This window comes from Rosa chinensis, chromosome 6 (assembly GCF_002994745.2).
Source record: "Rosa chinensis cultivar Old Blush chromosome 6, RchiOBHm-V2, whole genome shotgun sequence".
Taxonomy (NCBI): Eukaryota; Viridiplantae; Streptophyta; class Magnoliopsida; order Rosales; family Rosaceae; genus Rosa; species Rosa chinensis.
In genome coordinates, this window is record NC_037093.1 from 23393347 (window position 1) to 23464684 (window position 71338).

A 71338-nucleotide genomic window follows, 5' to 3' on the forward strand; every position below is an offset into this window, starting at 1 on the left:
GTTAGCTTAATTTTCTGTATGTAATTATCTATAGTTTGCTGAATGTTGAGTGCTGTCAGGGAAAATAAATGAACCTACAAGATGCATGAAGGAAGAGTGTCAAGCCAAGAATTCTATGACACTTGTTCACAACCGTTGCAGGTAATTCATGGCATTATGTTCGAGTTTTTGTCTTGAGGTCATGCCGTTAATATACAAGTGCGCTTGTTATGCTGTTTTAATTGTTAGATTATCACTCTATGGCCAGAAATGGTACATTTTCCTTTCTTATGAACTTGCTCTATATTTGTTTCTTACTGACATCTTGAACTTGTAGTGGGTATTCTTCGTAAATATCTTTTGAGTTCTCTGTATGATTGTTGTTTGCTAGAAGCTGTCGGCACATAAGAGAAATTAATTAATTTTTTGTTCTTATCTTTCTTAAAGTTATATTACATTGGTTTGTCGTCTGTAACCTTTTTTTATTTCTGGGGGCATTCTGAAACATATGCGGTTTTTAGTTTTAGTGGATCACAAGTCCTGTATAAATCTAAACGTTTAAATACTATGAAAGATGGGTACCAAATTTAATAAGATTGCAAGTGGCAGTAATTGCTTTTCTTTGCTAAAGTTTAAAACCATTTTCTTACTTGGAATTGTGACTAAAATGGGGGCAATGTTAATCTACTGCCTTTGTTCTAAACTGGTTTGGATGAAGTATGTTCAGGAAAACACCTAAAAGGAGAGAGATCAAAGAGCAAAACTTTTATCAGATGAAGTTATTTGGCTAATAATTGATTTCAAAATGAGACTTTTGTAGTTTTGAGAACTGAGTTTTGTAATGAGACTATTTAATGGGTCTTACTTTGTGAATCAGGTTTACTGATAAACAGATTGTGAGGCTCCAGGAGACGCCTGATGAGATCCCTGAAGGAGGGACACCGCATACTGTGAGTTTGTTGATGCATGACAAACTGGTTGATGCGGGAAAACCAGGTGACAGAGTTGAGGTAAGGCCATATGCCATATGGAGAAGTGTTGTCGGTCCTAAGAAAGATAAAGATATATTTTGTTTATCTGATCAATTTGTTTGTTTCCAATAGGTTACTGGGATATATCGGGCTATGAGCGTAAGAGTTGGACCTACACAGAGAACTGTAAAATCATTATTCAAGGCATGCTTCTATCTTTTCCTCCATTGAAGGTCAAGCTTTTTGTCATTGAGGTGGCTGCCTATAATGCATACAGTGATCTTTCTCTTTTGATTGCAGACTTATATTGATTGTCTGCATATAAAAAAGTCTGACAAGTCAAGAATGCTGGCGGAGGAGCAGACGGAAGTTGAGAATTCCTTGGGTGGAAATTCAGATGAGATTCTTTTTGATGAAAAGAAGGTAGATCAATATACTGTCTTGTCACTTGTACTTGCATCAGGCATTGTTTGTATTGTCTCCACTTATCATATCCCATTGTTTCAATTGCAGGTGGAACAATTGAAAGAGCTGGCAAAACAGCCTGATATATATGATCGCCTAACCAGATCTTTGGCACCAAACATCTGGGAGTTAGATGATGTCAAGAAAGGCCTTCTTTGCCAGGTACATTATATGTTCCTCATACTGATTCCTTCAGTACTTTGTTTGAATAAGCACAGGAATTAGTTTGTTTTCATTAATTTCTGAATCGATGCTTATTGTTCTTTGTCTTAAATGCAGCTTTTTGGTGGGAATGCTTTGAAGTTGCCATCTGGTGCAAGGTTCCGTGGGGATATCAATATTCTTCTTGTTGGTGATCCTGGAACCAGCAAGTCCCAGTTGCTCCAGTACATACACAAGCTTGCTCCCCGTGGCATATACACTAGTGGAAGAGGGAGTTCTGCTGTTGGTTTGACTGCTTATGTTGCAAAAGATCCTGAAACAGGGGAAACTGTATGATTCTTCTTTTTTCTTTTTAAATGATTTATTCTTACACATTTCATAGAAACATATGAAGTTGAGCGGAAACAATATACGACTTCTCAGGTTTTAGAGAGTGGAGCCTTAGTTTTGAGTGATCGAGGCATTTGTTGCATTGATGAATTTGACAAAATGTCTGACAGTGCAAGGAGCATGTTACACGAGGTTGGTTATTTTGTTATTTATTATAAATATGTGGCAGACATGTGCATTTCTTTTACATGCTATAACATTTTATCTTTTTATAATTGCTTAACTTTGTCTTCTACCTTTTGTTCATGATATATGAAGACCGAAATTCTGTATTCTACAGTTTAATGGCATAATTGCTTTTCTTTAACGATTAATATGTCAGGCATATAATACGCTCCACTAGATACTATGCTAAGTTGTATTATCTATAAACCAAGACGTTTGAGAAACTGCATTCTAGTATTCCCTGGCTTGCAATTGATGGCTCTGTTTCTAATTATGTTTATATTTACAGGTGATGGAGCAGCAAACTGTGTCAATAGCAAAGGCGGGAATCATTGCTTCCCTTAATGCTAGGACATCAGTCCTGGCTTGTGCAAATCCAAGTGGATCTCGCTATAATCCTCGCTTGTCCGTAATTGACAACATACACCTTCCTCCTACCTTATTATCCAGGTAAGAAATACTTGACCCATCCCAAAGAAGAATGATTTGTTTGAGCCAGTAGTGACATTAAAAGGGCACTGTTCATCCAATTTAATGAATTAGTGTAATAATGTTGTATTTCTCTTGAATATGTTCTGATTGTTCTCTCTCTCTCTCTCTCTCTGTGTTATGAAGCCATTGACAACATACTCGAGTTTATTACTGACTTGAGCTGCTCTCTGGTGATTTTCTCAGGTTTGATCTGATCTACTTAATCCTTGACAAGGCTGATGAGCAGACAGACAGGCGCCTTGCAAAGCATATTGTTGCCTTGCACTTTGAGAATCCTGAGGTCTGGTGAATATGGGATTTCTGTTCAAGAAAATGGAATAATTTTAGCAAATCCTTTGTTTTACTTAACACACCTTGTCTCCCCTTGCAGACTGTACAGCAGGATGTTTTAGACCTTGCCACGTTGACTGCTTATGTGGGATTTGCCCGAAAGCATATTCACCCACAGTTATCTGATGAAGCTGCAGAGGAGTTGACTCGTGGCTATGTAGAGTTGAGGAGGAGAGGAAATTTTCCGGGCAGCAGCAAAAAGGTAGAATGTTGCATGCATCTCTACATATTCTCTTCATGTAACACTTGTTTTGCATAATTATAAACTTAATGTCACTGCCTTCTACTTTAGTCACAAATACCAGTTTTTGAGAGTTGTACTAGATTATTATTTAATGATAACAAATGGCAGTTATTAGATACAATTGAATTGTTCCCTCCCCATCAAAAATATCCTCTCTTGCATCAAGTGCTTATCTTTTTGCACTTGCATTTGCAATTTCTTTTCATAAGAAGAACATTAATGTGGCCATTATTATGTGCTTTTGACCAGAAAGATTTCTTAATGCTTTTGGCCATTATTATGCTGTTTTTTTGTCTTTTAAATACCTATTTGAGATGCCTATATATCATGATCATTTGTGTGATAATTTTAACAGGTGATAACAGCAACTCCTAGGCAAATCGAGAGTTTGATACGTCTTAGTGAAGCTCTAGCTCGGATTCGTTTTTCAGAATCGGTTAGCAAAGATTGCATTCTACCTTGACAATTTTCAATAACTACATCACGAGTATGAGTAAAATAAACTTAACTATGCCCTAATATGCAGGTTGAAAAGCATGATGTAATGGAGGCATTTCGGCTTCTTGAAGTTGCAATGCAACAATCAGCAACAGATCACTCCACGGGTATAAATTTACTCCAGTTGTGCATACTTTTTCTAATTCTATTTCCCATGAAGACAAAACATTTTAATGTCATGATTTTTTACTCAAGGAACGATCGACATGGATCTTATTAATACTGGAATTTCGGCAAGTGAAAGAATGAGACGGGAGAATCTAGTGTCATCAGCTCGCAACTTAATTATGGAGAAGATGCAACTTGGGGGACCCTCAATGCGTTTGTTAGAGGTATGCTTTATTACAAGATGTATATACAATCAAAATCCAAATGTCTAGAAAAGCTAGAACTAACATCTCTATGTGCTTAATTAATGTCCTGTAGCTGCTGGAGGAGCTGAAGAAGCAGAGTTCTGGCAGTGAAATTCACGTCAACGATGTTAGTACATCTCTCTCTCTCTCTCTCTCTCTCTCTCTCTCTTTCTCTCTCTCTCACACACACACACACACGCACACAGTCATACTGATGTTCTTTTATTGGTATTTCAGCTTAGGAATGCAATTGCTACGCTTGCCAGTGAGGGATTTGTCGCTGTTCATGGAGACGGTGTCAAAAGAGTATGATAGGAGGAACAAGAAGAAATGTATTGGTTGACATTTGACATTGCTTTTTAAATTGTAACAAGAGGCTACTCAAGATTAATATAGGTTTTTCAGAGCGTGTTGTTGCTGGAATTATGTAAATTATTTTCATGTAGTTGTCACCGGCATCAAGTAGCAAGTAGTTGAACAAACTCAGTTCTTCAGTCGTGAAAGATTAAAACAGAAAGTACTCTAGAGTAAAAATTTTAGAATTTGCAGAGGTGATATCCGTGTTTTGGTCACTGAGGAAATCACACGAAAATGAGGACTATTTCGAACCACCACACAATGATGTCTATGTTGATTATTTTGTAAATTCCGTATTAAAGATCATGATTAGAAACAAGTCGAGCAGGCGTGAAGCCATCATTTACCTCCATGTGACAAACAGTTTTATTTATTCTATGACTACTGGCTTCCTGCCACGGACATCACTCACACGTCATAATGGGATGCGTATATTTCCCTTTAGGATTTGACCCAAATTGGTGTCATGTTTCCTAATGGGCAGTACGGTGTCTTGGTACGAAGGTAGTCAAGAGGAGAAGGGGCATCTTCTTGTATTATCGAAAATGGTAAATTCCTCTTATGGTATCTGAGGTATTGCTACTTGGACAGTTTGATACCCGATGTATTAAAGGGGACAGTTTGGTACCTGAAGTTAGACTTTGTTTTGACACTTTGATACTTCTGTTAATTTTTCTGTTAAATGTAAGAATAAAATTGACATTTAGAATATATGTATAAAAACATAATAAAAAAAACATGAGTTTGTGGGTTGATTGCCGTTCTTCATAATTTTATAGGTATGAATTAATGCTTATGAGTTATGTTGAAGGTGAAATGTTTGAATTTTATGTTTAAGAAATATAATAATCAGATTTTTTTTTTTGTACTATTCTCTATGAATCCACTGATTTTTCCTCCAAAATTTGGATTTTTCCTCCTCTTCATAAACACAATGCGATGATATTATTTGGTATTATTTTAGGTCTTCATCATTTTTTGGGTCATTTAGGAGAAAATAAAAATGAATTAATGCTTTTGGGTTATGTTAAAGTTGACGTAATTGAATTTTTTGTTTAAAAAAAATTAGTTGTACGAGACTAGTTTCAATGGAGTAGTCTCATGGGTGTTCACTATATGATTACTATATTTCTTGAACATAAAATTCGAATATTTCACCTTCAACATAACCCATAAGCATTAATTCATATCTATAAAATTATGAAGAAAATCAACCCATTATGTTTTTATACATATATTCTAAATGTCAATTTTATTCTTACATTTAACAGAAAAATTAACAGAAGTACCAAAGTGTCAAACGGAGTCTAACTTCAAGTACCAAACTGTCCCCTTTAATACATCAGGTATAATTGTCCAAGTAACAATACCTCAGGTACCATAGGAGGAATTTACCCTAACGAAAATATGTGCTTGACTTAATGATAGACACTAGTACGTTGAATTGCAAACCCATCGACTGCCAGAACCATCTACCAGCAAAATACTCTTATCAAGTACTAATTAATCGGGCTAGATACTAAAGGTCGGTAAGATGAGGGATTATTTTTTATTTTATTATTATTTTTATCTCTCTCACACTAGATCAGGTGTTGCATATATTATTAGTTTGGTTAGCTAACTCATGTACAATCCAAGTGAAGATCATATGGATGTAGTAGTCTGAATCCTAGGGTATTTGGAATTTGCACAAGGAAAATGACTCATGTTCGTGAAATAACATAATCATCTAGAGGTTAGTGGATGCACATTTGTAGATTGGGCTGATTGCATCACTAATTGAAAGTCTACTTCTGGCTACTTCACCTTTGTTGAAGGAAATATGGTTACTTAGAGGAGCAAGAAACATGAGGTAGTTGATAAATTTAGTGCATAGACTATATAGAGGCCATATATGGTTCATCGTGTGCGTGAATTATTATGGCTAAGAAATTTGTTTTTTGACTTTGGGTTTTAAATTTTAGCACCCCTTAAAGTTCTACTATGATATTGAGGCTGTTATTGACATATCTCAGACAGTACAACAACATGAACACAGTATACAAGTGGAAGTTGATCAATACTTTATTAAAAATAAATAAATAAATAAACTTGATTTAAGGTAGAAAAAAAAAGAATTATTGTTTTAGGGAAACGATATTTGAGAGAGAATTGCTATGTGTTCTCATTGATAATAGTGTCTCTTTATATAGAGGATTACAATGCATAGAATCTGAATTCTACAAGAAAATATAATCATACAATGAATGGATATCTCTAAGATATTCTCCGAGATTCTCTCTAATTAAAACTCTATTATCACTAGGTCAAGTAATCTAGAGTTTGGGGCAGACACACAATTAGGGATTTATTTGAACAATTCATGACTCATGGTGTGCGTGAACTATTATGGCTCTCATAATTTATCTTCTTCTTCTTTTTTATTTTATTTTAATATCAGTCTATTCTCATAAGCTAAAAGTTGTTTATTTCTTGAATTTAGTTTTGCCAAACTGAGCCTTCGACAAAGACCAACAATAAAAGACTTGATTTCAGGTCCAAAAACCATCTGCCACAGGTCCCTTTGAGCTATGTCTACCATCTTGCTACACAACTAGCTAGCTCTGGCCGTCCTTAATCAGGTATACTTATGCTTTCTATTAGGCGGCCAATCCGTCACTACAGTTTTTCCGGTGAAATATTATAAGGATCTCATCTCATTAGATGAAGGACGGGCTAAAATCGGGTCAATGCCAAAAGGGTTGAGGAGTCCTCTCAATTATTTGAATCTTAGTCGATCAATCGTGATTGTTTTGCTGGTGTTAACTAGGAGATTTGGCATCACATCCGAATGCTGTAGAAAGAGGCATCTTAAGCATAAGGCTAGGTGGCTTTATCAATAACTTCTTTCATCAGCTTGGAGCATATAATATCGATTCGCTTGACTAGGACTTGTAAATAAGGCTACAATGACCTAATTAACTGTATGAACAGGCGCCTCATTCTGAAAGCCTAGACATGATAATATAACTTGAGGTTAAGCCGGAACTAGGGCTAGAGAAGTGACTGGGTTAAAATTAACATAGTACATATTTAAACCCGTCAGATCAAACTTGAAGGTATAAAGGCCAATTTATGCTCCCGAACCGTGATAAGGCTTCACAATCCCCAAACTAGGAGACCGTACCCATGAAGTGTTTGCTGGGAACTCAAAATGCAGACCCAGTGCAAAATGGTACGTAGTTGACCTCTAAAGTGGCAATGACGGTAAAACCTGTTGTAAAAATTTGTGTTTTTCCTTTGTAAAATTGATTAAAGTAGAAAATGAATTTGGTAAAATAAAAGAACGAAAAGTTAAGATAAAAATAGATAGGCCAATAGATAATATATATATATATATATATATATATATAGTGGTTCCAAAGAGGACGTCTGCACTGTTGCTAAAGTGCGGACGTCGACGCAGCAACCTCTATCAAGCTTCGACGGCGCGGCGCCGCTTGTCGGACAGAGGCTAGGAGTGGGACGGACCGGTCTGCAGTCGGATGGAGTCGCCAGCGACGAGGTTGCAGCTCTGCCTAGAAAGTTGCAGTTGCAGGTCAAGTCGTTGCCCAGAACCTGCAACCTCGACCTTGATTGCTGCCCAGAACCGTCTGGGATGCCTCCGGCCTCAGTCCGCCAAGCCTCGAGCAGCCGTCGCAGCCTGGAACGCCGCTGCTGCGTCGCCGTCCGCACTTTAGCGAAGTGCGGACGTCCGCTTCAGAACCAACCTCATATATATATATATATATATATATATATATATATATATAGACACACACACACACACACACACACACACACATACACAGAGCGGAGCTCCGCTTTGAAATTAAAGTGTGAAGTTCGAGTTTTGGGTCACTTTTCGGTCGCATAATTACATCTCGACCGTTCAATTTTTAGGTACTGGTATAGATCATCTCTGCAAATTTTTAGCCAAATTGATGATCGTTATGGCATTGATAACTGCTTTAAAGCTAGTATGGTTCAGGTTGACAGATTCAGTCAGTCCATTGGTTTAAGCGAGTTAGATACCTTAACGATCATCAATTTGGCTGAAAATTTGCAGAGATGATCTATACAGTAGTACCTAAAAACTGAACAGTCAAGATGTGGATATGCGACTGAAAATTCGAACTTCACACGTTAATTTCAAAGCAGAGCTTCGCTCTGGATAAAATATATATATATATATATATATATATATATATATATATATAGTAAAACCAAAGTGAGAAAACAAGCCTGGTATGGTGAAGCACGTCAAAAGACGCTGTCCTAAAGCCTTTGTAGCCTCCCTACGTGCAGGTGCTGAAGGTCTACAAGACTCCAAGATAAGACCCCAATACAAGCAACCAAAAGTCTGCTATGAGCACGTTCACAGTTGGATAGAATCTCCAAGTCACAGAACCGCTGCGCAAAATAATAGTAAAATATGGAAGGTAGTAACCAAAGTGATAGTATGTAAATGAGCAGTAGAGATAATCGTTTTGTTGTTGACAACTTGGGAAACATTGTTGCCTTTTATAGGCTCCAATTATGTCATATAACCTCCATCATAAAACACACCATAAAATCAGAAAATTAAATCCAAATTGAAACTCCTATAAACCCCAAATAATTATAGGATTAAAAGTATAAGTTACAAATTGAAAATTGAAAATTGAAAATTGAAAATTGAAAATTGAAAATTGAAAATTGAAAATTGAAAATTGAAAATTGAAAATCAAATTAAATTAAATTAAAAAATTTAAAATCTTTTAAAATACCAACAATCCCGCACAAAAGGTTTTAAAATCTTTAAAAGCAAAGAAAATAATATATATACATAAGGGCAATATAATACTATGCAATAGGTGTAGGTGCCTTCCGGGCTTGAACCTACACTTAGTGATAATAGTTTCCATTTGAGGAACCTGAGTGACACAGTCTTGAACTCAGTCCCTTTGATCAAACGTCAACATATTACACACATAGTATTGATTAAGACTTGGATGCGGGGTAGCGCTATTTATGGCCATGCGCTCAATCTTGATTCTCATGAGAGTTTTTAGAGAACAACCCAATTCTCACGGTCGCGTCCTCACGACGATTCTCGCTAGGTGAGTTCTCCAAGGGAACATGTGACTTGCACCCCGCGGGAAATTGCCCGCCTTGAAACTCATTCAGGGATACTTTAAGTCCCTTCCTGACGTCACATTATATAGCACTCATATCATAGGGATGAGCGAAGAATATCTCAATATCTCATTTAGGATATCTCCATCATATAAAATAGTGCTTAATGAGTCACGCAGTATGGGTTGTTTCTACCCATTGAACTTCCTTCATGGGATCTCCAATCACAAAAGTTGGGTTACCTCCCTAGGTGACTCCTTGGTGGGCTTAAGCCCATCCCCCTCGACAATTCTAGGACTCTGCTCCTAGAAAGACCCTTAGTAAAATGGTCTGCAATATTATTCTCTAACTTTACAAAGTCTAAAGTGACAATGCTCTTTCTAATTAGTCCCTTCACAGATTTATATCTCACATGTATATGTCTATTCATCTTCTGGTTTGTGTGAGATTGCTTTAGCAAGTCTATCACTGCATTACAATCACAATGTACAGGTATAACAGATAAGGGTTTTTCTACTAAAGGTATTTCCGTCAACAAACTCTTAATCCACTCAGCCTCAGTACAAGTGACATCTAGAGCTACCTTCTAGTGATTATGGTTTGCTTATTTGATCCCCAAGAAATTGCTCATTCCCCTAATAAGAATATGTAACCACTAGTAGACTTCACATTCTCATTATCTGTTATCCAATTTGCATCAGTATAACCCTCTACCACACTAAGGAATCCCTTATAGCACAATGAGTAATTAAGTGTACCTCTAAGGTATTTAAAGACTCTCTCCAAAGCATTCCATTGCTCCTTACTAGGGTTATGTGTATATCTACTTAGTCTCCCAACTGCATAAGCAATATTTGGCCTAGTCTTATTGGCAATGTAAAGTAAAGAACCTATCATTTGAGAATACTTCAATTGTGAAAAAGGTTCTCCTTGATTTTTCTTCAAGTGGACGTTTGAGTCGTAAGGTGTCGACACGGGTTTGACCTCAAAATAACTGAACTTCTTCAACATCTTTTCAATGTTGCTAGAATGACTCAAAAATATACCTTCAGAGGTTCTCTCAATTTTCATTCCTAAAATCACATGGGCTTCTCCCATGTCTTTCATATCAAAGTTCCTGGATAGATATGATTTTACATTATTAACAATCTCCAAATTTGTCCGAAAGATCAATATATCATCAACATATAAACATAAAATCATGTGTTCCCCATTTTATACTTTGGAGTGTAAACATTTGTCATGACTATTGTTCTTAAAATCATAATCTAGGATCACTTTGTCAAACTTTTCATGCCATTGTTTAGGAGCTTGCTTTAAGCTATATAAAGACTTAACTAACCTACAGACCTTATGCTATTGACCTTTAACTATAAATCCCTTAGGTTGCTCCATGTAAATCTCTTCATCTAAATCTCCATTCAAAAATGCGGTCTTCATGTCCATTTGGTGAATGACTAGATTATGTACCGATGCTAAGGCTATTAAAGTCCTAATGGTGGTAATCCTAGTGACAGGTGAATAAGTGTCAAAGTAATCTAAGTCCTTCTTTTGTGTAAACCCCTTAGCTACTAGCCTAGCCTTGTATTTGTCTATACTTCCATCAGGTTTCAATTTCTTTCTAAACACCCATTTGCAACCTATTGTTAACACCCAAGTGTTGTTTTGGATAATAGATTGAAACTCATCACTTATTGCCTCTTTCCAAAAAGGCGCATCTATAGATGAAGTGGCTTCCTGATAAGTTGTGGGTTTTCCTTCTATTAAAAAAGGTGTAGAAATCATCTCCAAATTTGTTTTCTACTCTAGCCCTTTTACTCCTTCTAGTATCTAAAGGTTCTGCATTTTCAATTGTAATTGAGCTAGAAGGTTTGTCTCTAATTTGTATTTCCTTTGGAATTCGGGTTTTGAAAGGAAAGATATCTTCAAAGAAAGTAGCGTCTCTAGATTCTATGATAGTGTTGTTTGCAACTTCCTTAACATCAGAGTTGAATACTAAGAACCTATTGGCGTTGCTATTTTTGGCATAACCTAGAAAGATGGTGTCTACGGTCTTGGGACCTATTTTCTTTCTCTTAGGATCTGGTATAAGTACTTTTGCTAAACACTCCCACACTCTAAGGATTTTGAGATTAGGTGACCTTCCTTTCCACAACTCGTAAGGAGTTTTGTCATTTTGTCTCACAGTTATCCTATTAAGTATGAAACAAGCTGTCAGCATTGCTTCCCCCCACAAATTCTCAGGTACTCCACTACTAAAGATCATGGAGTTGACCATGTCTAACAAAGTCCTATTTTTCCTCTCCGCTACACCATTGGATAGAGGTGAGTAAGGTGGAGTGACTTCGTGAATAATTCCATGTTCTTCACAAAAGGTATTAAGCTCATTGGAGGTATACTCTCCACCTCTATCAGACCCAAGTCTTTTGATCTTTTTCTCTAATTGGTTTTCAACTTCACTCTTATATATCTTGAACTTATCAAACACCTCATCTTTTGTTTTGATAAGAAAGATATAACAATACTTGGAGTAGTCATCAATAAATGTCACAAAGTATTTGTTTCCACCTCTAGTAGGCGTTCTATTTGAGTCACATACATCACTGTGTATGAGTTCTAAAATTTGTGTGTCTCTTTCTACAATCTTATTATAGGATAACTTGGGTCATTTGGCTTGAACACACACTTCACATTTTTGCTTAAAATCTACACTAGACTTTGATATTAACTCTAAGTCCATCAATCTTTTCACTTTGTTCAAACTCACATGTCCTAACCTTCCATGCCACACATCACAAGATTCAACACTAATAGTTTGAGGGGAAATTTTGTTCATTTCATGTGCTACATTCAAATTAATTAAACCTTCACAAACGTACCCTTTTCCAATAAAAAACATTATTCTTTCTAATAACAATCCTGTCGGACTCCATTACAATTTTGAAACCTTGTTTCATTAAACATGATGCACGAATAAGATTATTCATGTGCTACATTCAAATTAATTAAACCTTCACTAACAATAAAAACATTATTCTTTGTAGTAACAATCCTGTCGGACTTCCATTACAATTTTGAAACATTGTTTCATTAAAAATGATGCACTAATAAGATTTCTCCTCACTTCTAGAACATGTCGCACCCCTTTGAGAACTAAGGTCTTCCTAGACGTCATTTTCAACTCTATGTCTCCTACTCCATGTACTGGTGCGACAGTGTCATTTCCTAGGGTTACACTTCCTCCACTTGAGTCCTGATAATTTTTAAAAAACCTTTTGTCAAAACACACATGTACATTTGCTCCAGAATCTACCCATCAATCACTATTAGAGTGTAAAATTAATTAAGGGCTTAGAACTATACCTCAAAATATGATCATTTTGATCATCTTCATCTACAAGCATATTTATTTGAGCTTTTGGACCCTTTTGCCCTTTGTTCCATTTACGTTTAGGCTTGTAGGCTTCTGTCTTCTTAAAATGGCAGTCCCTTGCTAAGTGATTGGTCCTCCCACAGACAAAGCATGCTTGCTCTCTCTTGTCATTGGAATTGTTATGGGACCTATTTGGGTGGGAATGAAACCTATGGTTGAAGTCTCGATGAAAGGAATTTTGGTTTTGGTGGAAGGAATTGTTTCTATTGATTCTCTTGAAGGAATTCTTTCTACGTTGGAACCTATTCCTATTGTTTGAATTCTCCACTAGATTCACCTTAGATTTTTCTTCTTCAATCTGCTCCTCTAACCTATGCTTCTCATCTACCCTAAGGTTGTTAAACACTTTGGTTAAGGTCAACTTTCCTTGTTTGTGCCTAAGACTCTTGGCAAAGTTTGACCAACTAGGGCGTAGTTTATCTATGAGGCAAGACACTTTGAATCCTTCGGTAAACTTGGTTCCCTTTGACTCTACTTTTCTTAAGAGGTCTTTAAACTCATGGATTTGCACACTCACGGTTTTCTCCTCAACCATTTTGTAGCTGTTAAAGGTTGACACAGTAAAACGATCTATGCCTGCATCATCTAACCCATACTCAGCTTCTAACTCTTCCCAAAGGCTCTTTGCACTAGTGGTATCACGATAGACATCGTAGAGATCATTATAAATGGCGCTAAGAATCCTATTGTGACAATGATATTCTATTTCATCTTTTATCATCTTAGGAGTGGTGGATTTTGAGCTTTGTGTTTCACTAGTGGGAGTGGAAATTGTAAGTGTGGTTTTCTTTGGAGTCTCACTAGTTGTATCTTCTTAGGCGGAAACTAGCCCTAAGAAAGTTAGCCAATACCTCATTCGTTTTTGTCATCTCCTAAAATTTTGGCCATCAAATTTTTCAGGTTTCACAATATTGGTTTCTATGGTATCCATTCTAATTCCAACAATCAAAGAGATGCAAAAATATTTCTGAAAATTGAAATACAAGTCTATTTGAGATTTCCTAACTTGAATCAAGGACTAAACATTTAATAGAAAATATATGTATTCAAGCTAACAATAACAATGATATCAATAAAAGTTGATAGTAAATGCTTGAATATATATAATAGAAAGCAACATACACAATAATTACTATTTTCTTAATTGTCAATTTGATTGTCGAAAGCAAAACAACCAATTAAGTATAAACTTGTAACAGCAATTTTAAAAAAGTCTAAAGTGAAGTAGATAGTTGATTAAAATCGGTTAAAAGAAACTTAACTTACAAAGGCTTTAGATTGTTGTAAAAATTTGTGTTTTTCCTTTGTAAAATTGATTAAAATAGAAAATGAATTTGGTAAAATTAAAGAAAAAAAATTAAGATAAAAATAGATAGGCTAATAGATAATATATATATATAGTAAAACCAAAGTGAGAAAACAAGCTTGGTATGGTGAAGCATGTCAAAAGACGCTGTCCTACATCCTTTGTAGCCTCCCTACGTGTAGGTGCTGATGATCTACAAGGCTTCAAGATAAGACCCCAATACAAGCAACCAAAAGTCCGCTATGAGCACGTTCACAGTTGGATAGAATCTCCACGTCACAGAACCGTTGCCCAAAATAATAGTAAAATATGGAAGGTAGTAACCGAAGTGGTAGTATGTAAATGAGGAGTAGAGATAATCCTTTTGTTGTTGACAACTTGGGAAACATTGTTGCCTTTTATAGGCTCCAATTATCTCATGTAACCTCCATCATAAAACACACCATAAAATCAGAAAATTAAATCCAAATTGAAACTCCTATAACCCCCAAATAATTATAGGATTAAAAGCATACGTTACAAATTGAAAATTGAAAATCAAATTAAATTAAAGATTTTAAAATCTTTTAAAATACCAACAAAACCAAAATCGATAACCATAAGATGTCTGTCAAGCGATGAAACTAGATGAGCAGACATATCAATAAACATTTTTAACTGAATGAGACGCCAACTCGTGAATCGCTTAAAGGTAGTGACTTCCTGTTTTCGTGTACATATGATCGACTATTAGCAACGTAGTTTTATTAAAACATCTAAATGCGGTGTTAATTAAGAAACCAGATGATGTTAGTGTAAGGCCTTGTTTGGGATTGCTTCGCTTTTAATAAAAAAATCAGCTTTTGTCTAAAATTTTAAATTTTATTGTGTTCGGTAAAAACAGTTTTAATTGAAAATTTTAGGTCACTAGCAACAAATTTTAGAAGCAACTCAAAGGTTACTTAAGATCAAAACACGCTCTGAAGTTGTTTTATGTACTGACAACACTTCTAAAAATTTTGTCTACCAAACACAAAACTATTTTAATTCACAGCTGATTATTCTCATAAGACAGCAGTAGCAGTTTTTTTTTATTTAGAGTAATGGCAATCTCAAACTAGCCCTAAATGTGACTGCCATATTACATATGACCCTCAGGTCACCTATTAAATGGAAACAAAGGAAGCCTTAATGTTTGTTGCTCTAATGGCATGCCAAATTGCGTGTATTACAGTTTAAACATTGAACCTGTAAATTTGCCAAAAAATCGTTGACCCTGTGATCTGCAGAAATTCCAATTGGAATTATTCAGAGAGAGAGAGAGTATTTATAATAAGCTTCTTTTGGGAGTGGAACTTATATGCCTGCATGCTTTCTCCGTGTTATTTTACCTAAGAAACAGTATCTCATGCCTTACCATAAAAAGCTCAAAAGATTGACCTAAAATTGCCAGTGTCTTCTTATTGAAGCATTTTCTGCAACCCTTCAATATCATTTGACCATTATTGGCAATCCTCCAAAAGGTCCTTAAATACGAGAATCCAATGTCTTCTTATTGAAGCATTTTCTGCAACTTTTCAATATCATCTGACCATTATTGGCAATCCTCCAGAAGGACCTTATATACGAGAATCCACTGTTATCCTACATATAAATATGGGTTCCTAGTTCCTACATTATGAGAACAGAACCATGCCAGAAATGCAATGTATGATGACTACTTTTAGTTAAAAATCTATATAGATTTTTATACATATGCAGGCATTCTACCTTTTGATGTACAAAGGATATATTCCAGAAGGTAGCTAGTGTCCTAGAGGTATCAATCTTTTCCTGGAGTTAGTGTATGAATGTGACTATAATTTTAGCATAAACGAGCAGGATGGGTTTCTTTAATACTGCTTTCTTCCTAAAGTCTCAAATTATCACAATAAGATGCCCAACTAGCTAGCTAATCTTTATACATTCTGCACTGTTTAGGTTACAATATTATAAATATGCACCGTACATGGGTTTAGCTTTATGGTTATAGGTTTACCTACATGGTGATGATTCCCCTCGAAGGTGACACAACCTATTGTTTACTATGAAACAGAGGTATATAAACCAAGTAACTATGCATGTATGTACAAAGTTAACTACGTTCTACTACTACTACTACTACTTAGTAGAGAATTAATTAAGACATGGAAAATGGTAGTTAAAAAAGAAACTCTGTGTAGAGGAATTTATTTGCCCAACTACGCAATTACTATGTATAAGGCACACCACATGATGGGAGTTAACACCTCACATCATGGGAATCAAAAGAACAGTATGTACAAAACCCAATCTGAGCACACCGTGCAAACATGGGTTAATTATTAAGCATTGCCCTTCAATTAATCATATTGCAATCATATTGTGATTGCCCTTCAATCATATTGCTTCTTAATTATTGCAGTACTTAAGTTGAAGGATAAGTGCGGGACAATGAATTTAATGGTTTGATTCAACACCACTATTGATGTGCAAATAGCTAAATCTAGCCCTTGATCCATATGTTTGTCAAGAATGAAAAGAAAGCCATTAGTTTTGTTTTTTCATTACAAAATAACTAGTTAGTTGTCTCTAAGTCGATTTTAGAATGGCCATATAGTTACAAAGAAGAAACTTAATGCTACTAGATCAGTGATCATGGCTACTATTTTTAACTTTTGAACCAAATTTTCCTTGGTTAGTTTGGTGCAACAATTACGAGATATTATCATTGTGATAACATGCAAATTAAAATTAATAAGGGTGATAAATTCAGATCTTTCCTTATTTTTTATTTTTAGATACAAAAGCATAACAATTGCAATATAGTTGAGACTACAATATTTGTCATGATATTGCTTTAAAAGCAAGCAAGAAAGAATTCTTGGGAAAAAGTTGATTCAAAGTACATAAACAACTAGTTAACTGTTAGAATTACTTGAAACTAACCTTGAAGATGCGGTTAACGCTAAACATATCTATAAGAAGACAAATTGCAAGACATACAAACTATATATATTATTCCACAGTTAACTAGTACCAGTGGATATGGTGAAAGCCTAATACTAATGGATTCGAACAATTCACATATTATAGACATTTGGATTCAAACAAGTTAAGCAGAAACTAATACTAATGAATGGTGAGAGCCTGTAGTGCAACATACAAGTATTTGATGAGATCGATCTTTAATTTATATTTCACAATTGTTTGGTAGATCATACATTTATTATTTAAAATTAAAAAATAGGTATGAAGGCAAAACTATTTGAGAATATTATACATCTTTTTTCCTTATTTCTTTTAATTACAAGAAAGGATTTCAAACTGCAAAACCCAATTTATTAAGAATTTAAGATGACAGGTTTTGGAAAAATTGTGTACCTGCAGGCATGAAAGCGTTAAATGGATTAATCAATTGATATGAAGGAGGATGATGTGGTTGATCTGCTGCAGAGGCTGAAGTGTAATAATTCATCTGATGAACAGCAGGGCCTTGATCATGGAGAATGCCCCTGAATACATGGCCACCTATAATCACGCTTGTCTGATAAGCATGCTGATCCAGATCCACCATATCGTCCATGGAGCTCACTCGAATGCCCTGAAATTTGGCCATGGTAGTCACTTCAGCCGGAAAATTAGCCTCTTGATGATCTCGATCTAGCCCTACACTTAACAAGTTAACATGAGTAAGAACCCAATTAACAAAAATTGAATCAATCACGCATATACAATCAAGAAATTAGATACCTACATATACAGTAAAAGTTCGGAAAGAAATTGATCCAAGATTCCAAGAGATATAGAAGCTTATCCTAGATCTCTCATGAAGTATATATGCACTGTTAGGTTAGGGTTTAAGTAGTCACATTACTCAACAGAAAAACTCATTATCCTCTGGCTATCTAGCTGTTGTGTGTAAAAATCAATTCCAGTACACACAGACATACCTCATACTGAAATACATAAACTGATCTATACATGGTGATAACTAGTACCTGCACATGATGAAGAGGGGTTGTGTTGTCTTAGCTTCTTATCAGGGTTGATGAAGATGTGTCCTTGATCAATAGCAAGTTGCTGTTGCCTGTGGTGATCATCATTAGGGTGCTGCTGCTCATGGAGTAGGCTTCTTTTGCAGAGAGGAACCCAAGTCGATTTGACGTGAGTTTGGCACCGAAACCCTTTGTTCTTACAACAAGTCCTGCATCTCATGTACACACACTCCTTCTTTGCTTTATTCCCACAGTCTTCGCACCTTGACCTTGATCCCATTGTTAAACCCCCTCCTCCTCCTCCTCCTCCTCCTCCTCGCCTCAGCCTTTCACTGATACTTCATCGATCACTAAGATAGATTAATCACGACTGTACGTACTCAATCGATAAGTTTGATGATCATTAGTTTCCGTCTTATTTTTTGATGAAATTAAGCTAGGGGAAGAAGAGTGGAGGTTTTGGATCGAGAAGATCACTTTAATTTCTTTGGGTTTGTGTGCCTGCTGCTTTTTTAGATGCCTAGGTAGCTCTTATTAGGGGATAAACATGAGATTAAGTAGAAACTGATATTGAACTTCTTCATCAGATTCAGAAACTAATCAATCTTATATAGTGGATCGATACAGTATGTAGCAGTAGAAATAATAAATTAATAGTAGTATATAATGGCAATAATTAACTCTAACTCCGATCCGCCATGGATTCTACTAATCTAGGCTTTTTAGTATGTTTCAGTGTTTCACAGCTTTCACGTCACTGTCGCGACAGACTTACCCAGCACCGGAATAAAAACAATTAGAAAAACATTAGCAAAGGTACTCTTGCTTCATGATGTGTTCTCTAAAGATAACATTGTTTGCTAAATGATTCAAAAAGGATGCTCGTGTTTTGGATGTGTGTGTTTGTCTTGTGGGAATATGTGTCATTCTTACACACACAAAATGGAGAAAGTCATTACCGTGTTCAGCCTACAATCACCATACATTTGTAGAATTATTTTCAAGAATTACCAATGGAAAATTCATTGGTGTGTAAATAAATAAAATGCAAAAAAAAAAAAAAAAGCCGAAATGATTATTAAGTTTATATATATGATAGCTCAGCTGTATTTGTTTTGACTAAATTTTTTACTTAAATAATGCTTGAAGAATGACTTAAAACAAAAGGTGATTTTGATTATTGTAGAATGAGAAGTGATGATGTATACTTACTTATTAAAGATAACCGCACAGTTAGTTGGTGATTGCTGCGTTTTATAGTGTTTGACAGTTGTTTCCTAAACTCTCGAAAAAGAAAAACAAATAACATTTGAAGAAACTAATGGTGAATCACAAAACCAACCATGACTTCTACACTAGGGTAAAATTTTGGAAAAAAAAACAATGCAGAGAGCTAGAGAAGAGTAAGTGGGGATTAGTAACAAAAGGTGTGCCGCGCCCTTGCCCCTTAGATATTCTAGTTAAAAATGGATAGCAGAGGTTAATTAATAAATATTTATTAGTAAAGCTTCAAGTGGAGGTCAACTTCTTGTTCTGTTACAAACACACCTTCTGGCAAATCCAGTCAAACAGCTAAAGCATTAACAGTAATTTCTTAGGATCCAAATCATCCAATTTCTTATCTCAATAAGGGGACGTCTATCAGTTAAACAGTATTACTGAAAATTGCTAGCCAGAGCCAACGTGCAAAGTTCTCGCATCATCAACTCTTTTTAGGTAATATTCGTCCTTGCACCCTCGAAACTCGCATTAATTTGTACTTGACTATCGATGTAGCCTCCTGACTCTTAATCAACTTAGGTTTTTCCGATTTCTTGATGCAAAGAAAGATATGTAGAATCTAAGTATTGTTAACCGCCACATTGTTTTGAACAGTTTCCAAAGCGCACATCATCTTGACAGCTAAAGAAGCAACAAAATCACCCGCATGATTTGCCTTTTTTTATGACCACCGCATGATTTGAGTACAGTACCGATCACCTTGCTTACATTTGCTTTAGTTTGTTTTCTATAATTATTTGTTTTTCTTTATTAAAATCAAATGATTTTGGCAATGAACCAAAAGAACTGTACCCTGCATTTACACTTGATTTTAGCCAAAACGCAGAGAACGTATTGTTACATTAGAGAAATCATCCAATAAAGTTTAACAAAAAAAAAAAAAACAATGGAAAATTGCCTCAATGTATATAAGTCATGAACAAAATATATATAACACGAGATTTTTAGGTCTTCATAATAAATATGAAACTCACTTTTCAATCATATATATATGCATATTGATCATTAGATTTTTAAGTTTCCATGAATAAATCACTTATGCAAATTTTCAGCTAATTGTAAATCGTTAAGATATTCATAATCGTAGTTACCATTATGAACATGAATGATTCAGGTTGATGTTCAATGTTTTAAAAGGCTGAGGCGTTTTCCGGAGAGTCTCAGTAAGGCGTTCGCCTTGAGGCGTAAGTCTTACGTATAAATGAGCTGTATTTATGTCATTATTAGTCTTATATATAGAACATGTATTGTAACAAAACAAAACAAAAAAATTATAAATTGTCCTCCATTCCTAATAAGTACTAAAATCATATGAATTGTCAATTGTCTTCCTAAGTAATCACTTCTGCATATAATGCCTTACTTCTAGCCCCTTTATCAGAAGATGAAATATGCAAAGCTATAAATCAAATTTGGATCATTGAAAGATGGCATTCATGCTCTATTCTACCAAACTTACTAGAACAATGTTAAGCATATTATTATTCCTTTTGTACGGGAATTTTTTTTTCTGGTAAGTCTTCTCTAGAACTTATTAACTTTACAATATTGTCTTAATTCTTAAAGTAGATAGTCCAGAGATAGTTTCTCTTTTCTTTTTTTTTTAGATGGAAAGAGGTCAGCCCATTATATAGATTCAGCAAGCAGTACAAAAAATAAACACCCAGAAGGGGTTGACAGAAAGAATCGTTTCTCAGAGTACCCTGAGACTCCTATTCTAAAACCAGAACAAGAACCCACTATACCCCCAGTACACCTACCTTTTAGACAGCTGACGCACTTTTATTCCAAACAAAAATCAGTAATCTCCGAAGCAAGATAAAAAACCCTCAGAGATTATGATCTTTGCGACCTAACAAAATTAAATAACAATTGGAGTAGAGAATGACTTGTCACCCTCAACTCCATCTTCATTCATTAGAGCCACCCAATTTGAGAAGCCCCAATCAATCTCAGCCCAACAAGAGACCCCTGCAGTCTATAAGGAATTCATCAACCAAGATTGAGCCCAAAAGCCCCAGTTAAACATGGAAGCCCTAGCATCCCCCAAGGCCTAAATTCCACAGAGCCCAAGTTGAAACCCAACCTCACCACCATCAGCAAGTCCACCGGTGGCCACCATGGTCACCGTCAAACCATACAAACACAACCAGCCCAGGCCAGCGCCACCCTTCACTGCCAGAGGGAGCAGATATGCAATGCCCGAACCAGGCCCGGCCCTCGAGCAAGCCATATCCACCAACTCCACCCTCGAAAGCACCCACTGAGTCAGAAGCCAAACGACCGTCAACTGAGGCAGAGGAGAGACCCAGCCAAATCGGATTCATCCAATTTCCGCCACCATCATAGAAAGTGGCCGCCATGGCCCCGTCACCGCCTTTGCCATCAATGAAAACCCCTGCTCCTCTTGTCTCTGACAAGGTGGAAGACGAGAAGCCCTGTGCCACCACGACCAAGTTGCCCATCATCTGAGGCTTTAATCCCCCAAGGAGACAAGCCTGAACCAAGCATGAATGGCGCCGTCGAAGCCAATGGTCGTCGCTGTCAAGGAGGGGATAAGAAAGCACAGCGCCGCCATCCTTCCATATTCAAGGAACAAGACCACTATGTAGTTGAGAAATCTCTCTATCGAGAGTCGGTGAGTTTTCAGCACCGCCGCTAGTAAACACTAGCAACACCCTTAGGTTTGCACTCGAGAGAGAAAGAGAGAGCATACTTTTACAATTACTAGATAGTTTCTCATTTTAGACCAATAAGTTTGTGTAATGTAAGTTACAAAATTATCTCCAAAATCATTGTTAACAGATTAAGACCCTTATTACATAAATGTATATCTCAAAACCAAGATACTTTTGTTAAAAAAAAAAAAAGAGGAGAGTTTCACGATGTTAGGGTTTTCACTTTGCTGGGGTTTCTGGCTAGGGTTTCTCTCACATCTTCTTCTCTTAGCATCTCTCTCTCTCTCTCTCTCTCTCTCTCTCTCTCTCTCTCTCTCTCTCTCTCTCTCTCTCTCTCTTCATGGTTGATCACGTAACCGCTCGTTTGGCAACTACCCTGGCGATTTCTGAAGATGGTTGGACATCCTTTGGTCCGGTTGGTGCTGCTGTTGTTTCCTCCCACCATTTTGCTTTGGGGAAAACTCTCGGTCATGGCTAAGCGTCGGGATGATCCCAAGGCAATCTTGGGGACTATGACCTCTCTCTAGGGGCTTGGAAATCGCGTCTCTGCTCGTGCTGATAGGGATAGATTTGTGTTCCAGTTTTTGAACCACGAAGATCACCTGAGGATTGTTGATGGAGGGCCATGGTTTTTCAGAAAGTGGGCTTTGGCTATGGTTGACTTCGAAGGTCTGAAGGAGGTGGCACAGGTGTTGATCCACTCTATTCCGGTTTGGGTTGAGATCATGAGTTTACCACCGGCTCTCATCCCTAAAGGCGCTATGGCGCTTATTGGAGCTACCTTAGGGAGATCGTGCAGCTGGATAAGGTTAGAATTCGATAGGGTACAGCAGCTAGGGTTCGGATCCGACATGTCTTGTCATCACCGGTGAAATAGGTTTTCCCTCCGTCCACTTTTGATTTTACCTGTTGTGCATCTGCAACTGTTAGGTTCAGATATGAGAGGCTCATCGGCTTTTTTAGGTTCTATGGCTTGATGGAACATCAGCGACAGAGCTGTGTTGGCCCCTCGGAAGCTTTACAGGTTTTTGTTGGAGCCAACCCTAACCCTAACGTGGCCAGGGTCCCTAATCATGCAACTCCGAGCCTTACAGAGGTGTTGGCTCAATCCCCAACACCAAACCTCTTGACTTCCATGCCCAAGTTGATCTCAGGTTCACTCTAGGGCTTCTCGGCATCAACTATAGCGGCTCAACTAGCCAACATTCTGTCTCCGGTCCAGCCGGTAAGAGTTCCTATGCATGTTGCTGATATCCCAAATCGAAGTGGGAAGAAGAGAATAGCCTTCTCAGCCCTCATGCAGTATACCAAGCGAAAGACGACAGTAGAGGTTGCACCTCCGGTGGAGGATGTTAACCTTGATTTTAAACCCTGAAGTTGCTCTGAAGAGCAATAATGGGGTAATTTTGTAATTCTTGTCTCCCCGCTAAGAAGGCAAAGCTGGGACGTCCACCTGGTCGAAAGAACAATCCGAAACCTATGGGATTGAAACCTAAGAAGCTGAACTCTGAGGATCTAAAACCTTAGAAGAAAAGAAGTTTTAAGGCGGTGAAGGGCTCAGCTGCAGTAACAGCACCCCCTGATGTTGGGGAGGAGCACATGTCTTATGGTAAAGAGTTTGAGCCAGAGAAAAGCACTCTCATGGGTGCCTTAGAGTAGGGTTACTTCAATGGGAACATGAATAAATTGGGATGGTTTCTTGATTGTAGTTAGAGACCATTCTGGTAGTATCGAAATTAGTTTTTCTACATCACTTGAGCTTCATCTCATGGATTCATTATGTTTGATTAGTCTAGGTTTGTCTTAGATTTTTCATTCATGACTCTTTTTGTCGTTGACCGGAGTCCGAGTGAGTCATATCTTGCAATGCTCCTACTTTACTATATAATAGACTGACACCCCTTGCGTTCAAAAAAAAAAGAAAAGATGCTTTGTTCCAAGGAGATCAATTTATAACACTATATTTATAGCTCATGGACTTTTTACTAATTTTAATAAGAAAAAAAAAAAGTAAGTTCCCTACAATGACAATTAAATTAGATCTAGAACAAGCTTATGATCTTTTACACTGGGACTATATAAAATGCTGCTTAATGCAATTTGGTTTTGGGGAAATTACTAGTGATCACTCCCTGTACTTTTAGGGCGCCAACAATTCAGTCTCTGCTATCCTAATTTCAACAAATTACTCCTCAGACATTCAAATCTCACACAATGTGGTCCATAATGACTATTTTGACCCTCACTTCCTCTTTTTATTTATTTTCTCTCCTCCCCTCTCCTCTCCCCCCCTCCTCCCCCTCTCTCTCACATTCTGCACATTTCGACCCAAGACATAAACACCCATTCTGCACAGTCACTTCCTCTTTTTATTTTATTTTTTCTCTCCTCTCCTCTCCCTCTCTCTCTCTCTCTCTCTCTCACACACACACACACACACACACACACACACACATTCTGCATATTTCAACCCAAGACATAAACACCCATTTTGCACAGGCAAACAACATCGCATAGCCAACCCAGTTCCTCAACTTTCAGAGATTAACATCTAATTATCATCAAGTACAAAACTTTGATTCAAGGTCGGGATTATACCTTTTTAAATCGAAAATCAACTTCAATTGACCCAAACTCAGTTCCAAGAACTCACTGCCAAGACGGGGATGGTGATGAACTCATGATTTTCACAACAGCAACTCAACAAACTTCTCGATTGTTGATCTATAAGTGCAGATGAGCAAGAGACAGAGCCCAGAAAGACCAGAGAGGCCGCCAGCATTGAAGAACATGGTGAAACTGTAGCTACCCAAAAATGTAAACCATCAACACTTAATCCAATTCAAAAAATAATTACATAGACTTGAAGATTATAACGAGAGGAGTGAGTTTCATACCACATGTAGCCTAATCGGTTGCCGGAAAGCACCACACAACCATCAGAGCAGTTGTTGCTTCTCGCCGTCAATTCTCTCTCCAAACTTAACGATTTGACGAACAGAGACCGGAGATCTGATGGCGACGACGAGGTGGAGGTATTGGTGCTGGTGCGCTGGCCAGAGATCGTCAGAGGATGCAGTTCCAATCAGACCTAGTCGCGGGTTGTTGGTTTTTCCTCTCTCGAGCTGAAAGAGCTTGAGGCTGCTGGAATATGAGAGAGAGAGAGAGAGAGAGAGAGAGAGAGAGAGAGAGAGAGAGAGAGAGAGAGAGAGAGAGAGAGAGAGAGAGAGAGAGAGAGAGAGAGGGAAACACAAAAGTGAGGGGCAAAATAGTCATTTTAGATCACATTGTGTGATATTTGAATGTCTGAGGAGTAACTTGTTGAAATTAGAATAGCAGGGATTGAACTGTCGACGCACTAAAAGTACAGGGAGTGACCAGTAATTTTCCCTTTGGTTTTCATCAAGATTGATTTTCTCTAATCATGAACTGTATTACCTCAGTGCATTACTCTATTACTTTAAATGGCCATATTTATGCTCCCTTTCAACCTCAAAGAGGTTTGAGACAAGGTGATCCACTGTCTCCTTATCTATTTATCCTTTGTATGGAATCTCTTTCTAAGCATTTTCAACTTCTAGCTGAAAGATCCAGGAACCAAGTAAAACTTCTTAGCTCCCCTAATGGCATCAAGATAACTAATATGCTTTTTGCTGATGATTGTATGATATTTGCCAAAGCTAATACTATTGAAACATTTTACAAGTTCTAAATAATTTTGCTACAGCTTCTGGCCATCATATTAACTATCTTAAGTCTGCTATGTATTTTTCTACTAATGTTCCTCATTCTACAAGAACAACAATCTCTAACATTCTGGAGATAAATCATATTGCTAGTTGGGTAGATATTTAGGCATCAATAATATTATAAACTGGAAGGATCTAATTAATACTAATGACTTAGTTTCTGAGAATTCAAAAGAAGCTAGCAAATTGGAAAATAGGAACAATTTCCAGAGGAGGTTGATTAACTTTACTAAAATCAAACCTTTTACATATGTCCATCATATTCTCTCAATTAAAAAAAAAAAAAACTGGAAGTTGAATGTATTAGATCAACAGCCATAAATAGGCTAGAGACTACAACACTTGAGAATACAGACATTGGCGGGGAAACAACCAATTCTCTATCCAAGTATGACAACTCATTATAGTCCAAGGTTAGCTCGCTTAAAAGCATGCCTAATACACACACAATTAACCTCGCCTCGTAAGGAAAAATCATTCATGTATGCCTCACCTACCGATACGCAATTGTGGTACACATGACACATAGAAACATCTCAGATTGCTCATAGAAGCTACCTCTAACACGACCTGCCTCAGATTTCCCCTGAAATCCGAGTTGGCCATGTGGGGGGGGGGGGGTCACTTTAGTAATAACTCTACTTCAAATTCAGCAGAATTACTCCTAAAAATTGACCACCCAAAACCTGTGGAAGACTAAAATCACACTTCTAGAAATTTTACAACCAACCCCAAATCCTGGAGCCTACTTGCTCCCCATTTTCATATCAAACTCCACAACAGATACAGAAGTCTGCATCTACCTAAATTGCACACTTTGTACAATAGATTGGTTATCAGAGCAATTCTAATCCATAAGGGATACAAGGTAGTATAAACAAAGTCAATATGCAGAAGTTGTGATGATGACTATATGCCTCGACTCCAGTTATGTTTGACCTTAACTAATCTAATATGCAAACTGGGCAATTGAAACCGAAGGGCCTAGGGGAAAGTATTCAAAAAACACAAAACACATTAGCGTGAATGGACAAAAAAAATAATAAATAATCAAGATAATTTAAATGAAGTAAGTTTTAATACTTTCCCACATTTTTATTTTTAAAATCGTCGATGCATGCAACATTTAAAGCTAGTTTTCTTAAAACCGAACTAGCCCCGTTGGTTAAACACAAAAGTAACAAGGGGAAGAAAATGTCACCATACAATAAAAGGAGCCTCCTAGGCTCTTGTACATAATAGCCTCTCAGGCTAAAGACTCGATTGCAACCTACAAGGTGTTGTGAAGAGGAGCAATGAGCTAGCTAAAGATAAAATATAACAACCCAAGTATGGTGAAGAAAAACAAATTCGAAAACCAATATAAAAATACTTCCCCAAAATTCTCGCAAAATCAAAGAAGAAAAATACACTAGCAAGATTCCCAATCGTACTCGAAAAATCCCTTGAGAAATCAAGTAAAACCTCAATGACGTGTATTATGGCACATTGAAGCCCTATCCATCTGTAATATGGAATAAAATAAGCTTATTGAATATCTCAAGCACCCCTCACCCCGCCCTCCCCTGAAGCAATGCTTGAAGCAAGCACATGCACAAGCGGTGGCAGGGACATTGGAAGTCCTCGCCAAACTGCCATTTAAGGCTGGCCTTGCTGGAACTACAGACACCGAGGCTCATTCCTGCCCTTATATCCCAACTCAGTCCTTCTCTATTCTAAAAATGAAAGGGCACATTACCCATTCCCTTTTCCTCTAATAGACAAAGGATTCAAGTTTTCTTGTTTTTCAATCTATTAGAAGTTAACAATTTCAGCTTGTATCCTATCATCCTATCAAATGAGGAGAAAGAGAAAAAAGTTACTTTAGATTTATCATGAACATTAACAAAATTTCAGGGCTCTGTCACCTTTCATTTCCAGGAGCTTATCCTTTCATTTATTCATACAACTTATGAATTACTTCTATTCATGAGCAAAGTAATAAACACCCATCATATACCTCAATTACTAGCATAACCCAGATCAACATGCATGATTCTAGAATAAAACCTTAGGAATTCATACCTCAATCTAAAACTACAATTTTTGTTTCCAAAATTACAAACAAGATTTCATAAAAAAATAAAAAAGGGGGAGGTAAGAAAATATTACCAACCATCTGCACAATTCCTTGTTAGTACATTTCGATTTGAGCTTTTGAGGAATATGACCCCTCAGTGTGGACAAGTACAACAGTGCCGACCACCTGTTAATCCTGCCTTTCTTCTTCAAATAAAAATCGCAGTCGATCAGTAGCCACGGAGGTGGAGATTCAAGGGCATCTGCCTGCATTGCATTGTACTTGCAAAATAATTGAAGTTACAATGAGAGAGAGGGCATTTCTGTACGCGTATAATTAACCTAGAAATAGACATAGGGTAGATAGTCCTTTTTTTTTTTTTTTTGGTTAAATGAATGGATATATAGAAAAGACCTTGGCAACAAAAGCAACCAAGCAAACACCCGCTCTACCAACAGAGCTAAGTCAGCTAACAACCAAAGCCCCTAAAAAAAATTAAAAAAAAGAGGCAAAAGACTCAAAGAGCAACAAAAGAAAGATAAAACAGTCAAAAATTACAAAGTAGAGCATAAAACTAGCAACTCATTACATAGGAATTCTCCATTGGACGCGAGTGGTGAGGTTAAAGGGAAAATGAGGGACTTGCATCCTCACATTCTCATTTCAGTTATGTGTATCATTAACTAAGAGTCTAAGACAGAAGAAAGGGTCTAGATTCCTATTACTGCATTTTGTTCAAAAGTAACTCTATATATTATCATTCACGTACATAATTCACTTTCTGTTTCTTTATATGGTCAGCTACCATTTCATAAACTTCATTTGCACTCCTTGAGAGGATTGTGTATTATTTACAGCAGAAAAATGGTCTGACTGAGAAGTACTAAACCAGGTTATTGCTTCAGAGACACCACACATTTAGGGGAGCAGTATTGGTCTAAAACTCAGTTGGTTAATATACTATTTTTGATTACTCACAGTCACACTGAAAACCCAAGGTTTTCTTGGTTAGCATGAAAGCTCATCACAGAATTCGTGAGTATAAACCTGTCCCTTTCTGTTTTGTGGTACTAGAGTAACATCATGGTGTTGTTCTTACATTTGGTGTGAGTTTGCTTATGGAAGAAATATATCATAATCCAAACATTTCTTAGGCACATGCATGCTTTTTGGTTTGACAGAAATGGTAAATCCATCAGTTTTTAGTTGAAAAAAAGAAGGTGCTATCAACACTTGGGTTTGAGAAAATAGATTCGAGCAGCACAATTAGATTACATGAGATAGATAAATTGATTTTAGAAGCATCACTAAGCCGCAAGAAGAAAAAATAATGAAGGACAAGTAAACTAGTGAAGTTGATAATCCACATGATGAATTGCTCTGAAAAGAAATGCAGAACAAGTTAAGATTAAAGAGAAAAAACTTGGCCAAAAATCACATTGTTTTATTCGATCATCTGAGTCAAAAAAGAAACTCCATTTACAAATTACAATGGTCTGATTGCTCTCTAAACCAAGTGTAACGAATTCATTTTCAATTACAATGGTCTCTAAACCATCCCGAGTCAAAAAAGAAAGTCCATTTACAAATTACAACACTACAGAAATACAAAATGGTTCAAAGGTGGAATAATAAACCAATAAACAGATCTCTCCTTCTTCCAATTCATCCACGATCTCGCCTTCCTCCAACTCAACTTCTTGTAAATCATTTTCGCCTTCTTCCTTTATACGGAGACCTAGCTGCTCCAATGGCTACAGGTGTTAGCCCTCCCCAACAACCCCAAGACCAAGCACAATCACATCGAGTTAAAATCCCAAGTTCCTTTAGAGTGCAGTAGTAAGGCTGCTGAAGCTCACATTTGGCAACAGCTTCTATTTTGTCAAGAGCAAGCATTTGCTTCTCTGCTTTCAAGATAAGATCGGCAAACCTGATCTTCGCCAATGCACCATGGAGTTTTGTTGGTGACAGTGGAGAATACGAAGTAGCAGTAGCAGTAGAAGACAAAGACTTGACCACCTTCATCATCTTCTTCTTCTGATCCGCACAGAGTGGCTGTGGTGAAAGCGGTTGCTTCTTCTTCAACTTGGGGAATTCAGAGAGGACTGAACAAGGAGAAGAAGATGAAGATTGAACCCTAGTTTGTCGGCAGGCAAATTTGGGGAATTTCATCTGCTTCATCATCTCGTTGTGATTGCTAGAAGATATCATATGGGTGGCCATGGGACTCAGAAACCCGAAAACCAGATCGAATTCAACTTGAAGGCGATAGAGGAATTGGGTTGGAGTGAGAGGAGGTTGGTGTAGAAATAGGAAACTTTCCTTTTCCTTTTCCCATTCAGAGATGCGAAATCCTCCATCAATGAGGATTCACCGAGGACGCGGTCAAGAAAATGAGTCAAAAAAAAAAAAAAAAAAGGAAAAATACCCAGCCTGTTTACGGTACTATCTTTCACATTTCTCCCTTTCTTTTTGTTTCTTCTTCTTCTTTTTTTCATATGAAAGTCATCAATAATTTCCACAAAATCAAAAGGATAAATATGGAGGTTTTGCGGAAAAATCTTTTGTTCGGATTTCCAACGAGGACTCTTTATTTTAATTTTTTTTAGGACATTTTTCCAATAAAGGCAAAGAGTGTTTATTGAAGTAAATTGGTTTTTGAGAAACGATACACTGCTCACCAAGGCATATAATTTCAATGTTGTTTTGTGTCTTGGGGAATGGTCTACCGCAATTACGTGATCTCAAATCGCAATAGGATCTTAACGAGTATTTATACCAGCCATATAAATTGGTTATGCTGCTCGTCAAGACACATAATTGTGGTATTCAAATGCCGTACAAAAGTCAAACTGACACTCACTAAAACAACAGAAAGTAACATCCATCAATTTGTTGAGAAAGAACACTAACAATGAAATTTTTGATAGAAAAGTTGAGCTGGCCTCAAAATTAAGACAAAAAACAATGCATGAACACTCTTAATTTGGCCTCCAAATTAGGATTGGGCATAAACCGACCCGCAAGTCCAAAATCGACAAACCCGACTTGTGTTTTCGGGTCGGATAAATGAATTGAACAAAAATCAATGAGAGAAAGAAGGGACCCTACCCGAACTGAAGTAAAACAAACCATCGCATATTTTTTACACCAATTTAAGAGAAGATATACTTTGTACACTTAGGTTCCTGAAATGGAAACTATTAACATTGCTAGGTTCAAATCCAAAACGGTACCTAAGCCAATTGCATAATAAAAGCACTCACCTATGTTGTTTTAGATGATTTTGTTTTAATTTATTGATGGTATAAGTTAATATCCGTTGCGGAGATAATTTCAGAATTGTTGTTCTTCGTTGTGTTTCTGAAATCGTCCTCGACTCTTCCCTCTATCTTTCGCTCTCATCGGATCATGCAACTTGGTGCAGCTTCCTTCGTGGAAGTGCAGACGACGCTAATGCGCCCTCCTCCTTGCTGGGTTTCTGTTTGGGTAGTTTCGGGTTTGAGCTTGTTTGGTTTGGGCCTTTGGAGTCTTTTCAATTTATAATTTGAATCTGTTTTTCATTTTGAACCTGCAATATTGGGTATGTGTCTGTTGTAGTTTTTTTATTTAATGAAACTCTGTTTGCCCCCAAAAAAATAAATCAACAATCAAACCCACAGTGGTGTCATTGTATAAGGTTAATCATCATGGATGCACTTTAATATCAGTTCCACATAATAGGGGCAAGTCGATTGTCGAAGTCAATCAACATTACTATTCCTTGTGTTCTAGACTTCTCTAAATTAACAAGACGGTTGTTGTAAACATTAGTTTTTACAACACGGGTGAGTGAATCAATGTAACTAGATCAGATCCCGTAAAAACACAAACTTAATAAGAATAGTAGTGTACAACTAATAACCATCTCAAGTGCCTACCAGAATCAGAAATTCAGAATGCTTGTGGTACTCACCCATTCCTTCCATTGCAAAACTGAATGGCATTTCTCTCCATTCGAGTATAAAAACAATCTTCAATATATTGGGCACAGACCTTTGCTATCATGGAATAAGGTTACTCATTATGAGCCCCATATCTGCATGCAACTTCTTCCCCTTCTATAAGCTTCTCCACAGCATCAGAAGGAAGGCCAATCATCTCAAATGTCTTTTCCCACACTTTGTGTGAAGTCTCAACATTATGAGCTTCTTCAGAAGGATTGGTTGGATTGCAATCTTGAGAAATGAAAGCGCAAACAGGAAAGTCATCTGATTTCAACAATTGACAGTACTCTGGAACCTGAGGATCAGTGGCTGCAAAGAGAGCACTCCTCGAACCTGCATTGCAATAAATCAGGACAGGGTCAGTTTTCACAATACGACATTCCCCTGTTTTAGTTTTTCTTTATCTTAACTATTAAGGAGTAGGAGTTGTCTGTCTATATTTGGGACTCTTCTTTATATATACACACACACACACACACACACAGGGCCCTTCTAGTGAAGGATCCATTTTTTTGGTCTTTTATAGGGATAGGCATTATACCAACTTTTCGATCATATTTTCACATCTTAACCGTTCAGTTTTTAGGTCCTAATGTATAGATCACTTCTGCAAATTTTCAGCCAATTTGATGATCGTTAAGGCATCCAAAACTGCAATTTACCATTATAAACACGAACGGTTCCGGTTCGACAGATTCAGTCCGTTCGTGTAAATTGCAGTTTTGGATGCCTTAACAATCACCAATTTGGCTGAAAATTTGCAGAAGTGATCTATACATTAGGACCTAAAAACTGAACGGTTAAGATGTGAAAATATGATCTAAAAGTTGGTCTAATGCCTATCCCTATAAAAGACCAAAAAAGGGATCCCTTAGTGGAAGCCCTCTATATATATATATATATATATATATATATATATATATATATATATATATATATATATATATATAAAATATACTTTGGGAGTTATATGTGGAAAAGTAGGAAAAACTTTGTCTTTAAAACTTTAAACTTCCATTTATTTTATGAGAAAAAATATACTCATGAGTCATGACATCAGTCAATACTGCTGTGATTACTGTAGGTCAGTCGAAGGCCCCCTGTTATACTTCACAATAATTAAAGACTGAACAGAGCTTGCTTCTAGTTGTCTTCATGTAAAATATATTCATATATATATGCAAAGCAAAAGGACTCACCTTCTTGAGGGCTAAAGATAAAATAGGGTATCAAACGATAACCAGCTTGAATGATTCTGGGAAGATCCCTCGCCTGCAATTTATTGGATATTAAACAACAGGAGAATAAATTGATAAAACTACAGCATCACATTGGAATTGCAAAAGGTTATATGTAGAAAAGTACATAAATCTTTCGATCTTAGTCTTGGACTCAGTTAAAACTTCATAGGATACCCAATGTGATGAGTGTGTAGGCCTGTAGGGGCATGCGTGTGTTTGTGTTTGTGTGTGTGTGGGCGCACACATGTAGAAAATTTGAAACTAAATATCTAAGATTCTAAGGTAATTCTAACTAGATTGTCATTCAAATATAATATAATAACCAAGAAACTACATCCTTCAAAGTAAGAAGATGGGGAAACACATCAAGATACTTACTACATTTGTCTGGACAACACCAGGAGAAACACATGTTACACAAATACCAGCTTCAGCAGGCAGCCGCTTATGCAAGACACTACTAAACATAATCTGCAACAAACAAAGCATCAACATGTACAACACCAAGTGATGAAAATCTAAACAAAACAAATACACAATAACAGAGTAGTTAAATAATTCACAAATCACAAGGACCTGCATTTCTAGTTCGACAGACCTAGCTAGGAACACGTGTCCTTTTTTCTAAAATTTGGAACAACCACAATCAACTAAACTTTTAAGGTACCTGTGCGAGCTTGCTGCTCGAATAACCCACTAAGCTTGTATATTTTCTTTTCCCAGAAACAACGTTCATGTCATCTGTGTCAACGAACCCAACATAATGCATCTATATAATGGAAAGAGCACTCTTAGATTCACATGATGACATTACTCTAAAGTAAAGTAGAAAATGTAATATAATAATTTAACTTCTAGTCAATACCTACATGAACTCAATTGAAGTGTATAATTTTAATTTAAGGCTGAACTAGATCTAGTTGGTATATACACCAACTACAGTTTTTATGCATGCTTAAGTCACCAACAAAAGACCAAACTATCCAGAACAGTTCAGTGCAGGTTAATATTCCAGTTTTTTTAGAATGACATAGCTTTCCTAGAGTATATCTAACCATATGTGTGTGCATGCATATATATAGCTATAGAGTATAAGAACATCCATGCATCTTTTTATGCATGATGATCATGGAACTTACAACGGAATTGACATTAACAATTCGACTTGGAGAGCCTCTAATAAGGGATGGCAGTAGCAATACTGATAGCAGTGCTGGAGCCAGATGATTCACTTGCAAGTGCTCTTCATACCCATCTTGTGAAAATTTTTGTGGCTCTGAACTCGCAACAACCAAAATATACCAATAAATGACAAACCAGATTTTGACAGAAATACAACTACTTTTGTATTCCAATCAACTATCTCCAATGACTGAAAAGACAGGGAAAGAAATACTGGATGTTTGAACAGGAAAACAGTAAATCTCTCAACACCTCACAAACTTGCATGTGCTCTTGGATATGTGAGAATGTTAGGCTGCAAGTTTAATAGAACAGCTCTAACTTTCTAAAACAGTAGGAAGGTTCTTTATTTTCACTGAACAGCAGAGGAAATTGACATGATTTGATCAGCTTACCACTACAGTATCTAATATCAAGAAGTTATTGGTATTTAGGACCAATATTACAACTAGCATGATAATGTGTTAGGGAAGCAGTTCAACAGCTGAAAGATTTGAATTTAAGTAAATATGGCACAAAGACCAACCTCCAATAGAAAATATCCCAGCATTGTTGATAAGAACATGCAGAGGTCCCAATCGTGCATTCCACGCTTCAGAAAATCTCACAACAGAATCCAAGGAGAGTAGATCAAGTTCCATTACCTGTTAAGTTACAACTATTATGTAAGTCATTATGCATGGGAAAATTGTACTTTTTCCAGGAAACAAGAAATTGAAATGATTAGCATCATACACAGAATATGTTCCACTACAGATGCTGACAAGTTGAACCAAAAAATAAATTTATTATAAGGTCTCTGGATTCAAACAAGGGCAATTGCCCTATTACTGTCTCTGCTTTTCTAAGACCAGGAGTTCGTCAAGCAATGGCTTCCTGATTTGATATGATAGCAGTCTAACTTCAGTGATTTAACTATTATATACTTCAACAAGATAAAGATTTAAAATGCATATTATATGGAACTTGAGATGTTTGGCCCTGTTATAAATTTATCTAGAGCATTGACTTGATCACCAGAAGAAAGAGGTTACCTCAACATTGAGAGGAAGGCCCATTCCTGACCATTCATTCTGCCACTTCTGGATCAGCTCCTTAGCTGCTTTGGTGTTTCTCACTGCCATTACAACATGTGCACCAGACTCCGCCAACTGCCTGTTCAATGGATAAGTTACAACCACCAGATACCAGTTATCTAACCGAGCAGATTATCCAAACTTATCATGCAAGTTTCTTTTTGCATTATTCAATCCGGTAGCCAAAAAGAGCTGATTGAGATACGCAAATTATACCTGGCGATTTCGCGGCCGATACCGCTAGTGGATCCAGTGACAATGCATGTGAGATCGTTGACAGGAGGCAAAGGCATTGGGTTTAGCAAATGGCTGGCAGTGATTCTCTGGAACAGCATCTCGTACACCACATAGAACCAACCTCTCAACCACTCTATCCATCCCAATCCATCCTTCTTCTTCTTCTTCACTTCCTCTTTCAAATCAGCTGATGTCGTTGCCATTTCTGCCACCTTTTCCAAAAATTTCAAAACTAAATAAGCAGAAAGAAAACAATGACTATATAAAAACAAACCCAATTCTAAACTCACAAGGAAAATTGATTTCTTAGTTGTTTGACTCCTTTAATATTATAATTTCATCATCATAAGTTAAATTCAACAATTTCAGTTTTCACCCAATAAACTCCAATTTGCATAAACAATTAAAACAAGATTTGAGACACCCAAAAAGAATCATGGATAATGGAATCTACAACCCTGACCCAGATCACCAATAATTCCAAAAACTCGAAAAGAAAGGAAGATCACTACAGCTAAACTGAAAAGAATGTACTCAACCTCAAATCAATTAGCAATGGGTAGTGGGGATTGTGCAGAGAGTTAAGTTTTTGAGTAGAAGAGAGCAGCGCAACTCAGCAGTTATTCAAGTAGATGTTGGTGATCTTCTCTTTTCAAACCCCATCTCTTTTCAAACCGTCAAAAAGGGGACTGGCCCGGGCCCAGTAAGATTTAAGTTGGACCCATCAGTGGTATAATTTATTAGACAATGGGATAATAGCATTCCCATCAGTGGCCATGCTATAACCAAAACAGGGAGGGGAATCAGATCATATTTTATCACAACAAGTCAACAAATGAACAGAGAGAGAGAAAGAGAATTTCTGCAACAAGATAGAATAATGAAATTTATCAGCAAGTACCTCATAAGATCAAAACTTTGTTGATAAAGGGATGCACACTCTGAACTAAATTCCCTTCATAACAATGTTAAAGCTCTAACATTCAAATCTAAAATCCCTAAAATAAGAAAACCCCAAAACAACAATCATTTTCTTTGTTCAAGTAAAACAACTCCGTCACTTTAGGGCTTCAGGGGTTTACTGCAAAGCCTAAATATTTCAATGATTAAGCTCTAAATAAACTAGACGCAAACTAGCCCCTGCATCAAATAAACTAGACGCAAGCCACTCAGGCATCAACCAATTCAAACCCATTCTCCAACACAAACATAACTACCGAATGAGAACACAGTCCTTATCCGAGAAAGAGACAAACAGTTTAGGATTGCTCTTTCCATGCCAGATCAATATAATATAATATATAATCCTCCTTTAGAAACTTTAAGCACACCTCTGAGATAATCAAGTTTAATTAATCTTCAAATCTTTACACATCAGAGAGCATTCTAGAGAACCCATGCCAGCAACACAAACGGCAATTATAGAGAATATACCATACCAACCCAAACTTGCAGCAATCAACCATACGGGAAATTAATCAGTAAACTACTGGAAGGTTTCAGAATTACCTCTATAAGGTGCTCGAGTGTCTTGCTCAATTTATTCTCTAATCTCTCGTTCTTCGCTTCTCGATCCCGAGCCGGTGCTTGGACTGCTTCGGCAGCACCGGCTAACTGAAGGTTCAGATCGAGTGCTTTCAATGAAGGTTCAGATCGAGTTTGGGAACAATTGATGAATTGGCTAACTGATTACGCTGAGACTGAAGTGAAGTGAAGACTGAAGAGAGAGAGAGGACTGATTTATTAGTCGCTTAGGTTTTAGTATTTCAGTGCCCAGTGTACCTGATCCTATGATAAATATTTTGAGTCCTTATATTGACCCATAAAACACTGACATCTGTCTCTCTTTTTTCCCTACTACGGGCTTTTCTAAATTTGAAGGTCAAGGCCTGGCCCGGCCAGGCCTGAACCGTTTTGGTGAAGAAAAAAATAGGGCCCGGCCCGAACGGGTTGGGCTTTGATTGGCCGATCTGGATTTGCGGGTTTTTAGGTTTAAATGCCCAACCCTTAGTACTAACCATTAGTTTTACAATTAAGATTTGGAAAATTCTTCTGAATATCCAATTCTAAAATCACATCCGAAATTCTTCATTTTTTGGGAGAGAAAGTATCCTAATCAAAAGTAAACAAAATATCATAAAAGAATCATGAATTGCATTAGTGAAATGAAATTTTTCTTCCTACTCATCAATTGCATTTGTGAAATGAAATTCTCCCTTCCTAACAAGAAATTGCAAAAACCAAACAATTTTTCTCATAAAGTGAATTATGTTTTAGGGAAACGATATTTGAGAGAGAATTGTTGTGTATTTTCATTGATAATAGGGGCCTCTTTATATAGAGGATTACAATGCATAGAATCTGAATCATACAAGGAAAGATAATCATACATTGAATATGAATTTAGATCCTTCTAATTTAACCATATTACCACTAGGTCAAGTAACCTAGGGTTTGAGCCAGACACACAAATATGGATTTACTTGAACACTCCCCCTTGTGTCGCCCAAATGTGGTGCTTCTCTCGTTGCCTCGCTAAAAGCCTTGTCGAGTAACAAAAACCCAGTGGGACAAAAATAACCTCAGTCGAAAGGGAAAAAGAGCACAACACACCCTTCACGTTTCGAGACCATACATGTAGACATCTCCCCCTGATGTCTGCATCTCCCCCTGATGACTACGGTCATGGGAGTTCGGATAACTTCCACAAACGATGCTACCAACATGTTCCTCGAAAGTGGAATTTAGGCAATGACTTAATGAGCAAGTCTGTCATACTGTCCTCAGATCGAACCTAGTTCACTTTGATTTTGAGGAGAGTTTGTTGTTGCTGATTATGGTTGGTGTTGTCTCTTTTGATGTAGCATTGCTTCATTTGTTCAAAATAAGCAGTATATCCTATATGCTCGTAGGCTTATCTGTGGTAGACTTCAAACCACAATTGTTAGAACATGCGTAATTATGGATCCAATCCATATACATTCACAAACCACTTCATGAAGAGCAAGAATCTCTGCATTGTTCGAAGATATAGCGATTATGGTCTATTCTGTAGACCTCCAAGATATCACGGTCTTTACCCATGGTGAACACTTAACCAGTTTGGGAATGACTTTTGTATGGGTCAGAGAGATACCCAACATCAGCAAAACCTTCCAAAACACATATGTCGTTTTGAGGTGGGGATAGAGAACGCAGGTCAGCGTTGGCTGCTTTTCTAGTGTGTGATGGGTCCGAATCCATCATCAATCTGTAGGGATAGAACAAGCCCATATCAATTGTACATCTCAAGTACCGAAAAATGTCTTTTACACCAATCAAATGGCGTCGCATTGGTGCAGAGCTATACCTTAGCTAACAAGTTCACTGCAAATGAGATGTCCGGTCTTGTGCATTGAACTAAGTACAATAATGCGCTTATTGTACTCAAGTAAGACACCCCTGCCTCTAGCACATCTTCGCCATCATCCTTTGAACGAAGAATATCATTTTTAGGATCAAGACTACGGACAATCATGGGGGTGCTTGGAGGCTTGACCTTGTCAAAATGCCTAAGCATCTATCAACACGATGCTCAAGTTCCAAACCGAGACATAATCGTGTTCTTCCAAAAATCCTTCATCTCAAACTCGGATTTCAAGTGTTCAGCGGTTTCCCTTAACTCTTTAAGGGCTTCCAATGAAGATCATGTCCAACATGAAACGCGATAGAATCCGAAACTTGTTATGGAAACGCGTGGGCATATCCCTTCCCAATTAAGTAGTCATTTTAGTGAGCGTTTCAACCTCTTTGTAAATGCGCTCCATGGTCTAGAGCCACTTGACTTGGATACGGTAAATGAAGTTCACCATGAACCTTCATGTATATTCCGTATCTAGATCCCCATAGAGATACGTAGTGACCACATTTATAAGCTGCATAATCAGTTATTCGGAAACTACCAAACTGACAAGGTAGTGGAGTGTAATGACATCCATTACGAGAGAATATGTCTCATCGTCGTCTATTTCAGGGCGTTTTTTGAGAAGCCTTGAGCCATAAGACGAGATTGCCATCTCTTTTTCTCATCACGCTTTCTAATGAAGACCCATTAGTCAACAGGTTTTATGTTAGGAGGTGTTGGCATCACTGGCTCAAAAACCTTCCTCTTCGTTAGGCAATCCAACTTAACCCGGATCACATCTTTCTATTTAGGCCAGATTTCTCTACGTTGGCATTCATTCATCAACGGAGAGTGGTTCGATGTCATCAGACTCAAACAAACTCATGCACAACGAAATGCGCAACTACATCATCAATTATGATGGAGTTTCTATCCCACGTCTCATGTACACTAGTGTAATTTTCATAGAGCTCTATATTCTCAAGAATAGGTTCTGACGTTGAGGCATCCCCCAACGATAACCATAATCCGAAAGATTCTCATGAGACGGATTTTGAGTCTTGATGATCAAAAGGATTGGAATGTGCCAAAGTATCATTCTAACCCACGGGCCTCCCACGCATCCTAGCTGGGGCCCTGACCTATAACGCTAGAATGCCACTCTCTTTGGCGGTGGCGCCATGCCTACCTCCGTGTAGGGTAGCGCTACGTCCTCTCGTAGGGACAGCCATCCTTGCAGGCATGTTTGCAGCATATTTGTGTGATCTCGTCACTTTAACGGGGATCGAGATGAGACATAGTGGGGACAGGGCATGACATCCTGTCGTTCCTGCTAAACATCCGTGTTCTTATCCCTCCCTAACGACGGAAAGACTGTCTCATCAAAGTGACAATCAGCAAATCTAGCGGTAAGAAGATCGTCTTGCAAGAGTATTAAGTGGCAGACGATTGTTGGATTCTCAAATCCAACGTAGTTACCCATTCATCTGTAAGGAACCAGTATAGAGCGTTATGGCAACTCAATGGGCACATAAAGGGCTCACTTAAATGTGCGTAAGTAAAAAATACTTGTACCCAGTCACTTGCTGTAACGCAGATATACATTGAGTGGCGGTATGTCGTAGAAGAATTAGCATAGCTGCATGTGATATTGCATCACATCAAGCGGATATAAGGAGATTTGTGCGCATTACCAATATCCGGACTACCATCGTAGTCATTTTCGCGAGACCATTTAGGTGTGTTCATGGGAATATGATGTCCAGCATTAGTCCCAATGCAATAACCATCAAAAGTCTTCGATGTAAACTCTCTAGCAATGTCAAATCCAATTGACGGAATAGGATGATCCGGGGAGTGAGCCCGTTGTCATATGGTATGTGCTAGGAGTGTAGCATAAGCAGCATTACAAGTGGACAATGGCACAACACGTGACCAGCGTGTTTGCATGTCAACCAACATAATGAGATATTTAAACGTCCGCAAGTTGGTTGAATCAGACCACAGAATCCCCACGGATTCTATGTAAGAACAAAATGAGTATTTTCATATCCTTTTCATAGGACGGTCTCAGTCCTAATTTCCCTAAGGAACGGCTTTGTAAAATGAGCGAGAGGCTTTAGAAGCAACCAATGAGAATTTTGGTTAGGCCTGAGCGTCTGAAAAGCTATTTGAAGCAAGTTGGTAATTGCAGCATCACCTGGCGGGCCATCTCCATGATGGACGCTATCCATGGTGTCATGGATAGGGACTGTGCCAGCCGTAGGCTGGTGGTGGACAGAGGCGGTGCCCTAGGCAGCAGCGTCAGTTACACTTAGTCCAAGAATCAACTCGATTCATGCTTCATTTCGCTCGAAAGAAATGATGTCCATGTGAAGTCTTTAGTAGACGGATCATCATATCATGACTAGAATGATCTATCCTGTCATGACAAAGCCAATATGTGTCTAAATCCAAGAGATCTTCTCTCAGTAATAAGTAATAAGAAATCCCAGTTGGTAAGTAATAAGTAATAACTCGTAGCATTTTGGAGTCTGAGATCATAACATTTTTAGCCAATAAGAATTTGGTTAAGTTAGTATGGGCGTGCTTGTGGTTAAACCCCAACCTAGTTCGTCTAAAATCATAACATTTTTTTTTTTGAGGATAGATAATTTCATTACTTATCCTTGGCCAAAAGACACGTATATCAGATGTTATCTTATACAAAAAATAGAGATGGCACAAGCCGCCAAGCAAAATTACAGGTAACCCTTATTGTAAGCAAATTACGCACACTTATTAAGCCTAACCATATGAACACAAGTCTAAACTACCTATATCCTTGTAACAGCAACCCTAGTCGCCTAGAGACCTCAATTGGTGTACAACTAGAGAAACCAAACTTAAAACCATAAATCAGATGCTAGGCAGAGAAACAAAAAACTTAAAGTTTCCCTTTGTCCTTATCTTTAGGGAAAACCTCATGAGTAGCAGCAGAAGGGTAAGTGAGGCGTAATGGAGTCACACCCGGCTTCTTGTAGGAGCAAGGATTCTTGTTCTTGCTTCCGAGAGGTCTTCCCACCTTTTTCTTCAGTATCCCATGATCCACCTCAATATCAACTTCTACCAAACCTAGTGCCTACATCAGCTTGGAGGGTAAGAAGTTTGGCTCCTAGAATTGTTTTGAACTTCTTTGGAGAAGGAGTATAGCCTCCACTCCGACCTCCTTTTTTGGAGATCAAGGGAATGATATTATGAAAAGATGTGATATGCCCCGTATCTAGCTCACCTCATTACTGTATTCAAGTCATTTACTTTGAGTTTTTACTATCCTCGATTTTTGTTTTAACTATTAGGAGACCCGAAGAATTGAATTTTTATAGGATGACAATTTGGGAAAATTTTCTTCTTGAGAGTTGTAGAGGATGTTAAATCAAGTCAGTTGACACATGGCATGCTCAAATCAGAGTTCGAACGTGAAAGTTATGGTTAGAAAACTAAAGCCACTATTTCGAGAAAGGAGTATAAAAAGGGACTTACCAAAAATGGTAAGTCAGTTTTCTCACCTCGGCTCAAAGTAGAAACCAGCCATAAAATCCTCTCCAATCGACCTAGGAAACCGACCCAACCCGATTTCCAAACCCGGCCATAACTTCACCGTTCGGCCCCCGATCGATGCCACACGAGTCACATCGGATTTGTCTCTTCATCCTCGTTCGATCCTTGGTGGTGACATTAGACAATTCAAGGTGTGTAAAGCCCAGTAGCTCAAGGAAGCCCGACAGACAGTTTTGCTTGACCCAGTCGAAACTCATGTTTCCGGCCACCAATTCTAGTGATACCACATGGGTTTTAAAGCTCTTAGGGCGCACATCAATCCATCCAAACATCTTGATCCAATTTGGAGCATGGAGCTGGAATCAAGCATTTAAAATTCTAGGGTTTTTCAATTTTTTTTCTAGGTAATTATCGACTGATCCATTTGTTTTTGGTAGCTGTGGTAGTTGAAGAAGTTATGAAGAGGAGGTTGTCATATGCTAGAACCCATCCCCCATTTTTCTATTTTTTTAATGGACTAATTTCACTTTGTTTCCTCCAACTTTAGGTTGAAAATCATGTTAGTCCTGATTTTTTTTTTTTTTAATCAAGTATACCCCTGCACTTCCCAAATTCATATTCCGTCTATAGTCTTCAAAGCTCCGTCTAAATATGCTGTCAAATGGTGATGTGACACTGACAGGCTGACACATTTTTTGCTTCGAGACCCACATAAATGGCTAAATTTCCTATATAACCTTTGGGCTTAATTCTAAAATAAAATAAAATAAATAAATTCACAATCTTTATCTTATTTCCAACCCGAGCACCTAAACCCATCTCCATCTTAACACACCCTTCAATCACCCACTAAATACCAAGATCAAATCTTGCCAACTCCTCCGAGAAAGGCTTCTTCAATGGTGGAACCCCAAATCTCCAAGACCTTCCCCATGAAACTGAAGCAAAAACCCAAGCCTTGCACCCAGGAGCATACTCCCACAGCTCTCGGTTCAAGAAGAAGGCGGCGGCGACCCCGCTTGCCTTGTGTTCTCAGTGGTTTGGTCAATTCATTGGTGCTCGCAGTTATGGAGGAGCTTTGATTGAAGTTTCGAAATGGCTCGGCTATGGTGGCTCGCTGTCTCTGCACTAGCAGAGGTTGTGGTGTCGGCCAATTGTAGTCGTCGCTACCTCGCAAGATGAATCGGTAAAGCTCTAATTTTTTGTTTTACTTGGGATATTTGCTCTATTTGGATTGTGAAAATCGATTGTGAATTGGGAGATTAAGGTTAAACATTCTGAAATATGATGCTTATGTGGAATGATGTCAAATTTGGTTTTCCGAGGTTGAATTGGTGAATTATTTTTCAGTCTATGGGTTTGATTATCGCATTGCGTTGGCATAAAATTGATGCTTTTTCTGGGCCATGCGCATATGAATTGGAGCAGCCATTAACTAACAGTATCTGGGCTTAAAGAGACGGAGCTTATCGATGAGATTCAGAAGAAGGATGGCGTGGAGGATGGTAGTGGTGGTGGAAGAGCTATAACTGTGGATGAAGAGGCAGCAGTGGCGGTGGAGGCAAGAAATTGTTCGAAAGGAAGGAGAGCCATGAAGGTAAGGTTGACCAAACTCGGAGATCACAGTAATGGCGAATTTGTGCATCTCCTAGTGAAGGCCACCATGCGAGATTGGTAGTCTGTGATCGACTCTATGTCAATTTTCTTCTTTCTGGTATCCATCTCAAAAAGAAGATTAGAACACAATAACGAATTGGTTGAGAAATATTTGAGAGAAGTCAGATGTGGGTGTCCAAATCAATTCTAGGTTTGACTCGTCGGAGACCAGGGAGTGTGATGGTAGTGGAGGTGAGTCACAGTGGTGCTTAGAGAAGTGTGGTGGAGGAGAGAGGGCGAGAATTTCAGATTTGACTGCTCGAGCTCTCATACAGAAACCCAGAAGTGACAATGGATTGATTTCATCAGGAAGGGGGGCAATTTCCATTTGGCCTTCTTATGGATTGAAAGACGGAAAAGTGGGTCATGTTGTCGGTGCCACGTCACCTTTTGATGGCACATTTAGACGGAGCTATGAGGATTGGAAACGGAAGATGAATTTGGGTAGGCCTCGTCAACTGGCCGGGCCTAACTAGATTTTTAAATAGTGGCGGGCCGGGCCGAGCTTCGTTATAAATTGAAGGATCCAAGCCTGTCCATATAAGGCGGGCCTTGAGGGCTTTTTCGGGCCGGGCCAGGCCGGGCTTTTCTACAATGTGAGTCTCAGACCCACTGCCATCAGAGACAAAGCATTTTATTGTGTAATATCAGATATCTTGCTTCTAGATCATCTCAGGTCATATTAAGGATGCTATTTTTTTCCTTTTAAAGTTTTAAGGAGTTTGGAACCTAGCCGAACTAGGAGGCTCATCCCCACACCCGTTTTAATGTATTGAAATAAAAAGACAGAATACAAAGTGTCCCAATTTACAACTCAAAACAAAAGCAAATTATTAAGGGGCCGTGACCACTTACCCAATTTTAGCCTAAAAATTGCCCACTTACTCCACTAAGAGTTTTTTAACCCCATTTACCCAATCTAACATCTACTTACAGTTTTGCCCTATTAATCAACTCTCTCCTCTCAGACTCTCTCCTCCCCCTCCGTCTTCGATCTGTTTCACTTTCCTCCCCCTTCACCGATTTCAGTCTTAGTCTCTCTCTCTCTCTCAACTCGTCTCAGTCTCAGTCTCTCTCTCTCTCTCCATGTCTGCAGATCGAAAAATGGGTTCGGTTTGTCAAAATCAAGGGAGAGCCCAGCAGATCGGCGGCGAGCGTTTTTCCTATGCTTGCTGCTTTTCTCCCTCGGTCTGGTTCAGTACGGCTTCAAATTAGAAATCAAGCAACCGCAGTCCAGTTCGACGACGGTGGAGGAGATCAAGTCGGGTCGCTGACGGTGGAGGGTCTGCTAGAGCGAAATCTAATGGAGGTATTCCTAGGCGGCGACGGAGGAATTTTACGCAGGTGGCGGGGATGGCTGCAAACAAAGTGTGGCGGTGGCCGGCTGGGTAGATTTGGTGACATGTTTTGGGTGCCCAGTGTAATCTGGGTTACCGGATGGCGACGTCGATCTGGATTTTTTTTATTTTTTTTGGGTAAATTTGGCAGAAGGCTTATAAGGAAAGAAGAAGCAAGAACGAAAAAAAAAAAGTTTTATTGAGTAGTTATACATGTCTATTGCAGGGCAATAATAAGATTATTGGGAGACAATAATATGAGTATTGGGGGCCAATAATATGCATATAAATTGATCAATTGTGCCTGTAGTGTATTCATTTTGGTTTTGGGAGTTTACGCAATTCACTAGAGGTCAATAATATGATTATTGGGAGACAATAATATGAGTATTGGGGGGCAATAATATGATTACTAGGGGTAATAATATGGTTACTGGATATTATTAGGGGTAATAAATTCAGACGCCGGAATCCGGTCACCAGTCCGGTAACCTAATTCCGGATTCCGGTGACCTGTAGCCTGATTCCGGTCATCGGTTGCAGAATTCCGGTCACCGGTCGCTGGAGACAGCGGCCGGCCACTGGTCACCGGAGCACAGCAAGGTGGAGGATGACTTCTCTCTCTAAGTGAGAAAGAAGGGGAGGGCAAAAAAGTCTCAAAAATAAATAAAAAGAATGAAAAAAGAAGGGGAAATTACTGGTCACTCCCTGTACTTTCGGGGAGTCGACAGTTCAGTCCCTCATATCTCAATTTCAACAAATCACTCCCCAGACATTAAAATTTCACACAATTTGGTCCTTCCGTTAACTGTCCGTCTGAAGTGGCTGTTAACTTGCTGAGTTGGCAACTTGGATACGCCATGTGGCGCCACGTTGGATAATAAAATGTCGTGAAACCCGTAGCCCATTACGGTAGTCTTCGATCCATTGTAAACCGTAATCCAGTTTCCAATCTCCCAAAAAAACTAAAATTTGAAATCTTCTAAGCTCGAGCGCTAGCCTTCGTAATCGCACACAACCCATCAGGCTAATGCTATTCAAAATCAAACCCTTTGAAATCTGTAAATCAAAGAGTGTTGTGTCCACAATAGGGATTCGAATTGGAGGGCAACAGCTAGAGGTCGCGACATGGTGGTCAACGACATTGATTTGTGGGTTCCAAGATTTTCAGAAGGGGAGAAGGAAGAAATCCCTGATTATGGTAAGTTTCTAGCATTTAGATTTGATTTTCGGACTTGGAGTGATTGAAAATCGCAGGGTTTCTAGGGTTTTGGATTTAGGAAAAAGAAATTGGGGATTTTTGAATTCAAGGATTTCTGGGCTGATTTTAAACTGTATTTGTTGGTTTCAAAGGACTGCTGCTATTTCAAAGTGGGTACATGGTTATTGTTATGATTTCGAGTTCTCCGGTTTTGATAAAAAAAAATTGGGGGTTTACGCTGGTTTATGGGTTTGGAGATGCAAGGTTGGATGATGTTGGCTATTTAATTGCAGTAATTTTGAATGAATGTTGGAGCTCGTATGGCATGGCTTTTTAATATTGGTTTAGTTGTGGTTGGAGAATCTGGTTTTGACTTTTAATATAGAACAATATGCAAAGCTTTTAGTTGTGGTCCTAGCATGAAGTAAACAAAGTTTTGTTTTTGTCTGCCATGTGTGAACAATTAGAAAAGAGGAGATAAAGTTTTGTTATTGTCTGCCATGTGTGAACAATTGGAAAACTGGAGATATAGCTGTTAATTGTTTAGTGTTTGGCTTGTAGCTCTTTATGGAGCCAAGTATTAGTTGGTTGGGGATAATTATTTGCTTTGGAGAGTACTGTAGATTTCTCTATCTCTCTCTGGTAGTCACTCCTTGTTATTGAAAGTCGGTGGCACTGCTCACCATTTATGGGTGCTTCCATAAGCTATATCTCAGTTTTCCTGAGCTACATCTCAGATATGGGGTTTCTGCCTTTAGTTAATTTCTTCTCTTTTTTCTCTTTTGGTCTCCTCCCTTCTCCTTCCATCTTTCCCCAATTTTCTACGGTGGGGAAGAGGATAAGTCTATGCTTAGATCCTCTTTTTTCTTCTGGTTTTTCATTTTCAGGGTTATTTTGGTTGGGCTCTGGTGTAGGAAACTCCTTACAAGATGCAATTTTGTTACTTTATTTCCTTCCCTTTTTTTCTTTTGCTTTCTGTTTTTAGGTGTTCTTTCTTTTCTTTTGATTTCTGTATTCTTGCTTGTTTTCATTCTCAAAAAAAAAAAAAAAAAAAAAAAGTCTTGCATGTTTTGGTAATTGATTTTGTGAATCATGCTTTGCCGACTTCATCTGTTAGTTAGGTATATTCATTTTGGTATGAAGTTAATGGGCATGTTGAGTCATGGTATATGTTGACTATACTGAATAATGGCATATGTTGAAATATTGCAGGTCACCCTGACTATTTCACAGTCAAGGTGTATCATGGAGGGTGCATAAGGGACAGTAAATACGTTGGAAGGAAGGTGGATTTCTACGACAACGTCGACAAAGATAGAATGTCGTTTGTTGAGGTAGATAACATGGTAAGGCAACTCAATCCAGCTTATAGTCATCAAAGAATTGATTACTGGTATAAGGTTGGTGATGAAAATGATGAGCTGATGAAGTTGGAAACAGATTCAGATGTTATGATCATGTGTAGTGCTATACCACAGTGGAGGTTGATCATATTGTACTTGGACCATATGGAGTTGCACAATGTGTTTGGAGAGGAAGATGATGACATTTTCATGTATGAAGACTTCTTGTTTAATGCAGCTCAGAGCAGTAGTGTGATCATAGAAGAGTTACCTGATTCGCCTAAACCTGGTACAAGCAAGGGAATCATGATTAGGGAGGTTGAGGAGACTATATCTACTCAAGCAAGCATTGTTGGTGGCCTTGGTCCAAAAGACAAGGGAAAGCAGAAGTTGGTAGAGCATGATCCAAGCCAAAAACAGAAGTTGGTGGTGTATGATACATGCAAAAATCAACAGTCAAGTGGGATAGGGCAGTCTAGTGGACGAGTAGGATCTTCTAAACAACAATCAAGTGGGATAGGGCAGCAGGCAAATGTTCAAGAAAATGAAGGAAGCGGTCTTCTGGATGTAGAGATAGATTATTTGGATGAACTTCAATCATTTGGTGGTATGGAATATGGAAGTGAGGAATGCAGTGAGCATGAAGAAAACAGTGAGGATGGTGGTGGTGATTATGATCCTTGTGCAGAGGATGAGGAGTACGACCATTATGGGGTCGATGATGATGATGAATGGTTGAATGAAGAAGATATTGAAGGGACTGCAACAAGACTAGAATCTATTCTGGGCAGGTCAAATGTGGATGAAGAGTGGGTTGATGAAGAGGACATGTTTGGTGTTGATGATTCAGATGATGAGAAGTTGGTATATACTATGAATTCTGATGGGAAACGTGAAGAGCTGGGATGCGAATTCAACCCCAAAACCGATATGAAGAATCCTGCTTTCAAACTTAAAATGAAGTTTGCAACATCGCAGATTCTTAGGGATGCCTTAAGGGAGCATGCCATTCAAGGAGGTTGGGAATATGTGTTCGTTAAGAATGACAAGACAAGGGTAAGGGTGGTTTGTAAGGAGGACAACTGTCCATTTCAGCTATTTGCCAGCAAAATGCAGCATGAGAGCACATTGATGGTCAAAAGCTATGATCCAGTTCACAAGTGCACAAGGAAATTCAACAACAGCATGGTTAAGCAAAAGTACCTAACTTCAAAGTTTAAAGATCAAATTGCTCTTAATGAGAGCTGGAAACCAGGTATTTCTCTTAATGGACTTGTGATTAATTGTGTTACTTATGAGGTTTTGGAACTGTTTCTGATTTGTAACATGTGTTGTAAATGTTTGTTGATGCAGAATCTCTAGCCAAGACAATGTCAGCTAGCATTAGAGCAAGGGTTTCCAAGTCAATGGCTTATAGGGCCAAGAGGGCTGCACTTTTGGAAGTAGAAGGATCCATAATAGAGCAATATGCAAGGCTGAGAGATTATGGAAGAGAGCTTCAGAGGGCTGATCCATCCACTACAATTAATATTAAGTGTGCTTTCCCCGATACAAGCAACCTTCCAGTATTTAAAAGAATGTATATTTGTTTGGGGGCTCTTAAGAATGGCTTTAAGGCTGGTTGCAGAACTGTTATTGGCTTAGATGGTGCACATCTAAAGAGCTGCTTTGGGGGTCAATTGTTGACAGCTGTTGGTATCGATGCCAATAACACATCATGGGTGATAGCATATGCTATGGTTGAGGCAGAAAGCAAGGATTCATGGATGTGGTTCCTAGAGTTAATGGTTTCTGATCTGAACATTGAGCATGAAGGAAGAGGATGGACCTTCATTAGTGATAGGCAAAAAGGTCTCATACCAGCATTTAATGAGGTTGTTCCAAGAGCTCATATCAGATTTTGTGTCCGGCACATGTGGACTAACTTTACGAAGTTATTTCCCGGAAAGGTGATGAAAGATCAGATGTGGACTTGTGCAAAATCAACTACTTTACCTTACTTTCAGAAGGAGATGGAGGATATGAAGGCCCTTGATCTTGATGCATATAAGTGGCTTACAGGTACTTGAAAATCCTTTATTATGAATGTTCATATGTTGATATATCTAAACTGATTTTAATATTATGCGATGGTAATGATTGCAGCAAAAGAGAGGCCTGCAAGACATTGGTGCAGAGCATATTTCAACACAGATGTGGACTGTGACATCATGATAAACAATCTGTGTGAGAGTTTTAATAGTTGGATATTGGAGGCAAGGGGTAAACCACCAGTGACCATGTTTGAAGAGTTGAGGGTCAAACTAATGAAGAGAGTTGCAATGAGGAAAGAAAAAATGGAGGCTTACCATGGCAATATCTGTCCAAAGCCAAGGGTGGTTATAGAGAAGAATAAGCTGAAGGCTGCAACAGACTGCATACCAACATTTAATGGTGGTGACATTGCAGAGGTAGAGAACATTGACAGATCGAAGAATGTGGTGGACTTAAGAATGAGGACAAGTACTTGCAGGCGGTGGGACTTATCTGGAATTCCATGCAAGCATGCTATCTCTGCCATTTACTTAAAGAGGCATGATCCGGATGATTATGTGGCAGCATGCTATTTGAAGAAGACCTACATGAGTATTTACAACAACTTCATCCAACCTGTAAATAGCATGGATTTGTGGTCAAGAACTGAAGATCCTCCTATTTTGCCTCCGCAATATTCAAGACAGCCTGGAAGGCCCAAAACAGCAAGAATGAAGGATGCTTCAGAAAGGGTTCAGGAAGGTGGTGTTAAACTTGGAAGAGTGCAAAGATCCCTAAGGTGCAGCAATTGTAAGCAAGTAGGTCACAACTTGAAAACATGTCAAAGACATTTGCCACCAAAGGAAAAGGCTTCTGTTGTTAATAAGAAGAGGAAGCTGAATTCACAGGAAGGACAAACATCTGAAAATCCGGTAACTTGTATTTCCAACTTGAGGCAATTAGTGGTTTTGACTTACATTGAATTGTCATTTACTTACCTTATTGTTTGCTGCAGTCCAAGAAAGGAAAAAAACCACCCATGACCAAGAATGAGTTGAGGCAGAAAGCTAAACAAAGGGCCGAGTATCAAATGGTATTACACACTCTCTTGTCTACTTCTTTTTTATGTATTGCTACTATCTAAAGTATCAAAGGTAACATTACTTTTAATGCAATGTTGTGTGTTTCCAGAAAAGGAAGGCTGCCAAGAAGGCATCAACATTGGAAGCAAACAAGTCTGCCCCAAAGACATCAAAGCCTATACAAGCTGCATCTACCCAGCAAAGTTCAAGGCCTGGACAAGCTGGATGTGCCCCAACAAGTTCAAGGTCTGTACAAGGTTCCAATGCATCAACCAAAAAGGTTGCAACACCATCAAGGTCCTCTCAAAGGGTTAGACAAAACTCAGGTAAAGGAGCTGCAAAATAGTTTAGGGTATGGGATCTGATATTAGCTAGCCAGGCAAAACGTTTTAGGCATCATGTTTTTGGGCAACCTTGTGCTGTGTCACTTGGTTGCTAGCTCTAATCTTTTGATAAGATGATTAGAGCTAAATTTAATTCCAAACATATTAGTACTTGAACAATTGGAGGATGCAATGCTCGAACGTTTATTTTTGGTAAGTTAGAGCTTTGTTAAATGGCTTGCTAATGTTGATGATATATTGTATTTCTCGGTTTAGGGGTTAATTATGAATGTAGATGAATGTTTGTTTCGAACTTTTTCCTTCCATTTATGCTTCAAATTTGTGGATGCTTCAATTTACACAAATATTACTCAATTTGTGAATATAGAGGGAAATATGATCTCAATTTTGGAGGCATTTTGATCTTCTTTTAGTGAAGAACAGGAAAAATGAAGTACAGGGACTGACCTCTTGATTCCATTGAAATGGCATGCATTCAGCTGAGTTGGCATGGAAAAAATGCCAACTCAGCAAGTTAACAGCCACTTCAGACGGACAGTTAACGGAAGGACCAAATTGTGTGAAATTTTAATGTCTGGGGAGTGATTTGTTGAAATTGAGATATGAGGGACTGAACTGTCGACTCCCCGAAAGTACAGGGAGTGACCAGTAATTTCCCCAAAAAAGAATTAATTGGGTATTAGGGAAATAATCTCTTAGAGTGTTTTGGGTAAATGGGGTTAAAAAACAGTTGGTGGAGCAAGTGGGCAATTTCTAAGTTGAAATTGGGTAAATGATCATTTCCCCAATTATTAATACAATTTCTATGAGTTTATCTAATTAGGCATATTGTCTTCCATTTTAAGGTTTTTCCTCTTCTTCACACCAGACTTGGTATCATTGAGGCTAACACTTAGAATCTGCTTGCAGCCCTGCATAATTGGTACAGCCCTGCAAAAAATTCTTGAAATGAGCCACTTATTTGTAATGCACGGACTACACAGAATAACCAAAACTCCAGTTTTATTTCTACTTAGGTATAAAGTTGAACATGCTTATTACAAATATCTAATCTGCAAGTTTTAGTAAAAGCAAGCAACTCAAAGTTTGTCACTAAGAAAGCTGGGTTCTTCATTGTGAAAATAAGAACTCAAAACATACATAAAATAACATCTAATCATTCTGACCCAACTCTAATCATGCATAAACACCAACTTCGATTAACATATACAACCCAGAAGAGGGAAAGCATAGGGATTTGATTAACTATAAAAAAAACTTCACTCTTTCAACTCCTGTCGACCTGTCCAATAAATCAAAACACCAACTTCGAAAAAAAAATGGAAAAAAGAAGAAGCCATAACCTGGATTCAAAAGATCGATGTGACTGTGAGTCGAAGGGAGAGGATCGAAAGATCGATGTGACTATGATACTATGAGTCGTGAATGAGGAGCGGATGAGAAAGAGAGAAAAGTTTGGTCGTTTGGAGTGATGGAGATCTGGAGAGAATGGAGGCACAACGACTGAGAAAGAGAGAAAAGTTTGGTCGTTTGGAGTGATGGAAAAACTTCGATCTGAGAGAAGAGGATAAGCCGATGAGGGATGGAGGCAACCTCGATCTGAGACAAGAGGCCATGGTTGAGAGAGAATGGAGGCAATGGAGACAGCGGCTGAGTCAGGAGAGAAGAGTTTACACTTTACGAAATAGGATTTTGATTTTAGGTCAATTGGGAGTGACCTAGTGGGGCTGGTGTGAGACAGTTGGTCTCCAATTTCCAAATCCAACGGTAGGAAATTAGAATTCTAGGATTGGATTCCCTTTCCAAATCCAACGGTAGGATATATCATTCTAAAAACATATATATAATTTTAGTATTTTACATAATTTTTTTATAAATCTATATTTATATATCATACATACACTCCAAAAAGCAATCTCTATAAATTCAAAGAAAATGGGAAAACCAATAGTTGAATGTGATTATTACAATAAATTATGCGTGTGGTTAAAAATTTAGTCAATTTCACCATAGTTTTGAACCCGATCGGATTGGTCAACTGTAGTTACTTATATATTTTCTTGGTTGACCGATGGCATGACAACAGCGAAATGTGCTTATTTTTTCACATCACGTTTGTAAATATTCCATCGATGGATGTGCGTGGACATAAGATTAAAAAAAAAAAAAAAATTAATTACAAACACATTGGCCTATACTATTTTTCCTTCTAAAGTTGTATGACTTATACATTACATGTAAATTGTTGAGGTTCATTCTAAAGCAACCATGAAGTCGAAAATGAATTCGGAGAAACCAACCGCTCGGTGGAGAGATTGTAATGTTTTATGGTGGTTGTAGAAATTCCAGCCAATTTGGTTCTCGTTTCGAATTCGATCAACTAGGTCAAACTTAGTTACTCTTATAAACCTATATTTATATATCATACACTCCAAAGGGCAACCTCTATCAATTCAAAAAAAAATGGAAAAACCAAACCGTTGGATAAGATTATTACAATAAATTATGAGTGTGGTAAAAAATTTAGCAAATTTCACCATATTTTTGAATCCGATCAAATTGGTCAACCGTCGTCACTTGTATGTCTTCTTAGTTGACCGATGGCATGACGATCGCGAAACGTACTTATTTTTTCACATCAAGTTTGTAAATATTTCATCGATGGATGTGCGTGGACATAAGATAAAAAAAAAAAATTAATTACAAACACATTGGCCTACACCAATTTCCTTCTAAAGTTGTATGACTTATACATTGCATTTAAATTGTTGAGGTTCATTCTAAAGCAACCATGAAGTGGAAAATGACTTAGGAGAAACCAATCGCTCGATGGAGAGATTGTAATGTTTTATGGTGGTTGTAGAAAATCCAACCAATTTAGTTCTCGTATTGAATTCGATCAACTAGGTCAAACTTAGTTACTCTTATAAACCTATATTTATATATCATACACTCCAAAGGGCAACCTTTATCAATTCAAATAAAATGGAAAAACGGACCGTTGGATTAGATTATTGTAATAAATTATGAGTGTGGTAAAAAATTTAGCTAATTTCACCATATTTTCGAATCCAATCGAATCGGTTAACAGTAGTCATGACATGTAGAATACTAGAATATATATATGCACATATTCTATATAGAAGTATGAGAACTTCCAATTTCACCATAAACCAAATTACAACAAATTCACACTCTCACACACACACACACACACACACATATATAAACATATCTAAAAGTCCTGGATCTTCAATAATGATGATATGGCATACTAAAGATTTCCAAATATATGTGCTGACCTTCTAGATGGGCCTTTCCGTGCATATTGTAAAAGATGTTGTAGATTCCCGTCCAAGCTGAACTTTCTTCACTTAAATTGCCATAACTCCTTCTAGAAAAGTCAGAATCACAAACCGTAAAATTCTTCAGAAACTAGACACATGGGGCTTTCCGTGCATATAGGGTACAACTCCTAATTTCATCCTAGCAGTTCCCAGTAATTCAGCTAAGTTAGGTTCTAGACATGAACTTGTAAAAGATGTTGCAGATTCCCGTCCAAGCTGAACTGTCTTCACTTAAATTGACATAACTCCTTCTAGAAAAGTCGGAATCACAAACCGTAAAATTCCTCAGAAACTAGACACATGGGGCTTTCCTTGCATATAAGGTACAGCTCCTAATTCCATCCGAGTAGTTCCCAGTAATTCAGTGAAGTTAGATTCTAGACATGAACTTGTAAAAGATGTTGCAGATTCCAGTCCCAGCTGAACTGCCTTCACTTAAATTTCCATAACTCCTTCTAGAAAAGTCGGAATCACAAACCGTAAATTCTTCAGAAACTAGACACATGGGGCTTTCCGTGCATATAGCGTACAACTCCTAATTCCATCCGAGAAGTTCCCATTAATTCAGCGAAGTTAGGTGTTCTGCACAACAGTTTCTATGTTAGTTAGCTTAGCTTAGCTTCTTTTCTTCCTTCTTTGAAACACACCTACAAAGACACTAAACTAACGTAAATGAACCATAAATAAGGAGAACTAAACATATATACCAAGAGAAAGAGGCATAGAAATATAAGAATTAAGAAAATATGAGCACATCAACATACATATATAGATATATATATATATATATATATAATAGTTTACGGGCTTTTACGGGCTGGGCCTAGCGGGCTTTTTGATGGGCCGGGCAGGGCTTTTGGCCCTCCTGGTCGGCGGGCCTCCATTGGCCCACTTGATCCGCGGGCTTTTCGATGAGGCCTAAATTTGGGAAGTGCAGGGGTATACTTGATTAAAAAAAAAAGATCAGGGACTAACATGAGTTTCGACCCAAAGTTGGAGGAGGCAAACTAAAATTAGTCTTTTTTTAAATTTATTAATAAAACAATAACAATTACAAGAAAGGAAGGAGGGCCAAATCAAAACTTTCCTATCAAAAACAAACTGAGATTAAAATATCCAGAAAGTGCATGTAGAACAACACAATTTCCCAATTTAAAACATCATTACATTAAAGAGACTATCTGTGTCTTTTTTTTTTTTGAAAGAAGGGCCTATCTGTGTCTTCTTTAATCTTTATTATATGTAACATATAGATATATACTTAAACATACGTTTTCATTCAAAAGGGTGAGACTTCAAGCTGGTCAAAATAGAGGCCAGAAGGTCCACCTTCAGGGCTCAAGGTCAGCTTAACAGGACCCTTTGCACCTTCTTCAACAGATTGCCTGCCAACATTGAAGGTCATGTCAATGCTAGTGTAGCCAGGAGTAACTGCATTGATTGCAATTTCAGGGTGATTCTTTGCCAAAACTTTGGTGTAAGCATTCATGGCTGCCTTGGACACCATGTAAGCAGAGAAGTTTATAGGCCAGCCATTAGCTTTGACCAAATCTCTTTCGCATCCTTCAGAAACTCCTCGATAACCTTGTCCACTTTCTCTTCGGTGAGTCCTTCGACATCTCCTAGCTCATCCCTTGCTTTCTGATGCTTAAGAAGCTGGAACACATACAAAACATGTGAATATTACAAAAAACGTATTTAAGTCATATCTCAATTTGGATCACATTCACGTACCACTTCTTGTGTTACATCAGTACGGACAAAGCCAACTATAAAGATTGAAACGATAGGACGTGTATATGAAACTAACACTTATTATATAGTAAATAACTGAAAAGTAGGCCGGAATAGGGTTTGGAATTTTTAAAAACCATGTAGACAACGTTACTAATGTGATAATCGTCCAATCTGTCCTAATATCATATGTATTAGTAATGTGTGATACACAATTATTAATTATAAGAATATGGTCCATGTAGCATTTTTTAAAAGAAATTTGTTCTTCGATAAATATAGCGAATTTTCCCGAATATATTTGCCCTAATTAAGGAGCTAGCCCATATAAGGGTTAAGTTTGTTGTTGAAATCTAAGGATTCTAGATCTGAAATCAAGTACAAAAGTTTGCTGGTTTCTCATATGTTCTTACTGCTTCAATTGCTACTGCAATTTAATCAAAGCATCCATGTTGTCTTGTTGATTATAGTTTGTTAATTACAAATTAGAAACTTAAATCCTAACAGCAAATGCTACCGCACAAAATCCAAGCAAATGATCCAAGTCCTAAGTCCTCATAAAAATGGCATAGTATATATATACTAAGGAAATTGTCACTTGTTCTCATTACATATTACCTCCTGTACACACAGATGATGAAGCTACTAAAAATTTTCAACTCCTAAAACTCACCATGTAAAGTATACGAGTACACTTAACATTGCCTTATTACAATAGAAAAAAAAAATCACTATTAGAAACTAAACTATTCCTGTCGTTAAAAGTTCGCACTTTATTCAACATAAAAATGGTACAAACTTACTAAAGGTGAGAGCCATGCAAATCAATTACAAAATAATAATAAAAAAACCCAAATGGTGCTTGCACATTGTATCAATTATCAAAGTTCAATTAACACTGTCAAAGAAGAGAATATGTTAATCACTCAAGTGTCTTGGGCTAATTTGGAGTACGTGACCAAACCCATTAGATTAATTAATTGGTGAAGTTGTTTCCTCAAGGCAACGACATGCACTAGGAGATCAAGGTAGAGAAGTTTGATGAATATTCAAGTATTCAACACTATCAGTTGTACCAGCAGCAGATATAGCAGATTTGAGACAGAGTCAAGATTTAAGATCAAATTTTTAACTATTGCTCAACGACAAACCAGTCGGAAACAGTCTAATAGAACGGCCTCAAAAATAAAGACCAACATATTTTGACATGGGGTTTATCGCCACTTTGTTTTAACTGCCTGAATTAGCAGGCCTTCCTATATATTAAAACCTCTCACACTTTTGTTTCCATTCCCACTTAGCATCCTGTTAACCATGTCGCAACAAAACCCAATTTTCAGGACATCAAATCATCACGTCTGCAAAACAAATGCAGGCGAATGTGTGCTTTCAGAGACTTAAAGTTCACCACAATCTCTTAATATCTATATATAGGAGCTTGAAATGGTAAACTAAAACCAAGCACTTGCACTATCCACTTCTTCTTTGTCACAAGATGGAGAACAAAATGTGTGTAGTGATGCAGATCATATACCTTGGTTTTAGTTTCATGTTTTACATGTCACTAGCAGTTGCTGATGAAAAAGTGGCAGCATTGGAGCCGCTAGCCAAGACAAAGAGCATGCAAACTTATATAGTTTGGGTGGAAAAGCCAGTTAGCGATTTGATTGCACAATCTGAACATGAAGATTTAGGGAGTTGGTACCAGACATTTTTGCCCCAAACTATTGCAAACTCAAACCAGCTTGAGAAGCCACGAATGGTTTATGCATACCACAATGTGGCAACTGGCTTCGCAGCAAAGCTGACAGCGAAGGAAGTTGAAGAGATGGAAAAGAAAGATGGGTTTATCTCCGCTCATCCAGAACGAAATCTGCAATTGCACACAACTCATAGTCCTAACTTCTTGGGGCTGCAGCAAGGAATGGGACTCGATAAAGGGCCTAACTATGGTGAAGGTGTGATTATTGGAATTTTGGATAGTGGGATATTCCCAGACCATCCTTCATTTAGTGATGAAGGAGTACCACCTCCTCCAGCTAAATGGAAAGGCAAGTGTGATTTCAGCGGGACAGTCTGCAATAACAAGCTTATAGGTGCCAGAAGTTTTAATGGTGGAAAAACTACTGGAGGCCCTCCAGTTGACGATGAAGGCCATGGAACTCACACGTCAAGCACAGCTGGAGGAAATTTTGTAAAAGGTGCCAGCGTGTTTGGAATGGCCAACGGCACAGCAACTGGCATGGCACCTCATGCTCACTTGGCAATGTACAAAGTATGCTCAGACGAGGGTTGTTCTGAATCAGACATTATAGCTGCTATGGACACTGCTGTTGATGATGGCGTGGATGTGCTATCCCTTTCAATCGGTGGTGGCTCAGCTTATTTTTATGCTGATGGAATTGCAGTCGGCGCATTTGGAGCAATTCAGAAGGGAATCTTTGTCAGCTGTTCAGCTGGAAATGCTGGCCCTGACTATATGACTTTATCCAATGAAGCTCCATGGATTCTCACGGTTGGAGCAAGCACCATTGACAGAAACATAAGAGCAACAGCAAAGCTTGGAAATGGGCAAGAATATGACGGGGAGTCAGTATTCCAACCTAAAGATTTTAGTTCAAAACAGTTAGCTCTTGTTTATGCAGGTGCACATAGCAATGATTCATCAGCTCTTTGCGATGTAGGGTCCCTTAAATATGTTGAAGGGAAAGTAGTGGTGTGTGAGGTAGGTGGAGGAACTGGAAGAATTGCAAAAGGGGTAGAAGTGAAAAGAGCTGGTGGTGTTGCCATGATTCTTGTCAACCCAGACTTCGCTGGCTATACCACCATAGCAGACGCTCACGTGCTTCCGGCAACACATGTGAGTTACTCTGCAGGGGTGAGCATCAAAACCTATATAAATTCAACCTCAACTCCTACAGCGACAATCTTATTCAAAGGCACTGTCATCGGTGATCAGCTTGCTCCCAAGGTTGCTTTCTTTTCATCAAGAGGACCAAGCCTGGCAAGCCCTGCAATTTTGAAACCTGACATTATTGGTCCCGGTGTGAGCATCCTAGCTGCGTGGCCTTTTTCGGTGGATAATGCTTTAGAATCTAAGGCCACATTTGACATTATTTCAGGTACTTCAATGTCATGCCCTCACCTAAGTGGCATTGCAGCCTTGCTCAAGAGCTCACACCCTGACTGGTCACCTGCTGCCATTAAGTCTGCAATGATGACAACTGCTGAAGTAAACAACCTCGCTGGCTCGGCCATTCTTGATCAAACACTTCTTGCAGCAGACCTCTTTGCCATTGGCGCAGGCCATGTTAACCCTTCAAAAGCAAATGACCCTGGGCTCATCTACGACATACAACCAGAGGACTACATTCCTTACTTGTGTGGTTTGAATTACACAAGCAAACAGATATCGGCAATCACCCAACAAAAAGTGTCGTGCTCTAAAGTAGGAGTCATACCTGAAGCACAGCTAAACTATCCCACATTTTGTATCTATATAGAGTCTGGTGGTGAGCCTCAGAATTACACAAGAACCTTGACCAATGTTGGCCCAGCTAATTCAACTTACAAATTGGCTCCCCTGAGACTACATAAAATGGACATCACTGTGCTACCTGAGGTGCTTACATTTACAGAGGTTAACCAAAAATTGACATACCGTGTGGTGTTTGCCGCACAAGATGGAGCTGGGAAAGATGGTATACCATTTTCTCAGGGATATTTGAGTTGGGTGTCTCGTCAGCATTCTGTTAACAGCCAAATATCTGTGGTCTTTGACTATGAGTAAAACTTGGACATTGCTTGGCTTCTGTTAACAGCCAAATATCTGTGGTCTTTGACTATGAGTCAAACTTGGACCTTGCTTGGCTTCTGAAGCGCAAAGGGGAAGCGGCTCAGCCGAAAGCTAACATTGTATTTTATTCCATGTCAAGCAACTGAATCACCACAATTGTTTTCAATTTGGACTTTAATACAATAAAAGGTATTAGTACTATCTTTACTTATTAAAGTGCAATTTAAGACTAAAACAAGACAAATTCACCAACTATAGCAAAAGAAAGTAAGGCATTGGTAGGAAACTTTTCGATTGTGCATTGCATTTTTGAATTTTGAGTGCATCCATGAAATCAAACACTTGGCATATGATTTTTCTTGGTTGAGAATATTTAATCCTGTGGACACAATCTCAAAAGAAAATCTTCATATAACTACCCACTCTCTAGTGATTCGGTGCCTATACTAGCGCCTCACGCGTAATACAACACAGTCATCAAGTTTAGGGCAAATAAATTAAGTTCCAAGTATCGTACCCAGGGAATAGGGAACCCTCACTTGGTTACGGACAACTAAGCACAAATACAAATTATCCTAGCAACAAGTATCCAAAATTGTGATTTTTGATTGTGAAGACTTAACTAAATATGAGATCCAAAAACAGAAAATTGCTAAAAATAAAAATGCAATGCTAAAGTAATTTGCGAAAAAAAATTCAAGACAAGAGAGTGTTGGGTGCTAGGGAGGGTTCCTTCACCCAAATCCTATGTGCCGGAAGCTAATCTAATGTAGATGCAAAATTCTTCATTAGGCGGTAGATGTATCCAAGGCGGTTCAAGGCTTAAGGACCATATATTCTCAATTACGGTATTAATGCGCCGTTTCAAGGGCCACACAAACTCAATTAGAGAGAGCTAGAGCCGGTTCAAGGGTCTCTAAGTCGCTCTAATTGGCATAAATCTCAAGAATTAGACCACTAAGCGATTCACCCTCGCAATCACGCGGCTGGTGTAAATCACCATGCTTATAACTCCTACAATACCAAATTGAGGGTTCTAGCTTAGAAATTAAAAGAGGTCAAGCCTCTAATTCCGTCCTACACATGCTCAAAATACATACCCTAGAGTTGACTAGGCTCCTAGACATGCATTTCAACCCAATAAAAATTGATATAAGCATCCAATAAAATAAATTGCATCAATCCATTAAAATAGACATCCTTTACATAAAATTTGGGCTAGGGCACACAACCCTAGCCCCCAACAAAATTTCTACTCACTACCCATAAATATATACATCATCAATTCCATCAATTTCATTCAAATGAAAGAGGAAAAGGTATAAAAGAGGGAGAACAACCAAGACAAGTTACAAATGCTAAAAAGCAAACATAACAAGCATTGGAATTATAATTTCTCCCTTTTACCCAAGTGGTGATTAAACCCCTTATGCTTGAAGTGCTTCCCCTTTGAATCTTGTGAAATTGATGAGAAGATGGAATTTTGGTGAGGTGGATCTTAGTGAGAAAGTATGAATCTTGGTGAGGAAGTGTGGATCTTGGTGAGGAGAAGAAATCTTGGTGAGGATGTGTGAATCTTGGTGAGGTGAGTTGGATTTTGGTGAGGAGAAGGGAAAAATGGAGAATTGGAATTATGGGTGGTTTGGACGTGTTCTGCTGGGAGAAGAGGAAGAAAGGGATCTGGGCGTGATAGAGGAAGAAGAAGGGAAAATGGGGTTTTTGAATTAATGAGTCTGGTGGTGGTGTTAGGGTGTGTCTCCGTAGAGAGGAAGAAGCATAATTGCCATCCATTTTTGTGTGGCTGCTGTCTTGCACAAGAGGAAGAGAGATGTGGATAGAGACATGTGGCAGCACAGGATAGGAGAAAAGGAAAATAAAAATAAAAATAAAAAGAAGCAGCAGCACAACGTGGGAAAGAAGAAAATGAGCTAATGATGATATTGCCGACGTCATGATGACGTCAGCACAGTCCAGATATAATTTTTTTTTTCCTTTTTTTTGTTTTTCTTTTCTTTCTCCTTTCTTCTTTTCTTTATCTTTCTTTCTTTTCCCCATTTTTTTCTTTCTTCTCTTCTTCCTCAATGTACTTCCACACATTATCAGAGGTGGTTGGATTCCGCTCCCTTGATGGTGTTGACTACGGTTGACCTGCATTGACTTTTTCATCCTTTTGTCGGAAACTTAAATTTGCTCCCATTTCACACCATTTTCTCTCATTTCTGCAATTCCGCTTATTTTCTACAACATAAATAAAAATGAATTAATTACATATTAATTGACATGAGGATTTGCTTATTTCTAGTGCTTTAGATATAATTACACGCATATAAATGCGTATAATCACACCCCCACACTTGAACTCATATGCTCAAACTAAATGTAAATTAATAACCAAAAATCTATTAACTTAAACTCATATGCTCAAATATAAAGAACACTCGGTATTAGCCTTTCCAACCATAACCCTCGGTGAACTAATTATGTATATGACTATAAAGTTGATAAAACACAACATAGGACTTGTGAATTTCTAAGGCAATTAAGAAGCACATATGAGAAATGCTCAAGTATATGTATGTGTTGACCATGTGTCAAATCAATCCACCATAATCAAATAGGCATATAAAAACCCGATATAACCCACTAAACTCACATAGGTTCACTAAATATTATCGCTCAAGTATTTAGGGGCTATATGTGTTTCACTCAAAAGCAATTTCACAACATGCGCTGCCATATGCTTGCTCTTCGATCTCGTCTCTGCTAGGTAGCTCACAACATTCAAGATTAAGAGGTCTTTTATTTGATTGTAATGGGGCTAAGGGCAGCTGGCTATAAGAAATAAAGGATAGGGAAAGACAAAATCTATGAAAATCGGTGAATCACTCTCTCTTGTAGAGATTAATGACTTTTGCTTTCGAATGCTAACTCACTTACTCTACACCCAATGTACAACCCACACTACACTATACTATAAGCAAAAATAATACTAGCTATTTTTTTTTCTTTTCAACAATTTTTTTTTTTTTTCGAACTTTCTTTTCTAAATAAAAACGCTCACCCCCACACTTATTTTTTTCTAATCTCACACTTTTGACTTTTTCTTTCTTTTGAAGCACTCAAACATAAAGTCATTCTCTCGAATCGCTTCACCGACTACCATGGAAGGGTAGGATAAAAGTGTATAAGCTAGGTAGGGATTTGTGGTGCGAATAACAAAAAGACTAAATATATAAATAGGCTCAAAGTGGCAATCTAGTGGTAAATATTTTTGGGCACATGCTTCTTTGGCCATGGTGGTATATAGTCCTAATTGCCACAATCCTTTTTATCCCGTCGTAAGCTAAAAGTAGTCTCGAGAGGTCTCAAGCAAGTTCTAGATACATAATGTCATGAAATTGTACACACATGAAAGAATAAGTGAATGAACAATGCATACACTATAGATATTAGGCTCAAAAGCTCACAACTAAGGCATGCAAGTTAATCGAATAATCTATATGCTTCTCTTACTATGATGAACGAACCTAACATAGGCTATGTGCACACATATAATCAAGCATAGATCACATATACACTTAATCACAAAATAAATTCAAAGTCCTAGATCATGCTCAATCTATCCACAATCATAACAAGTTAAGTCCATGTCTCGTCATTGGGGTTGGAAAAGGCATTAACCACTAACTTCTAATTACAAAAAGGCTATCTAATTTTTATTTTTTTTTAGGGCACCCGAGCCCTCACCCCCACACTTAAAACCAACATTGTCATCAATGTTGTCAAGTGAGCTCGAAAGCTAAATCCAAGTTGGAATTAGGCATGAGAGTGAAGTCCGGGCGAAGGCACAAAAAAAAAAAAAAAAACCTACACAAATATACTACACTAAATGCGGAGAAAAGATACGGAAAACCCTATTTGGCGACCCTCCATTACTCACGACCTTTGGAGAAGACCAATATGAGACACTAACCTCAAGACACAAAGCCTTGACTTCCTTAACATATGCACCATAATAGCTCAAGGTGCTCATGAGAAAGTCGACTGCATTTAGAACATAGAATGTCCTAGAGCAATGGACTACACAATAGGCAAGGAATAAGGACAAGGGTCCTCCATTAAGCTCATAGCCTTGATCCCATCAATTCACAACCCAAAGTCATCCTCCATATGCCAAAGATCTCCATATTCTCATAATTCCAACCACCTCCCAACCTCCCAAAAATAACAAGAAATTAAACTACCTACCACAACTATCAACAAGGAAAGTAAACATCACAAGTAATGCTAGGGTTTCCTCCCCAGCGAGTGCTTTGTTTAAGGACTTCATTGCCGGTCCATAGATCAAGAGAGTAAGTCAAGGAACATGTTGGAGGATGATCACCTCCTCTTGAGAGTCAAAGGTAGAGTCCATATAAGGTTTCAATCGGTGCCCATTTACCTTGAAGGGTTCCCCACCATTGAGGTTCTTAATTGCTATAGCACCATGTGGGAAAACTTCAACTACTTCAAATGGACCGCTCCACCTAGACCTCAACTTTCCGGGAAATAACTTGAGCCTAGAATTGTATAGGAGAACTTTTTGCTTGGGAAGAAATGTCTTCTTCACCAAGTGTTGGTCATGTATCACCTTGGTCTTCTCCTTAAACAATTTGGCACTTTCATATGCCTCTTCCCGAATCTCCTCCAACTCACAAAGATCAAGCTTCCGCTTCTCACCACTTGCTTTCAAGTCAAAATTCAAAAATTTGATAGCCCACAGCTTTGTGCTCAAGCTCGACCGGAAGGTGACAATTCTTTCCATAGCATAAACGGAAAGGAGACATGCCAATAGGAGTCTTATATGCGGTTCGATAGGCCCATAAAGCATCATCAAGTTTAATGGCCCAATCCTTTCTAGAAGAGTTGACAGTCTTTTCCAATATCCGTTTAATCTCCCTATTTGACACCTCCACTTGACCAGAGGTTTGAGGATGGTAAGGTGTGGCAACCTTATGCTTGACCCCGTATTTCTTCAACAAAGCATCAAAAGTCCGGTTGATAAAATGTGTCCCACCATCACTAATGATAATCCTAGGAGTCCCAAATCGAGAGAAAATGTGCTCTTTTAAGAATTTGGTCACTACCTTGGAATTATTCTTCCGTGTGGCTTTGGCTTCAACCCACTTTGAAACGAATCAACCGCAACTATGATATATTCATTCCCATGACACTTTGGAAAGGGTCCCATAAAGTCAATGCCCCAACAATCAAAAATTTCAACTCCCATAATGTTAGTGAGAGGCATTTGGTCTTTGGAGGATATATTCCCGATCCTTTGGCATCTATCACATTGAAGCACAAAATAATGACAATCCCGAAATAAAGTAGGCCAAAAGAAACCGGATTGAAGAATCTTGAAAGCTGTCATCCTCCCACCAAAATGACATCCACATAAAGATGCGTGGCACAATGAGATAATCTTTGGGGCTTCCCATTGAGGAATACAACGTCTAATCACTTGGTCTTTGCCCACCTTCCACAAGTACGAGTCGTCCCAAATATAAGACCGAGCATCACGAAGAAACTTCTTTTTAGAATGTGCATCATAGTGTCCGGAATGAAAGTGCAATTGCTAGCCCAATAATTCACAAAGTCTGCAAACCAAGGCGTCTCAATATCAACATGGAATAGGTACTCATCGGGAAAATACTCAACTAATGGTATATCAGAAGAATCTCCACCATACTCAAGTCTAGACAAATGATCTGCAACAAGATTTTCCCGACCCGGCTTATCCTTAATCTCTAAATCAAACTCTTGGAGTAATAGCACCCAACGAATCAAACGGGGCTTGGCATCTTTCTTACTCAACAAATATCTCAATGCCGCATGATCCGTATAGACTATCACCTTTGAACCCAAGAGATAGCCTCTAAACTTTTCAAGAGCAAAAATCACCGCTAGTAGTTCTTTCTTGGTAGTAGTGTAGTTCATTTGAGCCTCATTCAAAGTCCTACTAGCATAGTATATAGCATGCAAGCACTTTTCTCTCTTTTGACCAAGCACGGCTCCCAAGGCAAAGTCTGATGCATCACACATAATTTCAAATGGAGTGACCAATTAGGAGCAACAATAATAGGTGCTTGTGTCAACCTCTCCTTAAGCAACTCAAAAGCACGTAGACAATCGGAAGTGAACTCAAATTTAGAATATTTCGCCAAGAGATCACATAGAGGTTTAGAGATTAAAAAGGAAAAATTCTCAATAAACCGCCGATAAAATCCCGCATGTCCTGAGAAACTCCTCACACCCTTCACACTAGTTTGAGGTGGTAACCGTGTAATCAAATCAATTTTCGCCTTGTCAACCTCAATGCCTCTTGATGAAACAACATGCCCTAATACAATCCCCTCATCTACCATGAAATGACATTTCTCCCAATTCAAGATCAAATTGGTCTCCTCACATCTTGCAAGCACAAGTGATAGATGGGTAAGGCAATCATCGAAGCTATCTCCATGTATGCTAAAATCATCCATAAACACCTCCATAAATTTTTCGGTCATATCATGAAAAATAAACATCATCAACCTTTGAAATGTAGCGGGGGCATTGCAAAGCCCAAATGGCATTCTCCGATAGGCAAAGGTGCCGAATGGACAAGTAAAAGTGGTCTTATCTTGGTCTTTAGGGGCGATTGCTATTTGGCTATACCCAGAGTACCCATCCAAAAAATAATAATGAGAGCGTCCCAATAAACGATCCAACATCATGTCAATAAAGGGTAAGGGAAAATGATCTTTTTGGGTAGCATCATTCAACTTCCGTAATCAATACATACGCGCCACCCAGTTTGTACCATTTGTGCTACCTCTTCTCCTTTTTCATTTGTCACAACCGTTACTCCGCCTTTCTTAGGAACAACTTGCACTGGTGAAACCCACTTTGAATCACTAATCGGATATATCACACCTACATCAAGTAACTTAAGCACCTCGGCTTTTACCACCTCCATCATCGGAGGATTCAACCTCCTTTGAGCATCTCACACCAGTTTTGAGTTCTCCTCCAAATGAATACAGTGCATACACTTAGAAGGACAAATGCCCTTAATGTCGGCAATTGTCCACCCTAAGGCATTCTTGTGCTCCTTCAAAACTCTAAGAAGCTTCCCTTCCTCCAACTTACTAAGTTTTGATGAAATAATAACCGGAAGGGTATCATTGTCTCCAAGAAAAACATATTTCAATGTGGGCGGCAAGGGCTTCAACTCAAGTGTAGGGGTGCTCTCAAGAGAAGGTACCACTCTAGTAGTAATAGGAGGCAAAGGCACTATTTTGGGCTTGTATACCTTTTGGAATGACATTATAATCTCCATGTGATTCACGTCCTCCATTATGTCATCATCATTAAATCTCAAGCTAGACTCCTCAACAAGATCATCAATAATATCCATCGTCTCAACTCGAAAGCAATCTTTGAGATACACCGAACTCTTCATAACATCAAAGATTCAAAACCCAATAGTCGTGTCAAACACAGTCATAGTTAAGATTCCCTTTTGAATATCAATCTTGGTGTCGGCGGTTGCCATGAATGCCCCGCCCCAAAATAATGGGGAGCTCATCACTATCATTACTCAAAGGCTCCATATCTAAAACCACAAAGTCGGCGGGTACCAATATCTCATCAATTTTCACCAAGACATCCTCTACTACTCCTCTTGGATAAACTACGCTTCGATCCGCCATTTGCAATCTAATCTTGACTGGTTTAATGTCCTCCAAAGTAAGTGTTTTGTAGACTTCATAAGGCATAGGGTTGATACTCGCTCCAAGATCTAGAAGTGCCTTATCAAAATTTCTCAATCTAATGGTACAAGGGACGGTAAAGAATCCGGGATCTCCAAGTTTAGGAGGAAGCCTCCTCTCTAAGAAACACATTTTCATCATCCCTAAACCTTCTCTTGTTTGTGCACAATTCCTTCAAGTACTTGACATATGAGGGTACTTGCTTAATGGCATCCAAAAGTGGAATATTAATATTCACTTTCTTGAACAATTCCATGAACTCCACATTTTGACGCTCTTTCTTCTTCTTGAGGTCTTGCTTAATGGCATCCAAATGGTTAAATTTTTGAAACGCCAATAATATCCTCACATAATATTAAGCTATTTGATAATGAAAAAAATAATAATAATCAAAATACAATAGTAAATTAATTTAAAAAGTAATAAAAAATCACAACATTTTCCACAAAATATGGAGAAATTTCCTCAATATAGGAGTGGGAAACTCTGTATAAACACGATTTTCAGTTTTTTATTTATAAAGACAAAAGCCAATTGACATGTGAGGAGCACATGTTAAGTGGCTAGTATTATATAATGTATAATTTTCTTTTTCGAGACCCCTAAATTTGGAGGGCCCAATGCGGTTGCACATGTTTGCACGTCCTCAAAATTAGCCTTGATAACAACAACACGCCTTGAATTTAGTATCACATTCGAGTTTATTATTGTAGTTATAATATTATAATTATGTCATTCATCCCAAGACTCCAACTGATTTTTATAAATACTAGCTGATAATCTCATAAACAAAGTTGCCCATCCTATGTAGCTAGGCCAACAATAATGTCATTTGTTCGCTCCCCATCTATGAATAAGGGTGTTGGAGCAGTGGATGCATTTCCTTCGAAGCGAGCCTTGGAGGCAATAGAATTTACATGCAAAATGAATGAACTGATGAATTATCTTATTTTGTTTGAAAATATGCGTATACATGAGATGAGACATAAAGGAAGGAAAACTCCAGTACAAACATATGGAAATTATGAGTTTCCCCAATGAGTTCAACCTGTCATTTTGACTGGCATGGTTTGTTTTTGTTCGTGCTGGATACTATATTTTTTTCAGTTCTTTAGTCAAAAATGAGATGCCATAAAATAGATCGATCATGATGGATGGTAGTGCATTTTGAGACATACAGGAAGGAAAACTGACAGGACCCGCCCCCGGGTTTCACCCTGAAACTCAAAGAGGCCCTGCGGGGCCCACCTTAGAAGGAATTCTACCAAGAATTTGGCAGAACTTCCCCCGAAAGTGGACTACCCACAACCTGTAAAACACACAAAACACTTCAAGCAAACCACCCTTATACTCCTGGAGCCACCCTGCTCCCAAATACCATCAACTACACTTTCGCAAAACACAAAACACAAAACTCAACTAAACAATACTAATCCCAAAAGGTTATCAGAGCAATACTAATACACAAGGATATAAAAAGAAGAGTAAAGGATCAAGGGATCCTACACTGCGGAAGTAGTGATAACTATGCCTCAAATGCCATGTACGCCCAACCTCCACTAATTCGTCTGCAAACTGGGCATTTGAAACCGAAAGGCCTAGGGGAAAGTAATTTAAAAACATGTTAGAGTGAGTGGACAAAAATAAATGGATAAATAAGATAATCCGAAAGAAAGTAAAGCTTTAATAATTTCCCACATGTTCATCCTTTAAAAACCTTGATGCATGCAATGTGGATAAAACATATTTCTCGTAACACGAAAATTCATGAAAACATTCCAGCCCCGCTGGTCAAAAGAAATCGAGCTAGCCCCGCTTGCTGAAGGTATCAAATCAAATATGGGGAAGAAGTTCTCACCATACAAATAAGGGAGCCTCCCAGGCTCGGGTCGGAGTGTCCCACACTCTGGAGCATCCCATGCTCTGCTCTACTCACCCATGAACACATAGAAAGCAGCAATGACTAAAATATCGAGTATCGAGGAAATATTGATGGTTCGGAAAATGGAAATTTCGATGGAAATATCGAGAAAGTTTCGATATCGATAAATTTTCGAAAAAATGATGGAAATTTGGGAGAATATCATTGAAATTTTAAGTGAAACATTGTGAACTACTTATTTGATCAATTATCTATTATATTGGGAAGAAAGAGAAAAAAAAAAAAAAAAAACGGTGACCAAGCTTCATTTCATAGTGAATTATAGTAATTTAGAATAAATGTTTGAAGTTGCCGGTATAATATTTGGTACTTTTAGAATATATAATTCTAATTAGAAATTTTATAAAGTTGTAAAGCTATTCAATCAATAAATACAAATGAATTAATATTTCTACAACATGTCAAAAGTATTTAGGAATGTTAGATTCAAAAAAATAAAAATCTATAATTGTTAAAACTATATCTTAGAAGTTAGAGGTTTACATTAATTGTCTAAAGAAATTAGTAAATTTATTCTATTAAAACGACTATTAATAAAAAAAAAAAGCATAGATGAACTAAAATGAATCCCAGTCGAGTTGGCTAGGGTGCTTTTGCACTTGATACTGGGGGAGACAGGTTCGATTCCCAACTTTGTCAAGCTTTTCTTTGTATTTTGTTTGAGGAATATTCGCGAATATTCCCTAAAATTTCGGATATATCGTATATTTTCGAAAATATCGCGATATATCGCGAAATTTCAAAAATATCGGACGAAATATTAATGGAAGTCATCCAAAATATCGAAGCCTCAAAAAAATGATAATTTCGCCGAAATATTGGCGAAATTTTCGATTTTTCAGTCTATGGAAAGCAGGGAGCGAGGAGTACTAATAAGCTAGCTAGCAATAAATATGACGACCCAGGTATGGTGGTTTAAAACCATACAAAAACTCGAAAATCAGTAAGGCTTCCCCATTACTCACAAGAGAAGACATATTCTAACGACGTGGCTCCGCACGCCAAAATAATCTCAAGTCAATGAACCATTAGGCGAGAAATAATCGATAAATATAATTCCATC

General features: G+C 38.1%; 6 protein-coding genes, 1 long non-coding RNA gene and 1 pseudogene across 11 annotated transcripts in view; 3 read left to right on the forward strand and 5 right to left on the reverse strand.

The window, feature by feature from the left end:
• The window catches only part of LOC112173086 (DNA replication licensing factor MCM4), a 5780-nt gene extending 1220 nt beyond the window's left edge, over positions 1–4560 (forward strand). Inside the window, exons 4-18 of the mRNA XM_024310632.2 lie at positions 60–141; positions 857–989; positions 1083–1154; positions 1251–1373; positions 1464–1577; positions 1695–1907; positions 2001–2099; positions 2422–2582; positions 2808–2904; positions 2995–3156; positions 3554–3634; positions 3725–3803; positions 3892–4028; positions 4123–4176; positions 4287–4560. Coding sequence (XP_024166400.1) covers positions 60–141; positions 857–989; positions 1083–1154; positions 1251–1373; positions 1464–1577; positions 1695–1907; positions 2001–2099; positions 2422–2582; positions 2808–2904; positions 2995–3156; positions 3554–3634; positions 3725–3803; positions 3892–4028; positions 4123–4176; positions 4287–4361 — 1682 coding nt within the window. The 3' untranslated portion in view covers positions 4362–4560. The remainder of the gene's footprint in view (positions 1–59; positions 142–856; positions 990–1082; positions 1155–1250; positions 1374–1463; positions 1578–1694; positions 1908–2000; positions 2100–2421; positions 2583–2807; positions 2905–2994; positions 3157–3553; positions 3635–3724; positions 3804–3891; positions 4029–4122; positions 4177–4286) is intronic.
• Positions 4561–17576: 13016 nt separating this feature from the next.
• Positions 17577–18960, reverse strand: LOC112174780 (protein SHI RELATED SEQUENCE 3). Its single transcript, XM_024312590.2, has 2 exons — positions 18280–18960; positions 17577–17947 (listed from the first exon to the last, which is right to left on the reverse strand). The coding sequence occupies exons 1-2, from the start codon at positions 18554–18556 to the stop codon at positions 17631–17633; spliced, it is 594 nt and encodes a 197-aa protein (XP_024168358.1). The 5' UTR covers positions 18557–18960; the 3' UTR covers positions 17577–17630.
• A 5820-nt stretch (positions 18961–24780) lies between these two features.
• Positions 24781–28390, reverse strand: LOC121049739. Its single transcript, XR_005801194.1, has 3 exons — positions 28140–28390; positions 25133–25379; positions 24781–25034 (listed from the first exon to the last, which is right to left on the reverse strand). It is a non-coding gene; the product is annotated as an uncharacterized LOC121049739 (long non-coding RNA).
• Positions 28391–31708: 3318 nt separating this feature from the next.
• Positions 31709–37535, reverse strand: LOC112173629 (dehydrogenase/reductase SDR family member FEY). Of its 3 annotated transcripts, none has more exons than XM_024311314.2 (10): positions 37275–37535; positions 36305–36544; positions 35745–35970; positions 35487–35607; positions 34979–35096; positions 34410–34546; positions 33938–34039; positions 33649–33741; positions 33229–33301; positions 31709–32362 (listed from the first exon to the last, which is right to left on the reverse strand). In XM_024311314.2, exons 3-10 carry the CDS (start codon positions 35966–35968, stop codon positions 32100–32102), a joined length of 1131 nt encoding a protein of 376 aa, XP_024167082.1. In that variant the 5' UTR covers positions 35969–35970; positions 36305–36544; positions 37275–37535; the 3' UTR covers positions 31709–32099. The 3 variants fall into 3 exon arrangements, with proteins under 3 accessions (XP_024167082.1, XP_024167080.1, XP_024167083.1); XM_024311312.2 differs by having other exon boundaries at positions 35745–35977; positions 37275–37534; XM_024311315.2 differs by lacking the exon at positions 36305–36544 and having other exon boundaries at positions 35745–35977; positions 37275–37534.
• Positions 37536–47451: 9916 nt separating this feature from the next.
• LOC112169929 lies at positions 47452–51898 on the forward strand. 3 transcript variants are annotated; one of them, XM_040508732.1, is made up of 6 exons: positions 47452–48002; positions 48094–49479; positions 49578–50285; positions 50370–51169; positions 51253–51330; positions 51429–51898. In XM_040508732.1, the coding sequence occupies exons 2-6, from the start codon at positions 48201–48203 to the stop codon at positions 51663–51665; spliced, it is 3102 nt and encodes a 1033-aa protein (XP_040364666.1). In that variant the 5' UTR covers positions 47452–48002; positions 48094–48200; the 3' UTR covers positions 51666–51898. The 3 variants fall into 3 exon arrangements, with proteins under 3 accessions (XP_040364666.1, XP_024162804.1, XP_024162805.1); XM_024307037.2 differs by having other exon boundaries at positions 47453–48227; positions 48322–49479; XM_024307036.2 differs by having other exon boundaries at positions 47452–49479.
• Positions 51899–56289: 4391 nt separating this feature from the next.
• On the reverse strand, positions 56290–58060 carry LOC112171085 (annotated as a pseudogene).
• Positions 58061–58239: 179 nt separating this feature from the next.
• Positions 58240–60534, forward strand: LOC112171086 (subtilisin-like protease). Its single transcript, XM_024308321.1, has one exon. The coding sequence runs from the start codon at positions 58240–58242 to the stop codon at positions 60532–60534; it is 2295 nt and encodes a 764-aa protein (XP_024164089.1).
• Positions 60535–68090: 7556 nt separating this feature from the next.
• LOC112171087 lies at positions 68091–68465 on the reverse strand. The gene has a single exon (XM_024308322.1). The coding sequence runs from the start codon at positions 68463–68465 to the stop codon at positions 68091–68093; it is 375 nt and encodes a 124-aa protein (XP_024164090.1).
• Positions 68466–71338: the final 2873 nt, after the last annotated feature.

Excerpts from the sequence above, each read along its gene's own strand:
- LOC112174780 (XM_024312590.2), bottom strand. The coding sequence starts at position 18,556 with ATGGGATCAAGGTCAAGGTGCGAAGACTGTGGGAATAAAGCAAAGAAG. Across the intron at positions 17,948-18,279 it reads CCCCTCTTCATCATGTGCAG|GGCTAGATCGAGATCATCAA; the intron begins GTACTAGTTATC and ends TGTTAAGTGTAG.
- LOC112173629 (XM_024311314.2), bottom strand. The coding sequence starts at position 35,968 with ATGGCAACGACATCAGCTGATTTGAAAGAGGAAGTGAAGAAGAAGAAG. Across the intron at positions 35,608-35,744 it reads ATCGGCCGCGAAATCGCCAG|GCAGTTGGCGGAGTCTGGTG; the intron begins GTATAATTTGCG and ends TCCATTGAACAG. Across the intron at positions 35,097-35,486 it reads GCCTTCCTCTCAATGTTGAG|GTAATGGAACTTGATCTACT; the intron begins GTAACCTCTTTC and ends GTAACTTAACAG.
- LOC112169929 (XM_024307036.2), top strand. The coding sequence starts at position 48,201 with ATGTCGTTTGTTGAGGTAGATAACATGGTAAGGCAACTCAATCCAGCT. Across the intron at positions 49,480-49,577 it reads TAATGAGAGCTGGAAACCAG|AATCTCTAGCCAAGACAATG; the intron begins GTATTTCTCTTA and ends TTGTTGATGCAG. Across the intron at positions 51,170-51,252 it reads GACAAACATCTGAAAATCCG|TCCAAGAAAGGAAAAAAACC; the intron begins GTAACTTGTATT and ends TGTTTGCTGCAG.
- LOC112171086 (XM_024308321.1), top strand. The coding sequence starts at position 58,240 with ATGGAGAACAAAATGTGTGTAGTGATGCAGATCATATACCTTGGTTTT.
- LOC112171087 (XM_024308322.1), bottom strand. The coding sequence starts at position 68,465 with ATGTGTTTCTTAGAGAGGAGGCTTCCTCCTAAACTTGGAGATCCCGGA.